General features: G+C 44.9%; 1 protein-coding gene across 1 annotated transcript; it reads right to left on the bottom strand.

Moving 5' to 3' along the window:
* Positions 1–17,964: 17,964 nt before the first annotated feature.
* On the bottom strand, positions 17,965–55,428 carry Fgf9 (fibroblast growth factor 9). Its single transcript, XM_075949658.1, has 3 exons — positions 54,336–55,428; positions 45,289–45,392; positions 17,965–21,252 (listed from the first exon to the last, which is right to left on the bottom strand). The coding sequence occupies exons 1-3, from the start codon at positions 54,610–54,612 to the stop codon at positions 21,007–21,009; spliced, it is 627 nt and encodes a 208-aa protein (XP_075805773.1). The 5' UTR covers positions 54,613–55,428; the 3' UTR covers positions 17,965–21,006.
* Between the last annotated feature and the right edge of the window lie 16,661 nt (positions 55,429–72,089).

Raw genomic sequence — 72,089 nt, 5'->3', positions numbered from 1 at the left:
AAATGGCGAGGGACTGGGAAACGTGATTAAATTACTAACTGCGTGCAGCATGCCTGGGTGGGGACTGTTGAAAAGCTGCAAGAGAATCCTAGTGGCCTATAAATGATGGGTGTGTAAACAGCCCAAGTATAACCCAAGGAGACACAAGCAAGAGATGGGGGGAGATAGGAATGGACAAGCAAAGCCATGTCATCTGGCTTGGTGAGTTTGAGGCCAGCCTGGTCTACGAGAGCTAGTTCCAGGACAGCCAGGGCTGTTACACAGAGAAACCCTGTCTCAAAAAACCATAAATAAATAAATAAATAAATAAATAAATAAATAAATAAATAAATAAATAAACTAAAAGGAGTCCTGCCACCTGTGGCCATGTGGATGGTCCTGGGGATCATGATGCTAAACAAAATGACAGAGAAAGACAGCTATGACCTGGTTTCAGTGGTAAATGGAAGAAGCATCAACGAATAGAAAGCTTGGGAACCACTGGTGTGTTGGCAGGTACAGGGAAGAGGGGAGCGGTGACTGAAGAAGATGCACACACTGTGGCCACCGAGAGGCCATATTAGAACTTGTTCTGCAAGCCAAGGGGACCATAACATTTTTGAAAACAGGCCAGGCCATCTGGTGGCACAACCCCAAGTACTCTGGAGGTCAAAGCAGGAAAGTCTCCTGTTCAAGGTCTGCTTGGGCTCCACAGTGAGTCCATTCTGGAGCCAGTTTGGCAGTTTAGTGAGATTCTGTCTCAAAACAGAAAGTGAAAAGAGTGCTGGGTATAAGCTGGAGACCGAGCACTCACCTAACATGTGCAGGGCACTGGGTTCCACCTCAGTACCACAAAAAGAAAGAAAGAAAGAAAGAAAATTTAAATTTGAAAGTTCCTAAAGTCGATTATGCAATACAGGCCTGCTGAAGCTAAACCAAAGATGCCCAATTAAAAGAAAAAATCCAAAACTGCAAACGCTGATTGCTAACACATTTGGCAAGAAAGTCGGACTCGATCTGAATCTAGGTCTTATGCCCAACTCAGATGGGTTGATCAGAAGGGTGAGTAGATTTTCTTTATTTACTCGCTGTGATCAATCTTCTGAACAGAAATAGGCATGCGACAAAACCCCACTGGCGACATTCTCTGATGTACAGTATGCCTGCCGTGTGACAAACACAGCAGCCCCCTTGTAGCCGTGTGCTGTCCTGGTAACTCTGGGAAGGATGACTATGGGGCCGTGGCTTGAGATTGCGAGTCTGCTACTAATAAGAAGAGTGCTCAACAGTGTGTTGTGGCAGAGGGAATAGAAAAAAAAACAGTTCAAAAGTAATCTGTGAACAAATTAGTACAATTCAGTAGCTAGGAGGGAGCTGGAGGGATGGAGGGACAAGAACTTGATATTTTTCTCTTGAGTCCTGGGATGGCTATCACCATTGGAGTGGCACTCCAACAGGATGGAGCAAGTTCAGGGACTGGCATATCAGCTCGACCCCAAGTGTGCCAGTTGGAAGCATCAGGGCAACTTCTAGATCAAGCTATCCACCCGAGACTGTAAGTCACACAGTGGCTCCCAGGATGCGCTTGGCAAGAACAATGATAATTAAAATGTCATAGATAGATCTTGGGCCGAAGAAGAAGGAGGGGTGGACAAGAGAAGTAATCCAGAATGCCTTTCCACTGCAAGAAGAGAAACAGGAAACCCACCCAAACTCTCCAGCAGGTCCCTAGACGAAGTCTGCCATGCCCTGAGACAAGTGACAGAAAACAAAGAGGCTCTTGCTCACCCACTGTGCTGGCTGGTTTTCTGTCCACTTGACACAAGCTAGAGTCATCTGAAAAGAGGGAACTCCATTGTGAAAATGCTTCCATCAGACTGACCCTCAGATTGTCTGTGGGGACATCCTAACTGAAGAGGGATGTGGAAGAGCACAGTTCACTATGGGTACCATGTTTGGGCAAGTCTTGGGGCAAATACGAAAGCAATTTCAATTAGTAGCATTCCTTCACAGCCTCTATTGCAGTTCCTTCTTTAAGTTCCCGCCCTGTCTTCCCTGACGGTGGACACCAGAAAGCCAAATACGCCCTTTCCATCCCATGTTGGTTTTGGTAGCAGTGGTCTAGCACAGCTCCAGAAAGCACATGAAGACCCCTGGATACGTCTTCCTGCCTGCCCGGGTCATATGCAAAGCTGGGCACTCCCAGCCAGCCAGATTGCCATAAGAATGCCTCTCCTTCAGGCCATGTGTAAATAATTCCCATCTTCCTTTAATTCCAAGGAGACAAATCAGAGGAGTTGCAGGACAGTCACTCAAGCAACTTCCTGAAAGAAAATAAGACTGCACTGTTGTCCTCAGCTTCTTGAATTTAGAGGGTTTTATTTTTCAAACTGTTGTGATTATATTGTAAACTTACACATCTTTACATGGTTAAGGAGTCGTGTGATCTAAACTGGCCCTTTCTTAGTAACAGGGACCCTTGATGATCCTGCAACCTCCTCCCTCTCCACTTCCAGTGCTTGCTTTTTGGTCCTCCATGTTTTTCCTCTCTAGACACTCTCTGAAGTAATTGAAAAGGGTCATTTCCAAAATGTACACAAAGTCACCAAATCTCAAACAGAAGGGAAGGGGAAAGACAGTATACCAGCTAAGAGTCTCAAACGAGCTAGCTCCGTGGGAACAAGTAGCTTTACCAATGACAATAAGTCATTTTCTTTTGATATTGTTGGGTTTGGTTTTGTCTATTGAGACAGGTCTTTAGCCTGACTTCAAACTCTCTGTGTAACTGTGGTGGTTTGAATAGGTGTGATCCCCATAGACTCGTGTGTCTAAATGCTTGTCCTATAGGGAGAGCCATTATTAGGAGGTCTGGCTTTGTTGGAGGAAGTATGTCACCGTGGGGCAGGCTTTGAGATCTAGCTATGGGCATGCTCAACTATGCCCAGTGTGGTAGACAATTCACTTCCTGTTGCCTGTGGATCAAGATGTAGAGCTCTCAGCTCCTTCTCCAGTACCATGCCTGCCTGCATGCTGCCATGTTTTCCACCATAACAAAAATGGACCAAATCTCTAAAACTGAAAACTAGCCTAAACTGAAAGTTTTCCTTTATAAAAGCTGCCATGGTCGTCGTGTCTCTTCACAGCAACTGAAACCCTAGCTAAGATAGTAGCTAACTGTGAGCTGGAGCTTCTGCTCCCCTTCCTCCAGCTCTGATGTGCTGATAATACAATGCTAGAGGTCATGTTTGGTACATGCTCAGTAAGTGAACTCTAACTGAGCTACATCTTCAGCCTCCTAAAGTCGTTTTCTATTACGCAAAATTTTACTGCCCAGTGAGCCTGGACCTGCAACCCTGTTCAAGGTCTTCCTTTTGACTCTGTATTTGGGTTTTGTTACTCATTTAAAGTGGGCAAAAATGCTGGGATGTAACTCAATAATAAAGCACTTTCCCGGGCAACACAAGGTCCTGAGTTTAGTCCCCAACACCGGAAGCCATCAGAACTCTTGTGAACAAGTCTTGTCCTGCGGCTGTGATAAAACACTGACCAAAAGCAACTTGGGAGGAGAGGGTTTATTTACACTCTATATCACAGTCCATCATGGGGGAGGCTGAGGCAGGAGCCCAAGGCAGCAACCTCAAGGCAGGAACTGAAGCAGAGACCCAAAGAATGCCTGGCCCGCCTACATCAATCATTAATTAAGGAAACACTTTGAAGGCCTGCCAACAAGACAATTGGATGAAGGCATTTTCTTAGTTAAGGTTCCTCTTTGCAGATAATCTGAGCTCATATCTAGCTGACAAAATAACTAACCAGCACAAGCCCTCATAGAGCTACCAGCTTATATGTGAATATATGCGAACTTGTCACCTTCAAGTGGTGGGGTGAGATGTCACATGTTCTAAGGTGCAGAACCTGCTCTCTCATCTCAAATAGGAGAAAAGGCAAAGAGGAAATAAAAAAACTCAATAGTATGGTCTCAACATTTAGGATTTGTAAGGGGTATTATTTACTCGTTTGTATAGGTATGGTGTATACATGAGTGTGTGTGTGTATGTGTGTGTGTGTGTGTGTGTGTGTGTGTGTTCATGTGAATGTGGATGTGGGCATGCCATAGCTGGTCAGAAAACAACCTCTGGTGTTGAATCTTGCCTTCTACCTTCTTTGAGACAGGTTTTCTCTGCTGTCTTTCTGTTGTGTATACCAGCTGTCCCTTGAGCTGCTGAGGATTCTCCCACCTCTGCCTCCCATCTCTCAGAACATCTAGGGTTACACACACTCTAGATATAAGTCCGGCTTTTTCATGGATTCTGGGGATTTGAACTTAGGTCCTCCCACTTGTGCTGCAAGCACTTTACCCCCTGAGCCCTTCTCCCTGCCCCTTCATTTTTTTTAATTGACAAATAAAAATCTGCATTTTCAGATGTGATTTTGAACTATGTATGTATTGAAGAACAGTTAAGTCAAGCTCATTAACACAGGCACAGCCCTGGTTGTTTGGTGATGAGAACTCTCGCCTTATCCTCGCCTGCCGTTTTCAAGTACACAATGCATTGGCAGCTACAGTCACCTCCCAAGAGATCTCTTGAACTCATTCTTCTGTATAACTGAAATTTTGCACCCTCCCATAGCACCCCCATTCCTCTACCTAAGCCTATGGCAATCATATTCCGCTCCCCACTTCTGCATTTGCTATGTCTATGTCAGTGTTTATGTCTCTCTCCTTTGACCCCTGAGCAGCTCGGTTGGATGCTGCACCTCACGTGGGCTCCCTCAAATACTCATTTAAGGATCTTCCTTCTTCTGTCTCCGCTGTCTTTACAGCCCTTTGGACACTGGGTTTAATTGCATGGGCAAAGTAGAATCTCAGAGGCATTTTGTGCTCCATGGCCTGACTACCTGGCAGAGAGATCAAGGAAAGGTTGCCTCTTAATAGACAGCCTGTGATCATCCCTTGGGAGTTCAGTGATAAACTTTAACAGTTAGGAGGGTCCTTGGGAGTCCTGAACTATCTCCCTGTGCATACCTTCTTTGCATAGAGGAGGAATAAGAAATAAATAGGAAAGGGAATTGGGGAGACTCAGAATTGTGCACAGAGGGGAGAGGAGGGCAGGTTACTGGGACAAAACCAGTGTAGACTGGAAAGTCAGGCGTTGAAGGGACTGTCTCTCATTCCAGTATAAATTGAACCAAATTGAGTCATTTCTCTTTTCTAAATTATTTTTACAGTTAAGAGAAAAAAAAACAGATACGACATTGCAAGCCTTTAATTCTGACTCTAGGGAGTCAGGGCCAGGAGGATCTCCGTGAATTTGAAGCCAGCCACCCTGGTCAACACAGTGAGTGGACTCTGTCTCCAGAGAAAGAAAGAAAAGTAAAGGAGGCTAACACTGGACCACTGTGTCTCCTCTCTGGAATGGGATGAAGGCAAACAATACTGCGCCCACTCTGAGAGGAAATGCAGCTTACAAATGACCCCTGTAGTCTACACTTGACTACCAGGGCAATCGGGAGTAGCACCCAAAAATCCATGTTGATCCAGGTAGAATGCCAGATGGGACTTTCCCTGTGGAGGAGGCTAAGTGGGCAGCCCGCCTCTGATACCGTAACACCTCAGAAAGGAGAAACGCTAGGGCCAGCTCAGGAAACCAGCATCAAGCCAAATGTACCCTGAACTAGCTAGTGTATTATCTACAGAACCGAGACGATCATGCTCCTTCTCATGTGGGGTTAAGGACTCGGAAGTCAGGTGCTTGAGGATGGCGGCCATCTGATGAGTCGTGATGACAGATCAGGTGCTATTCGCAACGCTTCACGCGTCTCTGTTTACTTGATCCGGAAAGCAGGTCTGACAGCCGTAAGGAGAGAAGAACGAGATGAGATATGGAGGGAGGTGATTTCATCCCTAGCCTCAAAAATTAGAAGAAATGGAAGACCTCAGATTCAATCTAGGTGACCTGATTACACACCTGCTTTTTAAACACTACGCCAAAGCCCCTGGTGGAGAAAAGAGATGCTTAGCAAATGGGCATGCATGACATTTTGTTACACGCACTATCCTTGAACCCTGCTGCGGGCGTAGCCCTTTACCACTCAGCGTCCCAAGGGCAAATGGATACTCTGTGTCCAGATGTGGATTAGCACCAGTGTGATTCCTTTTTATTATTTTTTATCTTATTTATTTATTTATTAAAGATTTCTGTCTCTTCCCCGCCACTGCCTCCCATTTCCCTCCCCCTCCCCCAATTAAGTCCCCCTCCCTCATCAGCCCAAAGAGCAATCAGGGTTCCCTGCCCTGTGGGAAGTCCAAGGACCACCCATCTTCATCCAGTTCTAGTAAGGTGAGCATCCAAACTGCCTAGGCTCCCACAAAGCCAGTACGTGCAGTGGGATCAAAAACCCATTGCCATTGATCTTGAGCTCTCAGTAGTCCTCATTGTCCGCTATGTTCAGCAAGTCCAGTTTTATCCCAGGCTTTTTCAGACCCAGGCCAGCTGGCCTTGGTGAGTTCCCGATAGAACATTCCCATTGTCTCAGTGTGTGCGTGCACCCCTCGCGGTCCTGAGTTCCTTGCTCGTGCTCTCTCTCCTTCTGCTCCTGATTTGGACCATGAGATTTCTGTCCGGTGCTCCAATGTGGGTCTCTGTCTCCTTTCATCGCCTGATGAAGGTTAATATTCAGGAGGATGCCTGTATGTTTTTCTTTGGGTTCTCCTTATTTAGCTTCTCTAGGATCACTAATTATAGGCTCAGTGTAAGTGATTCTTATCCTAATGGCTTCAGAGCTTTTCACGTAGCTCCAACACACCTGAGCAGGTAATCATAAAGGCTGTGGTCTCCATCTGACAGGAAGCACCACACTACACACGTCGTGGAGCAGAACAGCAAGGCTGATGCGTGTGCCGCCTTTCAGATAAGTTATTTATTCTCCGTTGTAGAAGCAAAACTTTGATCAGAATGCCACACTTTTGCACATAACCCGTTTGGGGAGTGTTTTGAACTTTTGAGTTTAGCCCTCCAGTCCCTAAAGATGGCCACCAAACCACCGCATCCTCTATTGTACCGATTCTCACCACTGCTTAAACGCCACAGCAAGTGTCTGAGTGCCTGCCCTTGCCTCCGATGCTTAGTGCCCAAGATTGATTGAACAGTTTGTAATTTGTCCCTACGCTTGTTACACGGCCCTTAATATAGTTCCTTGAGTATGCTCAGAACCATGGGGTGTGGTTCCCGATTTAGCCTCCTGACTGTCACGTGTTTCTGAGATAAAAACAGCTAAGTGGGCATTTTGAAACTTGACTGCTGCTCTGCACGGAAAATACGGAATTATTACAAAGCATTTCAGAGGTGCCCTACTTGACGGCTCACAAGTGGCTTCTCTCCTCTTTCCATTTTCCTCCGGCTTCCACACATCCGTTATCCCGTGCTGGACCCCAAGCCACTGTATCCTGTGCAAGGGCTGTGTTAGTCTTCTTGTTGTCAAGACCAAACACTTAACCAATCCAGGAAGAGAGGGGTTAATTTGTCTCACATTTTGAAAGGGCACAGTCCAGTGTGGAGAGAAAGGCACCAGGTGTGCAACTGGGGTCCCTTGCCTGTCCCCTTCTTAGTAGAACAGGAAACAACCTTGCATGGGAAGTGGGGTCAGGCACAAAGCCCACCACTGTATCAAGACACAGAAACTTAATATTAGTTATGAATGCTCAACCTTATTTTATGCTTGTCCACTAGCTCTTACATTTAATTTAACCTGTTTCTCTTCATCTACATTTTGCCTTAGGGCTTTTTTTAAATTTATTAAGGATTTCTGCCTCCTCCCTGCCACCGCCTCCCATTTCCCTCCCCCTCCCCCGATCAAGTCCCCCTCCCTCATCTGCTCGAAGAGCAATCAGGGTTCCCTGACCTGTGGGAAGCCCAAGGACCGCCCACCTCTATCCAGGTCTAGTAAGGTGAGCATCCAAACTGCCTAGGCTCCCCCAAAGCCAGTACGTGCACATGTAACTTGATAGACATGATGTATTTATGCACCTGATAAATCAAAATCCAAGCATACACACCACCAGCAATCTTCCCTCTCCCCTCAGGGAACCCTTTCTCCTGCCCACCCTGCTTGCCCCCAGGAAACTGCTGATCTTTTGGGAACTCTATATTGGCTTATAAAACAGACAGTGTCCACTCTTTTTTGCCTGGATTTTTTTCTTTTCACAATTGTGTAGAATGTTGTCTCTGCTGAGCTGTGTTGAACTGTGCGGGTACACTCGGGTTCCCCATTCTTTTGCATGGAGTGTACACTGGGTTCTTGCAGCTTCTGCCTATTACAAAGAAAGCCTCGTCTTTGTATGGCCCAGGCTCTGGACTCTAGGTACATATGTAGAAGTGCTGTGGCTGAATCATTTTGGAGCCTTAAGACTCTGTCAGATGTCTCCTGAAGAAGTTGTTCATTTTCTATTCCCACCAGCAGTGTGTGAGAGCTCCAGCTCCTGATCCACACACTTAGTAGAGTCAAGGTTTCAATTTTATCTGTTTTCCTGACTGTGACTTGATTTGTATTCCCTGGTGAGGCTGAGTGCCTTTCAATGCCTCGGGCCCTTGGATTTTCCTCGGAGAAGCATCTGTTCAAACTTCTGTCCCAGGTTTTAGCGGATTTCTTGTTTTCTTGAGTTCAGAGAGCTTTGCAAACACTCTGAATATAAGCCTTTATCAGATTCCACACCCATTACAACTCTGACTTCTTTGGGGGATCTAGGGGTTGGCTTGGGTTCTGTTTGCCTGGGTTTTGTTGTTGTTTTAGGCTATTCTAGATCTGCTTTTCCTTAGGAATTCAATAATTAAATATTTTTATTTACAACACTTCTTGGCCAAGGACTCAGGCATATTTCTAGCTAGCTCTTACATCTAAAATTAACCCATTTCTATTAATCTGTGTATTGCCATAGGGCTGTGGCTTACCGGTAAAAGTTCTGGGCATCTGTCTTCTTTGGCAGCTATATGGCATCTCTCTGACTCTGCCTACTCTGTCTCTGTTCTGATTTCCTATCTGGCTTTGCTCTGCTAAGTCATTGGCCAAAACAGTTTTAAGAATCAAAACTTCCATTTATTTATTTATTATTTTATGTTTGTGGGAGGAATTCACTCATGCCACCATGTTCCTGTGGAGGTCAGAAGGCAACTTTCAGGGGTCAGTTCTCTCATCCACCGTGTGAGTCTTAGGTGATGTGGGATGTCCTTGTCCTTCTGTATGCTGTGACCATGTGTTTCTCTTATTGATTGATGAATAAAGCTGCTTTGGCCAATGGCCAGGCAGAATGTACCCAGGCAGGAAATCAAAACAAAGATAGGGAGAGAGAGAAAGCAGAGTCGGGGAGATGCCATGTAGTCACCCAAGAATAAAGATGCCAACAGCAGCCTAAAGAGAAAGATGCCAGAACAGAAGTAATGCCATGGTCATGTGGTAATACACAGATCAATAGAAATGGGCTAATTTATAAGAGAGAGAGCTAGCCAGTAAGAAACCTGAGCCATTGACCAAAAAATTATAACTGATGATAAGCCTCAGAGTGGTTATTTTATAAGCAGCTGCGGGGATCCAGTGAGTGGGGATAAATCAGTCCAGGACTGCTGGATGGAGAAAACTCTCCATCAACACTTAGGGATCAAACTCGGGTCCTTTGGTTGGTCAGCAAACCTTTGCCTAATGAACCATCTTGCTGGCTCAGAATCAGTCTTTTTTAAGCTCCAGAAATTGAGATGGGGTGGAAGAGGAGGGGACAGGATGGGTAGGAGGGAAAGGGAGGGATGGCAAGGGACAGGAGGGGGTGGAACGAATGGGGTGGGAAAGGAGAGAAAGGAATGGGATGGAATAGGCTAAAAATATCCTTGTGAGTGTTAGCCTGGGATTGCCTGGGGTCCTGATGTGTGGGATGCTAATACGATAGCCACCTGTGAGTGTCATGTATGCAGTACACTGGCCTTGAATGTCGTCACGTTTGTCCCTAAGCACTTCATATTTGTCATCTCACTAAAGGATATTCTAATGTCAGTATGTGACACTGAGGTGTTGAGGTGCATCTTATTAACTCAACAGTTTTGCACCCTGCAACCTTGATGAACTCATCTGTCAATCACGACAGCTTCCCTGTAGATTTGGTCATGTTTTCTGTAGCCATCTGCCAGGACAGCTCTTCTTCCCACTTTCTGCAGTTTCCTGAGTCAGTGTCCAGCTAGACTGGATGGGGGCATCTCCAGCCAAGCAGCAGTGTCGAGAGTAGCCATCCTGTCTTGTGCCTGAGGTTTGGACTGGGGCCCTCAGCATTTCCTAATGATGATGTTGCCAGAGTCTGCTCACAGATGCCTTTATGGGTTACAGAAGCTTTTTTCTATTCCTAATCTGGGGGAGTTTTTATCAGAAATTAGGTGGATTGTATTGAATGCTTTTTACAACTTTACTGTGATAATAATATAGTATTTGTTTAGTAACAAAGCAAGTTACATTACTTTTTTATGAAGCCAATGGTAAATTCTTAAGGTAAATCCCATTTGGATTTTTTTCTTCTCTGTAAATATTGTTAGATTTAACTTGCTAAAATTATGTACAGAATCTTTATATCTATGTGTCTTAACTATGTTGGAATATGGTTTTCTAATTTTACAATGTCCCATTTAATTTTAAAAAATATTCTCTTAAATTTCCTGAGTTTATCTTAAAATAACATTTTTTTAATTTTTTACTTATATTTTATTTTATGCATATGAATAGCTATGCCTGAACGTATATCTGTGCACCGTGCACATGCCCGGAGCCTGAGGAATCCGGAAAATGGTGCCGGCTCTCGGACAACCCCAGTTACAGCTGCTATGTGAATGCTGGGAGTGGAACCCAGAGCCTCTGAAACAGCCGCCAGTGCTGGTAACCTCTGAGCCTTCCCTCCAGCCAACCATTTCTTTTCCTTAAATGTTTAGAAAGTGTTGCCAACTTTGCCTTCTAAACTTAGAGGAGTTGGGGGGGGTATTTTAATTAAAGTTTGATTCTGTAATAAAATTACTTTGATATTCATGTCACATACTTCTCCTTGAATGAGCTTTGGTATTTGGTAGTTTGTGGGTTTTGAAGAAATCTCCGTTTATCCAATTTGTTGAATTGCTAAATATGATTCATGGGTGTCAGTTACCCTTGATATTCTTTTATTCTTACATCTTACATCAGGTCATCGCCTCTGGCTTTATTTTGTATTTGTAATGTGTGTCTTCTTGTTTTCCTAACAGATATGGGAATTACCCATCCACCTTTCTGATCATTGAATTCTGTTGTCAAGACCTGAATCCCTTTAAATATGTCGCAAGGTGTGTTATGCCTCACAGTGTGCTGGCAAATGTTTGCCTTCACTTGGTGGAATGCTCTAGAAATGTTAGGTGGGTGATGTCTCCGACAGGGCTGTACAAGCCTTCTGTGTTCTCAATGATTTGTTATTATCTCCTCATTCTAGCAATTCCTGGAAGGTTATGGAATCTTAAAGTTTACCTATTTCTGTTTGCCACATCTGCTGAGCAAAGCCATGTACCACCACAAATCACCTTACTTACCCCTGGTAATGCTTTTTGCCATGAAATCAACCATGTTTGTGTTAATATAGCCACAGCTGCTCTCTTTGGACGGATGCTAACGTGTCTTTCACCCTTTCACAATGAAACTATCAGTGTATTTAGATTTGAAGTGTCATCTCTTGTCATTTCTCTCTCTCTCTCCTCTCTCATTCTCTCCCTCTCTCTTCTTTCTTTTCCTGGGGGCTCAAATTACATAAACATTAAGCCACTTGAAGTTGATATCACTTGTTGAGTTCTGTTCTGTCCCAGAGAAATTTATTTTCTCTGTCTTTTCATTTTACATAGTCTATTGTTGAAATTTTGAGAACATTCTGCTTTCTTATACTATACCTCAATTGCTGACAATCTCTTCTAGTCTCTCTCTCCTTTTCCTCTTTATCTCTCTCACACACATACACGCACGCACATGCACATGCACACACACACGCACATACGCGTGCACACATATGCATGCACACACACTGTTGTTCTCATCTCTGGAAATCTAACTTGGATCAATTCCTGGGCTTTCGTACCTCTGATACTTTAGAAACGTGAAATGCACTTGGCTCTCTTTTTATGCTTTTTTTCCTGCTTATTCTAATGTCTTTGTAGTTGTAAGTCAGGTTGGATTGACTTCTGGTGTTTGTGTCTGTTCCTCGTTGTGGTTTGTATTTTCTTATCTCTTTGCATGGCTGGTAACTTTTTAGTGGATGCCAGGCTGTGTGTTTGTGTGTGCCTCCTGGGTGCTGTGTATCTTTTGATTTCTATAAATATTATTGAGCTTTGTTTGAAGATGAATATGTGACTTCAAAATAGTTTGATCTTTTTTAGTATTGCTTTAAAAATACCTTCGGGTGAGACTGCCACAGGGCTTAGTCTAGGGCTGATGGCACCCCACAGCTGGGGCATGACCTCCCCTCCACCTAGTACTCTGTGACTTTTGAAGTTTCCCAGCCCGTCTGGTAGGAACAGGAACTATTCCTGGATGGCGGTTCTGTCTCAATCCTCAGACGCTTTTATAATAGTCATACACCAATCAGTATACAGCCCCTTTCTAGAAAGTAGTTAACTAATCAAACATTTATAAATTGCCAGACATTTGTCACGTGTTCCCTAATATAGCCCTTTGAGTATGCTCTGGGCCATGGGGTGTGGTGCCCGAAAAGACAGCCTCATGACAAGCTGTCACATGTTTCTGGGATAAAAACAGTCACACAGGAATCCTAAAACTTAACTGCTGTTCGGAACTAAAAATACAGAGCCAATCATTACAAATACCCGGAAGGTAAAGCACACCATGCTGACTTCATGGACGCTTCATTTGTCCCCAGTTGGTGCAACTGTTTGGGAAGGATTAGGAGGTGTGGCCTTGTTGGGGAAGAGATTGAAGGTTTCAAAAGGCTTCTGCCATTCTCGGTGTTTTCTCTCTGCCTCCTACTTGTAGATCACAATATGAGCTCTCAAGATGTTCTTCCGCCATAGCTTTGCCCTACCATCATGGACTCTAACCTCCCAATCAAACACTTTCTTTTGTAAGACACCTTGGTTATGGTGTTTTATCACAGCAATGGAGAAGTAGCTAAGACACATGGGTTCCAGAGATCAAATTCAGATCACTAGGCTCATGGAGCAAGCATCATTACCCACTGGGCAATCTCACCACCCTGTATTTCATTTTATATTTTATTATAAGCTGAGGGTCTTATGTTTAATTTTATGCATAATTTATTTATATGGTCTGTTGAAACTAGCTCCTTAGGCAGCAAAAAAAAAATGAAATCCATGTTGGCCATGCCAAGGCAGTGACCCACTTGAAACACACTTAGAACCACATGGGCTACAGAGTAGGACTGAACACTGAAATATCCTTGTGGGAATCTAGATACAGGATAGATGGGATTAGACTGTGCCTCCAGGAACATTTGTTCACGTCCTTCGACAGCGAGATTGCAGATACAGTTCTCCTATTCAGAAAATCAAGCACTTTACACCTGCAATAAGAGAAAGGCAATGACGCGGGAACAGGAGAGTTCAGCCTGCTTGTGTGGGAACTATGTCAAGAGAAAGAAACAGGAAGTGTTTATTTAGACACATTACATAAAATATGACATTGTGGCTTCAAAGTGAATCACCAAGAGTGGCATGGCTTCTAATTGTGGACCCACTTACCAACGGTCACCGTAGTCCTCATCCATCCTTGGATGGCACTTGAGATTATGGTGTGTATGGTCTCATGAGTATCACACACACACACACACACACACACACACACACACACCAGACTCCCCCAATCAGGCTGCATCATGAAAGACACAAAAGTTTCTGTTTTTGCAAGTATGCCCTTCCCTGACCACTGTTCTAATTCAATTAGCTCTCATTTCTCAGCCAAACTCAAGATCCTAAAGCTCTCCTGAGGGAACTGCAGAACTCATCCGCCACACTGTGCCCATTCCGCTACTTCTGCAATAGATGCCCAAACGTGTTTGCCCTTTCAAAGTGGGGTATGGAGAAGAGAGCTCCAAGAGTGTGGGAATTCATGGTACCCCTTGAACTATAAAAGAAAAATAAAGAGAAAGAGAAACCGATTAAACACAGATTTGTAATTCTGGTGGAACAGACAAAATGAATGGTTTTGTTCCTAAGGTTCAGATGTGCAATTTTATGTCTCCAGTATTAGAGTTCTGTGCCTGCCCATTCGGGTTATAGAGAGATAAGGCCTGTTCAAGCTTTGTCATTTCAGGTCAACAAGCTGTATGGCTCTAACATCCTCAGAGAGCACCACAAATCTACACTTAAGAAAGTTCTGGAAGTCCATTGCCTTTTCCCTTTGGGTCTTCCAAGGAAGATGGGGAGAACAGGATGGTCTCCATTCCTCTGGTTTCTAAAGGAACTATCCTCTAATAAAGAGCCCACCTCCCCAATAGTCTAGATCATTCCATTGGAGGACAGCCTCTCCAAATGCCCCAGTTAAAGGAGCAGAGCTTGAGCGGGGCTGCTCCTGGATTGCCATGAGTCAATGCAAATTAAATGCACCATTGAAGGAGAATGAGTTTCGGAAAATTAGTGCTGTTGTGGTAATTGCCTCATCCTGTGGGCACCCCAATCTAACGTGTCTAGCCACAAAGCAGAGTCCAGCTGGGCATTTCTGTGTCTGCTCAGAAGGCTGCTTGGCTCTTTTGTTGTTGGGGGATGGTTTAAGATTTTATTTTATGTGTGTCTCTATTTCTCTCTCGTCTCTCTGTCTCTGTCCCCACACATGTGTGTATGTGTGTGCGCACACATATGCGTGAGCATGCACGTGCATGCTCCCCACATATGTGCAATTGCCTGCAGAGGCCAAAAACAATGTCATATCTCCTGAAGCTAGAGTTACAGATAGTTGTGAACCACCCAAGAAGGGTACTGGGAACATAACCTGGGTCCTCTGGAAGAAAAACAACAGCTCTTACTCACCGAGCCAATTCTCCAGCTCTTGGGTGTTTTTTGTTAAATTACATTAGTTTGTGTGTATGTACATGTATGTGTGTGGTCATGAACATGCCACAGTACACTTGTGGAGGTCAGATGACAACTGGTAGAAGCTAGTTCTCTCCTTCCATCATTTCAGTCCCAGGGACCAAACTCGGAGTTTCAGGCTGAGCTTCCTCTGGCAAGTGACTTTACCTGCTGAGCCTCCTCTGGCAAGTGACTTTGCTGACTGAGCCATCTCACTGGCCCTTGAGGTTTGAGACTTTTTGTTTGTTTATTGTCTTGGTTTTGTTTTTTTGTTTTTTTTTTTTTTTTTGGTTTTTCGAGACAGGGTTTCTCTGTGGTTTTGGAGCCTATCCTGGAACTAGCTCTTGTAGACCAGGCTGGCCTCGAACTCCCAGAGATCCGCCTGCCTCTGCCTCCCAAGTGCTGGGATTAAAGGCGTGCGCCACCACCGCCCAGCTATTGTCTTGGTTTTGTTAATAGATATTTCGTGGATTTGGTTTTTAGTTTGAGGGTTTTGAGACAGTCTCATGATATATTCAAGACTATCCTGGAACTCATTAGCCCAGGCTGGCCTCTAACTCACAGAAATCCTCTTGCGTCAGCCTCGAGGGCACTGAAATGGCAGGTAAAATCCAGGCACAACACCCAGCTTGTTCTTGTTTTCCATACTCTGTAACCACATTTTATCATGCAGCTATTACTCAATGCATATGTAAAGAATGATCTGAATATCTAAAAGATTTGCTATATTTTCACCTCTTTTAGTCTTCCTATGATAGTAAGTAACTGTGACAAGAAATTTTAAATGAGCAGTATTGATCAGTATAGTTGAAGGGACTACCTTTGTCTGGAGAGAAACCATGAGTAACAAATTAACACCAACAATGAGAGACATGGGTAAGACCTGGAGGTGGGGGTGGTCAGAGGCCAACATTGGGGCCCTCTTCATCTCCAGGAATCCACAGTCCTCCACAAGATTGATGAAACCCTCTGAGAGTCCCCAACTCAGTCACTGCCTGTCAGGAAGAGATGCGACCAGCCCGTTCCCAACAGACAAGGTACCTTTGCAACATTAAGACACAAGAGAACATTGCAGTGACCTCTTCTGTAACTCCTGCTCAACCCTCACATTTCCCCTTTGACCTTACCATCCCAGAGGCCTCTAAGTCTGGATCATGGCACGTCACTGTCCACAGTACTGAACCTCCCAGGATTCAGAACAAATGTGGCACCATGATCTTCTCTTAGGCTCTGTGGATACCATCCGTGACTGCGTCTTATCCCCGGTGCCACTCCACAGAGTGGAGAGATAGGAATGAGGGAGAAGAACGGAAAGGAATAAAATTAGAGGGAAAAAGAGTTTCTCAGCTGGAGAGCACAGGAACGTTTGGAGTATTGCTTGCCTCTGAAAGAGCAGGACACCAGCCTCACAGACAAGGAAAAGCCCCTAGTGGTAAGCAGAAGAAATCACACAAAGCTGTCGTATGTCTGGGCTTTTCCAGAGGCAATGGCCAGGTGGAGCCTATGGAATGTTTTCGCAACATCCCAGAAAAAATGGTTAGGAAAAAGCCTGCATAAATGCTCAAAAAAATAAAAGGGTTCCTCCAATGTAAGCCATGAGCATTATCAATAAAGCTGTCCTCCCCTGTAGAAGGAGGGAAAAGCAGCCCTTGAGTTCTAGATATTCCCATTATACGATCTATTGTTTTAACTCCTCAGCTCTTGTTGGCTGATTTTCCTGCCAAAGTTCACATATACCAATGGGAACCAACCCTAACCACAAACATAATTTACAGATTTCAGGGGAGTACACAGGACAGAGGCCAGCTCCAACCACAATTTGCCACTGGCTTTGCAGATATTCAGTAAGTATTCCTAATTTAAATTGTAACACTTTTTTTTTGCAATGCAAGCTGAGATATAGCTGGAAAACAATGGGAATTCTTAGAATGCCCTAACTATTAACCAAAATAGCCAAGAAGGCTCACCAGCACTTGTCTGCCCGAAGGGCGGTACAGCTGTCTCCAGACCTGAGGGCCGTGACCGTGGAGCTTGTCAGGGTGCTTATCACCACTCTCTTCGCAAAGGAAAACATAGCGGGATCTAGTTTGTTGTTGTTGTTTCTGTAGTTTCTTTCACGAAGATTCGGTTGCATTGTCAAACAGCTTTCTATAGATCTAGCGGCAAGCACAGAAGGACGCTAGAAGGTTTGTTGTTTTAAGTGGGGGGGGGGTGTAAAAATCAGTTTTAAAAGTCTGCTCACACATATTCAACCCAGCTTTCTGCGATCGGGGTCCACTCCACAAGCCCGAATCCCTGGATTTTGGGTTGTCTCCTGAAGAAGGCAGAGACTGTGTTGTTACAATTCTTCCCCGCTGTCCTTTCAGGCATAAATTACCAGTCCCTGCAGGTATGCAGACTACACAGGCACACACACCCCGGCGGGGCCTTTGGTGGCTCAAACATCCTTTGAACTCAGCTGGCATTTGGCCCCCCACTCCACCTCCACCACTTCATTGCTCTTCTGTGCACGTGACCACAGGCAGCGCAAGTCTAAATTTGGCACATTTCAAGGTCAAGTGATGCAGCAACAGAATCTAACCTCGAACAATCACCCAATCACCACTGTCCATTCATCTGTCCACAAAAAAAAAAATCGTGCAGGCACGCTACCTGTGCTCACTCCAAGTTCATATTCTCCCCGGAAGATTCCTGGCTGTTTCATCAATTGCTCACAGGGTGGGGATGGGAGGAATTGAATGTGGTTTTTTTTTTTCCTCCCCGCTCTCCACACTCCCCCAACCCCCTCAATTCATTTTCACTGCATAAGCAAGCTGTAAAGGCAGAGAGACTGTTAAACTTTCTCTGGCTCACACAGGCAAAGAATCTGAGGCACCTCCCAAGCGGACATCAAGTAAAAACTACCAGGTTTTCCAAAGTCTGAAATTATGTATTTACACAGAGTACACAATCCTGTATGTGTTTACATACAATTACAGATTATCGCGTAAATAACACAATATTGTCGTGTTAATGAGATGAAATGGTGAAGATGCTACCCACTGAAGACATATTTTATCCACAAAGCAGGACCTGGCAGGGCAGGTTCCCCAGTGCTGACCTGGCATGTCCTTCAGTGCTGCTTGGGGACATTTGCATGGCAGATGGGAAGGTGGGTCAGTCCACCCTGGCTAAGTCTTTGACCATGATGCCAGCATTGGCACCAACAAGAGAGTCGTTTGGCGATCTGAGCATCTGTTTGTGGGCTGGAATCACCCAGCCCACGGTGGCTTGGGGCTGCCATCCAGCAGGCTTTGCAGCTCTTATAGCAGGGACCTAACAGGATGCGAACCCAACACTGAGAATGATCTGTCTACTTCCCAGGGTGGTACTCACAAAGAAACCCTGAGCCATCCTCTCTCCCACAGTGCCTGTTTACATAAATCGCATACATCAATATTTATTTATTTACAGACCATTACAGTTTATTATACTGGTTACCAAAAGCACACAATAGTTTGCTTTTTTAAAAAAAAAAAAGAGGTACCAAAACAAAGTTCAAAAATAGACAATAGAGTAGCATTTGCTGGGAATGCATATAAATTTTTAGTTTTTGCACAGTTATTTTTCTTTCTTCTGAGTTGACTTTCTGCAACGCCTACTAGGGTGTGACTATTAATGGCTCTCTTTTAAAATCTCTTCAGATATTACAGCTATGACTTTCTATGAACCTAGTTCTCTCCTGTGGTCAAAACACTGAATCCTTTTCAGCAAAAATAAAATAAATGCTTTTGGGAAATGGAAGTCTGAATATGTATACATCTTAGCAGCAAAGAATTAAATAACAAAGAGGAACACTGCTCAAAACTCGATACAGCACCTGTTTAGAAACTGAAAGGGGGTCCAAAGAGTGTACATAAGGAGGACATTCTGCTCTTTATCCTATCAACTACTTCACAGAGCTTCAGGGTGAGACATCTTTCAGTTCCAAAGACCTTCAGCTCTTCCCTAATGCTCGCCAGGAGAGTCGGTCACCACGTGCTCCAGCTTGGACCACAGAGGGCTACATGGATTTGCTCACGACAGGAAGTCAGGCACTTCGAGTTCACAACAGCTCCGGCTTGCCAGTGACATGCTTTCACGTCCCATCGAGAATGTGCATCCAAGCAAAACAAAGCCGGGATATCGCATCTTAAAATGAGCTGCGGAAATTTGAACACATTTTTGAACTGTCGCTTTCAATTTCCCAGCATCAACTGGCTGGAAAGTGAAAGTGTGTTATAGGTTTCTTTTCCTTAAATATCGCTTTAGGAATTTGGCTCATTTCACCTTAGTACAGAGTAAGAAATGATCTCCCTTGCCCAACAGCAAGTTCTAGAATTTTTGTTCTCAAATAAAGCTGTATTCACAAGCTTTTCAGTATAGAATGTAAGAAAAGATTTTGTAAACAGTGTTCTACACAGCAACCTCTTCTCTGAGCACTCTTGAAGACCGATTCAGAAAAGAAAGCACAGGCAATGAGTACAGTACCCCTCTAATGTCATTACTGATAAAGATTTATTGGTTTCATGTTGCAAGTTTTACTTGAAGGGTACTAGCCCTGTGTAATTATGACAGTTCGTACCAAATGCAATCTCCATAAAAGAAGTTGTAATGGGCCCTAAGGTCCTTGTATAATTTCATATTTGATAGCCAAAACACAAATAAAAACTTTACAAGAATGATCCTGTTCATCTGACTTTTGCCTCAAAATAAAGAGAGAGGAAGAGGAGGAGGAAGAGGAGGAAGAAGAAAAAATCTGTACTATGTAAATGTTTTCCCACTCCCTTGGTAATTTTAAATCAGTGCCATGTTTGATGTTAGTCTTGTTGTCATGGATGTGGTCTGAAATTCAAAAGGCATAGTTATTGCTTCGCTTTGGTACACTCTGCAATAGATTGAAACAAGTAAGACATACGCCAGCCTTCATACACTCCAAGCCCCAGTTACACTGAGTTACGAGAGAGGAAAATTACAGACACAGAATGAAGGGTTGAGACCCAGTTTATCTTTAATCCTCTGGGGTAAGCTATGAAACAAGCGATCTGAAGAGTGAATACTCAGTGTCGTGAGCGATGTGCAGAAGTTTACAATAATATGGGCACAAAATAGATTGTCGCCTTTAGTACATTAGGGCCATTAGAATTTCTTGGATACCTACTTGCATGAAGTTACCACAGGTTCATAGCAGACTTTGCCATTTAACACCTACAGAGCCTAAAGCTTCCAAAATGCCTATCTGGCCTGTACATATTTCATTAAAAATAAACTCTATATAATAAATAAATATATAAAATAAATAAAATGTTGCCTTTGGAATCTCTATAAATAAATTTAACCTTTTTTCTTTTTTTTCTTTTTTTCTCTTTTCTTCTTTCTTTTTTTTTTCTTTTAAACTAAGAGGTCTTTGCTTTGAGTTCACTGTATGATATCAGTGAGAATGAGCTGACAGTCTTTTCAGTGAGACTGCGCCCTCCACGCCTGTGGAGAGGCGTGCTCCCTTGAGCAGGCCACCAGCCAAAAATCCTGATGAGTTGAAGTATGGCAGCTGTGCTGATATAGGATGAAGTTCAACTGATCAAAAATGTAAAAGCATGTCTATTTCCCAGCATGCATCAGGCCGTTGTCCTCTAGGCGCGCTGCTGTCCCCCTCGCCTCACCCGCTCAGGTACTCACACCCTCTCACGCAGCCTCTCCCCTGCTTTCACAATAAATCAAGCAAGTGGCCCCAGGCAACCCTCCAGGAGGACCAGCCCATAAGTGCAGAGCAAATCAGCAAGTCCCCATCCAAGCTTCCATCATACATATGCATGCGACAAAGTTTGCCAACAGTGGAGCTGAGGTGAAGGCCCTGCTAATCAATAAGAACCCACGGCAGGGAAGCATTGATAGTGGTTATGTTCTAAGGGCTCAAGTGAAGACACTGTCTTTGTCAACTTTGGCTTAGAATATCCTTATATAGTTCAGGTACTCTGTCGGGGTCCACTGGTCTAGGTAAAAAGTGTGTAAATTTCTGGTGCCGTTTAGTCCTGGTCCCTTCTCTTGGAGTCCCATCCTTATTTAATGCAACATAGTATCTCCTTCCCGTGTCCACGTGTTTGTACAGGTTGGAAGAATAGGTGTTGTACCAATTCTCTTCAAACTGTTCTCGGAATACACACTCTTGTGTTAGTTTTTCCTGTCAAGAAAAGAAGAAAGGAAATAAATACATTGTAAAATGTAGCTGCCTCATCAAAAAGCAATAGTCCCCATTGTTATATGCAAATTCAGTCCCTTTTATCCTAGAAACTTTAGACCAGAATACTTTTAAACTTCCTTTTTTCTGAATTTTTTAAATATTTGCATATGCATAATGAGATATGTAGGATAGGGGACCAATATCTAAACACAAATTTCACTCATGTTTCAAATATACCGTCTACGCACAGCCCAAAGGTAACCTTACATCATATGTTTTCATTAAAATTCTCACAATATGGAATTTTCCACTTGGGACATCATGTTAATGCTGAAAAGAAATGTTTACATGTGGGGACATTTCAGAGTTCAGACTTCCAAATCAAAGATGCTTGAGCCATGTAAGCCTAATTTTAAAAATCATTTTTTTATTTTAAACTTTATTATTTAAAAAAAATGCAAGTAAAACAAAAATCACACGTGGAAACTAATGAAAAAACGACATGATTCCGTGAACTTCTATACGGCTAGATTTACTGTCCGTATGGAAGCTACACGGTTTCACGCTGGATTTTATACTTCTACTATCAAATAAATTTTATATACTTAACCACCACCAAAAATTAAAAATTCATTTTAACTACTTCAATGCATTTTTCAAAAACTGTTTTAACTCTGTCAGGTTATTAATGACATTTGAATTTCTTATTCAAGATGGCTAAACCACAAAAGAGACTAAACATTTTAGAGATTGGGAGAAAATCAAAATACTGAATTTTTTTTAGACAATATTCACACTAATTTTTCACAATTCAATGTAGAAATGTCAAGGACAAAGTCAAGAAGAAGGCAGCACCTTGAGGAATATGAAAACATCCAATCTGCTGACGATGTCTGGCCGCGGTCTCGTGGGTCCCTTCCCCGTCAGTCATATGTTCAAAGGACAATTGGCCCAGGGAGCCATTCTCATTTTCGCCACAGTATTTGGATAGTAGCCTCTCTGGTAGGGAACTTGCCCAAGTGGAGACTCTAAGAGCCACCTCACTGACAATACACTTTTATAAAGTACTCGCTATAGCCTGCAGTGGGGCACCCTGCTGCACGGATTATTCTACGGCCTCCCCACTCCAGCTTCCTCTTCCCTTTAACATTATGAGCTCAAAATGTACGGAACAGCCGTATCTAAAATCCCTAGGAGAGCCAGGCGGTGGGGAGTGTGCCTTTAATCCTATTCTCTGTAGGCAGAGGCAGGTGGATCTCTGAGTTCAAGTTCAGCCTGGTCTACAGAGTAAGTTCCAAGACAGCCACGGCTACACAGAGAAACCCTGTCTTAAAAACAGACAGACAGAGAGACAAATCCCTGGGAGAATTCTTCACCAAATCTGTGACTATTCAAGTCCCTTTACATAAAAACGATGAGCTTGCCTAGAACCTACCACACCCTCCCTCAGACTTTAAACTATCTCCAGATAGCTAATGATACCTGATACTGAGTAAACGCAGTGTAAGCCATTTCATAGCATCATCGAAGACGCAGATTCTTGAACTATGGGGTGTGGTCCCACTGGGATTGTGCAACTGAACATGGGGGTCACAAAAAGAATTGGCAACCAGAGAAGGTCTCCAAATGTGCAAAATCCAAGACTAATTGAAACTCAAATTCAAATTAAATCTGAGGCGCTTCTGGCAGCGCTCGCCCACGTTGTCTCACAGGGCTTCGCTGCAGCCTTGCGCGGAACACCACATCACGCATGCTCTGTACTGCTCACGCTGTTAGCCACACAGTCAGCCAACATGCCTGAAGCGCCTTGGCTCAGACTTGAGACTGTTAAGTACGATGAATTGTAACGTTTTCACCATACATAAAAACTTTTCTGCTCTTGTAAAAGCAAAACCATTTAATTATGAGAAACAAAGACTTTTCATATTTTCCACCTTAACGTGTAAGTTTTTCAAATTAGAACATCTTTGGATTATATTATATTATATTATATTATATTAGAATGATTGATTTTACAAATTGTTTATTTGAGTTTCATAAAATCTGAGTTGCTGACCTGAGTTTTATTAAAAGATAAATTTTGGCTTGAGATTAGAATAGAATTTCCAACCATTTGTGAAATGACCTAAACACACTTCTGAGATTTTTGTACTATGTATTTACGCAAGCAGCATTCTGCGCACAGACCATTAAAAACCAAAATCTTGGTCAACTCTGAAAAGCACTGAAAGATCACTGTCTGCACAATAAATATTCATCAAGATTTAATTCTCTGCGCAAACATAAATAAGCCCATCGGCTTCACTGGCACACAAACTGGTTTCATCTTGACATATAGGCCAAAGAACTGTTTCAAAATAACTTGTGATTTATTATTAGCAAGTGCTGGATTGGTGCACCTGCTTTATCTACCTGTACACCCAGGAGCACAAGGCATCCGTGAGTGGGGCGAGTGGAAAGCCCTGGTTCAGGGAACAGAGACGAGAGGACTGTGTGTGGAGGGTTTTCAGTCCATGGTGGGGAGATCTTCCCAAGTGCCCTGGGGGTCAGGAGGGATCGCCATAAAGCTTTCTGTCTTGACAAGAGGAATACTTCCAAACACAGTAGAATGAAAACAAGTCCCCTAGCCTCCTAGTTCTTGAATTTAAGTAGGAGAAGCTCACCCTTATTTCCTAAGCCAGGCTCAGGTGCCAAGACGCCAAGACGAAAGCTAGTCTCAGTTTTACATGCCCACCCTAAGAAAAGCTCTCTGCCTTCTTCAGTATCTTCCCCTTCCTCTCTCCCTGAGCTCTGTGACCTCACAATGTGGAGATGATGCTGTCAGGTCAGCCATGACCAGAAATAATGCATCCCTCACATCCTAGAGGTATGACCACACTCTGGGCTGAAGGGTGTGTACCAAGGCTGTTCCTGGTGAAAGGAGGAAAAGGGCCTGTCCACCTCTGGCGGCTATCACCACATTACTGAAACCTTTCAAATCAACACCTTTCTAGCTAAGGTTATTTTAAAACTAAGAGTGTGCTCACATCTGTTCTGCTGGGCATCTGCTGGCTGCTGTCCAAGTGGGAAAGGAGCGCTGGTCCTGGCTGGACACTACTCCAGATGCAGCACTGTCATGGTGAAGAATCGTGAGGATGGCATCTCAGACTCTCCCTACAGCCACACTCTGGAACTGACTGCAACCTCACCAAAGCGACAGGTGCATGGGCAAGAAGGAAATCACCAAAGGCCAAAGATGAAGGCTTTCGCGAAAGTGTATGACCACCATCGCCTCATACCTCCCCCAGAGAACCATGCAACTGTCTCCTTGGACAAAACTGTCACCATAAGGATGTCTTCAGAGACCAGCTCTGAAACGCAAGACCAGACAGGAGGCCAAGGTCAACTCTGAGACACAAGACAGGCAGGAACAAATGGTTCTTCTAGAAGCGTAAGTTTTAGGTGTATTTCTGTTTCCATCATTAAAAATAGGGGAGGGGTGACTTTTAAAAAATAATTGCTTTCCCCTTTCCACTTGGCACCTTAACTAAGTGAAAAGAAGAAAGAAGCCAGGCCCATGGGTCCTGCCGTCACAGGTCTCACGAGCGGCAGACTCAAGTTATTTCGAGTGTGTGTCAGTTGTATGAGGACCAAGCGTGGACTGGCTTTCTCATCAGTTTCTCAAACATGTTACAATCCGTGTTTCCAGAGCGCCGTGCAAAGATGATGTACAGGAAGATAAGTGCAGTTTCTATACAGTACTAGGGATACATAAGAGACGAGCATGGGCAGATCTGGATATGCCAAGGGGCTTCTAAAACGAATCCCTTACAGATACTGAGGGACAACTGGCATCAAAACCAGGTAAGAGCGTATTCTCTTGTTCCTGTCCTTCAGAAGTGAGGGCACCCAGTATACTTTACGTATCACCAAAACACTGCTGCCCTTCTGTATTCGCATAGTAAGCATATGACTTAATACATAAGTTTAGGAAAAGCCAACTGGGTAGATTCATCTTCTCCTACTGTTAGAAAGCCAAGATGGCTGAAGAGCAAAGGACAGAGTTTTATAACCCAATCAGCAGTCCAACGGTAAGTCACGCTTTGCCTTGTCTTTTTGGTTTTTATTTACATGTCTTTGGGGGGCTAGTGTCATGGCCCATGTGTGGAGGTCAGAAAACAATTGCATTCTCACTATCCATCCTGTGGGTCCAGGAGACTAGACTCAGGTGGTCAGCCTTGGGAGCAAGAGCCTTTACCCACGGAGCCCATCTCTACTCTCTTTCTTAAACCAAAGGCCTGAAACATCAGGGAATAGCTCTTACCAGCTTCCTCCTAAGTGCTCTTCCAAGTGGCCAAAAAAGCACCAGCAATGTTTTTGATATTGTTTAGGTTTGGTTATTTGGGTTTCATGATGTTGGAGGTGAATTGCTGGGCCTTGGACATCCTAGACAAGAGAGCCCCCTCAGCTCTGAGGTTTCAACAAAGTATCACACCCCATTAGACAAACATGTATTGTGTAAGTTGAAACAGGGAGCAAAAGGGTCAACCCACCCAAACGGGATTCATGGAGACAAAATGAACAGCAGGAAGTGAGCCCGGAATACCACTTGCACATGGGCTGCTCCCGCTAGCGCAGCTGAGGAAGCTCGCCCTCCCACAGCAAAGGGCAATCCTCCACTCTCTGCCTGGAAATCTAGAAGGGGCTACTGGGCAAACGCAGCCACTCCTGCACTGAGGAGATGGCCTGAGTCTGATGGTTTCCCGCTCATCTCTATGAAAGTCCTTGAGACACAACCAAAGGGTGAGTCCAAGGCCTCACACAGTCAGTAGTTCAGGCTTTACTTCCCTCTGTGTAACAGTGTCTCACAAGCAAGTTAATTCCTGGCTAAACAATTATGTGATTTTTGTTGTTGTTGTTGACAAAATGGAATAAAAATGTAGAACTGTTTGCCAAGACTCCAGTTTTGGAAAAGATGGCACAGGGAGATGGGAAGTATAGATTCAGATTAAGGGTTCTTTCTCTCCGCTGGAAATTATATCGTCAGACCAATATTACAAACTAAATCTTTATTTTAAGAATATAGGATGATTTCTCCTTGTTGGGAGCAGCTCCTGCCCCCTTTGCCCTTGGGCACATGGCTGCATGGAGCCTTTCTTATGGCAGAGATGGGTAAGCCCCAGGAGAAGGCTTGTCTCAGACCTCAGCTTCACCCCTCACTCACTGAGGAGACACTATAGTCATTTATGTTCTTCCCCAAGTCCCGTGGCCTTGTCTTTCAAAGGTTAGGCCAAAATAGGCAGCCCTAACTTAAAATCTAAGATGCTTCTAGTGCCTGAATTTTGGGGAGATGGTGTTGGCCCTCATGAAGCTTCATATTTCAGAATGTTTCATATTTTCTCACTAGGAATGCTCCACTGACCAGGTGTGGCAGTGTGCACCTTTAATCCCAGCACTAGGGAGACAGAGGCAGGAGGATCTCTATGAGTTCAAGGCCAGCCTGATCTACAGGTGAGTTCAATGACAGCCAGAACTGTTACATAGTGAAACACTGTCTCGAAAAAAAAAAGGGGGGGGAAAGTAAGAAAGAAATCTCTACAAATACTCCACAAAAACTTTTGACCCCAAGAATTTCCAATGTTTATTACAGATGCTCAGTCTGTAGTGAGGACTCTGGAGACCAAGAGCACCCCTGATATTATGAGGGACCTCTCATCAGAACCTCTCAGAAATGGAGCAAATGGAACATAGCTTGTGTTATTTTCCAGTTAAATGGGGGGGGGCAGTAAGTCCAAAGGTGGGGTGATGCACCCCTTCTGGACCACGGCCTCTTGTCTCTATGGTGGTGAAGGCATAGACACAAGACATTTCCAGAAGCCCTACTCAGCCACTTCCTACTCAGGACCTGGCTCTGCTTCTTGCTGACAGCCTGGGGCTACCCCAGCTTTGTTCACACGTGAGACATAGGGTGCCATTTCCCAAAAGGCCGCCAACCCCTAGGGATGTCACCTGAGGAAAGAGCCAGTGACAGCAGGCTGTGTTCAGGAATGGAGTACAAACTCTTCCCTTTGTAAAACCATGTGGAACGTTAAACACACACCATTAGTTTTGCAGGAGAAAGAGGAGGAGAGGAAATGAAAGCAAAGAGCAGGAACAAATTTCTACATGGCCAGAAGATTCCTCCTGCACTTTTCAAAACTATGAAAAAGTCCTTAAAAACGCAAGGTAAGCTAAGAACAGGAGCTGACATTTGCACAGCTGAGACGGCGTGGCTCTCTCCCTCACAGGCTGCTTAGGGTTGTTTATATACACAGAACTTTCTGGGCAACCCAGAAAACATGGTGTTTGCTCAACTTTAAAACAGTCCGACCCCTCAGACAACATTTCCTGGCAGTCAGATCGGCAGTATCTTCAGCTAAGTGACGGAGGTTGGCCTGACACGAACCCCAGCAGTGCACCCGACTGCTGTAATCACACCGGCTATACCGCTCTATCCAGCAGATTTCCATCAAAATTAAGATTTCCATTGAAAATAAAAGACTACGGCACTTCTCTATGCCACATACATAACACAAATGGCTTCTCCCTTTCAGCGGGGATTATGTCACTGTGCAATCTTTGTTTTAGACAGACTAGCAAGATTTATAGTTCATTTCTTCATGAGCACACTTCACTTCTAAGTGATGAATATTTAGCTGAGGCAAATATTTTAAGTTATGTATTTCTATTCCAAAATTGTCTTTAATTAAAAATAGATAAACAAATGCAAATTGGAACACTAGAAAAAAATGTATTAACCTGTCTCTTTATATGCGCGCAGAAGGGGAGCGTGGGCCTTCAAATAAACTATACACTTTTTAGAATTATAGGACGCAGATGTTTTAAAGCTCACCACATGTTTCCAATGCAGACAGTTTATAGAGTATTCCACTATAAAGTGATCAATTCTTGTTTTATTGTATTTCCATGTTTTAAATTTTTTTAGATTATTTAACTATAGCTGTTTATGGCATACCTATCTTTGAACTATTGGATTTTATCGCTGGACTTGGGTGGAGAATGTGGATTTAATTCAGAAGTCTACTAAAGCCCATGCTTTGGAACAAAATCTGGTGAATGTTAGCAGCTATGGAAACCTCTTTTCATTTTATGTCATCAAATTCTGAGCAATGGGAAAAACTAAAATTAAAACTTCAAAACTTTTACCATTCCTGTTTAAAGCAAAGCATGAGATGCTACAGTGAAAATCACAGCACAGTCCAGAGAACGCCTAAGCACCTTTAAGACACAGGCTTACCTCGAGACCAATCTAAAAAATTAGACAGCGTGAAGCTAGGTACCCCACACAGCGTTACTACGCTCAAATCTCTGCTGCTTTAAAAGAGAGAGAGATGTTACAGCATTTGAAACAGAACAATAGCTCTTGTTGCAAACAGACAGACTTGCCTCGCATTGTGCTATTTTAAAACATGGTTTCCACATGAATGTGCGGCATAGCTCTAACCACGCTATGTAAATGATGGCATTTACTCAACTCGATGGTCCCTTAAACAGCTGGCTGCTAGGATATAAACCACCAGAGCAGGGAAAGGCATGACAAGGACTTAATTGCAAAGCTCCTGAACGTTTCCGGAGTTAATGACTTAGCTGTAGTCATTCATTCTCATATCTACTGTTTGTTACAGTCGAGGTATTTAAACCTCCCCTAACCACAATGACTCTTTCTCATTAATAATACAGCAGTAAAGCCTTAATGGGAGCTGTTGCAGGGACCAGGGTGATTAAATATAACGACAAAAGGATCATTAATAAGAAGCCGGGTCTTTTAACTGCTCTCTCCTGGGACAAATCCCCAACTAGAAAGAAAGCAACACGCAGAAAGAAGAGTGGGAGGGCACCTCCTCTTATGTCGTCAGATGCTCCGATTCAGATCCAACCCCTTGTGCCCACAACACACCTAAAACCTAAGTCTAGTTTCTCAAAGCCTCTAAATCCCCATCATTCTGGATGGACCTTCCTGGACCATATTCCTGACCATCTCCGTTACCTCTGGAATTAAGGGAACAATGGACTTGGTGGCATGCAGGTCAACGTAAAGAGCTAATTTTTCATTTTGCCTTATCAAAATAGATCAGAAATATATGAGGAAGGAGAAGAATGGGGAGACTGTTGACCAATGAGTATAAACCATAGATAGGTAGCAAGAAGGCTATGTACAGTCAAGACAGTCCGAATATACTGTAGATTTGAAAAAGCAAGAAGCAAGGGTCTTGATGCTTTACCACCAGAAATGATCGTGCTTGAGATATATGTTTGTTTTACCTGATTTAAACGTGGAACAACAACAGTACAGAAAGGACAGTGGGGGAGTTCTTAGCACGTTCAAAGTCCTGGGTTTAAACTCAATTACACACACACACAAAAATAATAATAAAACAGATAGCACACAATATATTTTACGGTAACCCTTAAATGTGTACAATTTGTATTCTTTCATGTATTGATTAAAATATAAATGTAAGCCAAGCGCAGGGATCTACATCTACAATGACAGTCACTTGGGAAACAACTGAGGTGAAGGCATGGCTTCTGCCAGAGTGTTCTGGGTCAACCTGGACAATACAATGAGAGTCCCATCTCAAAGCGTTTAATTAAGGCTTAGTGAAGTAAAAGATTAAAAGATTCGTGTGTTTTAATTCTATCAGATACATATAAAATTAAAAATTACTATGATCTCTGCATTCTTCCCATACCTAAAAAAAGAAAGAAAAAGGTAATAAACCTTGTACTGTCCAGCATTAAACTCTCCAGAGAATCAAGTAGAAAGCCCCACCCTGACCAACAAGCTATTTGCAATTGGTACCTGCTGGGAGAGGGAAAGGTGGTTTCTCCGATGAAGCGAACCTAGGTATAACAACCACCCTCTGGGGCAGCAGGCCCCATGTCCATAAGTAGTTTCCCAACACAAAACAGACTCCATGATTTTTGTGTGTTTTTCTTCCTTTTTTTTTTTTTTTTGCTATGGTTTGATATATTTTTGTCGTGTGGGGTTTTGGGTTTTGTTTGGCTTTGCTTTCTTTGTTTTTCTGGGTTGTGCTGAGAGAAGGATAAAGAGGTAAGGAAGTCTGTAGGATCTGGAATGATTTGGGGGAGGGGAAAGAATATGATCAGAATATATTTTATGAAATTTTTTAAAAATAATTTTAAAATGTAATTTAAAAAAACAAAAACAAAAATAAACCTTCTCCTCAGAATCAAGTTACTCCAGTATTTAGGAAGCAGTCAAGGTCCTAGTCTGACTCTGGATACAAGCATACATGTATACAGAGACACTGAACGCACATACGCACACAAACACACACTCATCTTCCATGTGTCGGGCTCGCCCGCCATGTGGCAATGAATAAGCTGCCAAGGACAGATCTGCTCTGCCAAATAGGATGAGTGAGATTGTTTGGGGGCCTTCCTTGGGAGCTGCTTATAAAAATGAATCTTTGTTTAGCAAATCACACAGCTCATAAACTTTCTGCACATTTTCGAGGAGGTGTTCGCATGGAGACGGCCTCGCTCCACACAACAGAGAGTGTGAATTTAGAAATTTTAGTTTTTGCTTTAAGGAGCGTTTAGACAAGCGAATGCACAGCAGAAGCGGTCCTAATTCTTCTATAAACACGCCTGTAGGAAAAAGTTGATCAATTTTTGTTTTTGAAGATCTTTGAACACTAAGTTGAAAAACAAATCACAGGACACATTTTTCACCGGAGACTACACCTGGTATGAGGGATGACATCATTCAATGACCACCTAAAACACACAAAAGATATGTAAAGGCTACACACACATCAATGAAATGTTCTTGGTGAGAAGCGAGCCCAGGTGCCCTTGCAGGGCCAGGTTGATGGACGGGGAAGAAAAACAAAGCTAAGTAAGGCTGAGAGGTGAGAGAAAGAAAGAAAGATTCAAGGAGGACACTAGACAAAGACAGATGAATCCAACAACTACTTGGTTTCTGTGATAACCATCAGATATTTTGCTGGAAGGTAGACTCAAAAAATGAAAAATGAAGAGGCTTTCCAAGATAAACAAAGCAGTTTAAATTCAGCACACAGTCTGCAGAAATAAAAGGAAAAGGGCTTGAAAGATCAGCAGATTTAATGACAATGTAAGCCCAAAGATAAATTCTGAGGAACTGAAAAAATACACAGAATTTCCCCCCGCAGAGGCGTGCACCTTCCAGAAACACACTGGCATGGAGCTGACCAATGAGGCTTCAACTTATTTCTCTGTAAAAGACGGGCCTTGTGCAAAGAAACTTCTAAGGCCCAGTACTGGGGATTGAAGCCAGTGCTTCCCAGAATGCTAGGTGCAAGCTCCACCAGCCATACCTACACCCCAGCTTGGAAAGACCCCTCTGAGTCTAAGACTCTAATGATGGAGTCTTAGGAACATCAGAATGCTTTCACGATAACGCTGAAGGAACGTAATAAATAGGAAATGAAGAGAAACTGCCAAGGAACTAGAAAACAGACAAAGCAACCAAATAAAATATGTTGCCTCTAGTGTCCATTGGAGGAGGAGGTGCTGCAGCCCAGAAGAGCTGGCTGAAAGCAGTCTGGAAAATGGGGCTACTACCTCAGAGATGAGCCAAGGGCACAAAAGAAGGTAGCCACCTTGTCACAAAGAACACACCAGATTTCTCCCAGGACAGACAGCTTGTGACTGCTGGGACTTCCCATGCATGTTCCATCTTCTTTCCACACTAGCCTCAAGGAACAAGGCTCCCAAAGGAGCTTTCCTCCTGGCCCATGAACCTCCCTGTACCATGAACTTCCCAAGAGAACTTAAACCCATGAGAGAGTAAAAGGCTAGCAATATGTAAGTGTGGGGTGTGTGCACAAGGCATAAAAAGAGACCACCAAAGAGATTTGAAGATGCCAAGGACCCCAAGTCATTCTGCAGGATCTCCATGGGACGCTTGGATTTTCCAGCACCTCTAACTGGAGACTGGGCACCTCTGGCACCACCATCCCAACCATACTCACAGAGAATCCTGTACCCAGCATTCTCTCTGCTCCTTGAATCCCTAACTCCTCATTTCCACAGTGAGTCAGTCCAGTTCCTTTGGAACCAAATCCTTCTACCCAGCCTCATTTGTGACATATAAATGGCTGTCCTTATCTCTGCACTTGCAGGACTGCGTCTGATTCTCATGGGACCCCTCTGTCTTCTACAGAATAACTAAGCCTACATCCAGATCTGGTTGGTGCTCCTAACACTAACTAGTCACCCTATTATTCCAAGACCCAAACACATACTCTTACAGGGACCTTTTTGGGGGGAGGGGAGATTTATTCCCTTAGACTTCCACATTACAGTTCATCATCAAAGACAGACAGGACAGGAACTCAATCAGGGAAGGAACCCAGAGACAGGGAGTGATGCAGAGGCTATGGAGGAAGGAGTGCTGGTCGCTGGCTTGCTCCTCAAGGCTTTCTCAGCCTACTTTTCTTCTTTTTTAAAAAAAAAAAAATTTACTCTTCTCTTGCACAATATATCCCAACCACAGTTTCCCCTCCCTCCACTCCTAATTTCCCCACCACAGACCTCATTTTCCCCCCAGATCCACTCCTCTATTTCCTTTCAGAAAAGAGCAGGCCTCCCCCAGACAAACATGGTATAACACGTTACAACAAGACTGGGCACAAATTCTTTTATCAATGCTGCACAAGGCAGCCCAGTGGGAGAAAAAGGGTCCTGAGAGCAGGCAAAAGAGTCAGGAACACACTCCTCCTACTGTTAGGAAGCCACGGGGGCCTTTTTTAAGTGTGCTGTGCTGAGCGATGTTGCAAGATATTTGATTACACTGTGTAAAGATACGTCACTCTGACTGGTTTAACAGCAAGCTGACCGTCTAGTAGCTAGGCATCATTTTGAGGAACAGAGGAAGCTAGAAAGGAGAAGGGAGAAGACGCCAGGGGATGCAGAGGAAGCAGCATGGGCAATACAGAGTAAATGTAACTGAGCCATGTAAAAGAATGTAGATTTAAAAGCATGGGTTAATTTAAGTTATAAGAGCTAGTTAGAAACAAGCCAAAGTTATTGGCTGACCTTTCATAATTGATAGTATATCTCTGTGTCAATATTTGTGAGCTGGTGCCCCCCCCCCAAAAAAAAGTTCATCTACAGAGCAAGGTGCCTATAATTCCAGCACTTGAGAGGCAGGAAGATTGTTATGAGTTTGAAGTTAACCTATCTCAAAACAAATAAGCAAGCAAATAAATAAATAAAAATTTTAAAAAAATTAAACGGTACTTTAACCCAGAAAGAAAAAAATTCTGGTAGTTATTCTGGTTACTCTAGGAGTCCAGTGTCTTCACCAGCACATAAATATTTTAAAAATATGGCAAAGAAATTTACCAAGTAAATGAAATTCCCAAGGAAAGAAGTGTCTTTATTTAAGTAGATAAAATAATAATAGCTACATCTGAGAATAAACTATTGGGCAAGGTAGATGACTTAGTTGATAAAAGTTCTTGTCATGTAATCAAGAGCACCTGAGTTCAGTCCCCAGCATCCATGTGGCAGGCAAGCATGATACAATGCCTGTTACCCCAGCACCGAAAAGACAGAAAGAGAAGGATTCTTGACGCTTGCTGGGTAGCCATTCAGCCAACTCGCTGAGGTCCAAGTTCAATGAGAGATCCTGTCTACAAATTAAAATGGAAATCAATAAAGACGACACCAGATGTCAAACTGTGTGTGTGTGTGTGTGTGCGCGCGTGCATGCGCGCATGTGTGTGTGCCCATGATTAAACTAACCTTCCTTAAAAATTGCTGTTTAGAACATCTTTAAATGTTGGTGCTATGGCTGATGTTTAAAGAATAATTTGACTAAGTCATGAGTCTTAACTTCAGAATTCCACTTTTGAGAAACACAAGGCATCTATCATGTCTTCCATGCAGCCAGAAGCATCAAAGGGCACAGACACAGTACTGCCACATGGTTCTTGAGGGACATGAGGGAACAAGTGCTAGACTGGTCACATTACAGGCCTTATCTCTTCCCATGGTCAGAACAGTGCTATAGAGTCACTATCATCAGCCCTTGTCATAGGCCTCCGTTCAGGTTACCAACATTGCCTAAGAGTTAATGGGCAGTTGACAGTTGCTGGGGCAGGGGGAGTCACTATCTCCAAGGGTATAACCACTGGGAGGAGGTCATGCTCCAGTGAATAAATGTCCCATCCATGCTCATACAACTAAATCTACTAAACTTGGGAGGTCACGTAAAATATGGGCATAAGAAAGAGACGTGTTGGGGAAGAGAAAGAGTTCAGTAGAGCAGAAGGGGAACAAGAGAGGATAATGGGATAAATATGATCAGATATCTTATATGCATGCGTGAAACCGTCAAAGAGTGAATGAATGGACGAATGAATGAATGAATACTAGAACATGACCCCTATTTGCAGAGCTGGTGAACAGCAACACTAGACTCTAAACCTTAGGTTTCCTCTCCTCCGGGCTTAGTAGCCATATTCTAGATGCTCATAAATGAAAGCAAAGAAAGACCAGAGTCTCCCATAAAGCACAGCAAATAGAAATCAGTTTGAAAGATATAAACAAGAAAGAAACAAGCCCACTTAGCATAACTGGGCTACAGTGTGTGAAACACTAATGTGGGAAATGAAAGGGAACAGGAAGGAAGGGAAGGGGAGACGAGGAGGAAGATGGGAGAACGAGGAGAAACCCAGAGCTTCCTTCAGGTGGCTGTAGGTGACAGGAGGAAGGCCGGTGCCACAGGGCAGCCAGGCAGGCTGCAGTCACCTGGCAATCACGTGTGCCACGAGGAGAGGGGTGTCCTTGGAATGACCTTGGCCAGCTAGTCCTTTGAATACTAGATTGACTTTCCAGCACTTCCTTATAAAGGACACACAATGGGTATTTCAGTGACTAATTTTTCCAAAACTGATGAAGAGAGAATCGACTGCTGTCTGGATTTTAAGCATTTATAGAAAGTGAAAAGATGCCAGCCCTGAGAGGACCCTTTATAGCCAGTGCCATAACCCTGTGGTCCTGGGGGGTGGGGGGGACCCTCCGCAGCAAGGGCTGTCGAGAATGCAGGCTTTTTTTTTTCAGTTGGTTGTCACAGTGCCTCTGAGGCACACCAGGCCAACAGGCTGACTAAGGATGTTTTCTCACAACTTCAAGGTGGTTCCTCCTGGAGGCGCAGCAGGGACTTGTGGCCCAGCACTTCAGAGGCCGCCCCAGGGCATGGTTCCCACTTGACTCTAGTGGAGTTAATTTTTTGTGAGGCTTGAAGGTATTCACTGGAGGGGCCACAGGATCACACAGAGGCAACATTCTTCTAGTAACTATGATGCTGACAGGGAGGATCATCCAAAACGCAACACAGGAGCCTCTGGCACCAGCTGAGATACGCAGAGAGAGGAATCAGGGTGCAGCTGGCAGCCGCTATTTCCAGTTCCTACAGCCAAGTCCCTCAGCCTCTGCTAGGAACGCTTGTTTCTCTCAATCTCCTCTGCACATCGTCTCCTACAGCTAAACTTCCTCCTACAAAACTGCAAGAGCTTTTACATCTAACTGTATCAGAACACTTAGTATACCAAATCATAATTCTTTTTGGTTTTGTTAGTTAGTTTGTGGGCACACATATGCTGTAGCATGGGTGTGGAGGTCAGAGAAAAACTTGTAAGAATCAGTTCTCTCCTGCCCCGCATGCTCCAGGGATGAAATGCAGTCTGCAAGGCTTGCCAGCAAGGGCCTTTCCCAGCTGACCCATCTCACCAGCCCATACACTCTTGGTTTACATGTCTGTTTCCTAAGCAAAGTGTAGGTTCCGCCTATCACCCACACGACAAAGTACAAACATGGCCACACTTGTGATCTGGACTTAGTGTCTGTAAGGCCTCCCAGAACACTGAACTGCTGCTCCTGGGGAAACACGGGGAGGTTCCTATGAGCCTCCCGCCACATCACTTCTGTCAGCGACCAACACATGTTATGTGTTTCTATTTAAGACACTTACTTAATGCGCACTGTAGCCTCGTGACCACCTGACCCAGCCAACGTCACCAAAATCGAGCCTCGAGGAAACGGCTCTGAAGCAGACGTTTGCCTCACAGAGCATGTCATACACAGCCATTAGCGCGAGGCAGCTCCTCGGCCCTTGCTAGGGACATTCTATGTGGCAAAATCATCAACGAAAAGCACAGAATAAAAAACGCACAACACTAAACAGATGCCCTGAAGAGAGGCCTGTGGCAAGAAGGCAGGACTTGACCTCTGACCTCAGCTAGGAAATGGAATATGGAGGAGACTCGCTGCTTTTCCTCCTGCTCTGCACATGCCTGCAAACAGGCATGAAAGTGAGACAAATGTAGATTTGGGGTTATGAGCAAAATTCAGTAATTATACCAGTTCCACTGAAGTAGCAGGCATGTGTCAGCAGGGATAGGCCGTCAATAATGTTCACTGAGGGCTGAAAGAGATCCAGGAGGAAGGTGAGAAAGTGCAACCAATGTGTGCAGCCGAGCTTTGCACACTGGTGAATGTATGCAGCCGAGCTTTGCACACTGGTGAATGTATGCAGCCGAGCTTTGCACACTGGTGAATGTATGCAGCCGAGCTTTGCACACCGGTGAATGTGTGTAAGTAAAGAGAAGTGTGAGAATGGAAAAGAGAATAGAGGAGGGAGGGAGGGAGGGAGGGAGGGAGGGAGGGAGGGAGGGAGGGAGGGAGGGAGGAAGGGAATAGGAAAAGATACACTCAGACTGTGGATGCAATGTACACTTTCACTTACACACTTAGTCAACACGATCCAGAAAACACTCTTGCAGTCAAATACTGTGTCAACTCTTTTAGTTCCAAATAATTACTTAGAAATCAAATGCCAGGAAGAAAGGAAGTGCAGGAAGGTAGAGAGAAGGTAGGGGTAAGAAAGAAAAGAAAAATGTTCAGGAATACACACCTAAGTTCTGTCCTGACCTCCTACAGGCATTTTCCTTGTCATTACTCCTTAAACAATAACAGTGCAGCAACTATTTTCATAGTTCGTACCCTGTGGCATTTGTCATAAGCCATCTAGAGATGGCTTAAAATTACAATGTCTGTGGGTCCTGCCCAAACGCCAGGTCATTTTAACGAAAGGGCCTGAACATCCAAGGATTCTGGCATCCACAGAAGGTCCTGGAACCAACCCCCCATGAAAAGGATGGAAGACTGTATTCGCATCCAAAATGACCTCCAGTACTATATGGTACTGCTCCCAGGCCAGGACAAATAGGGAAAGGAAAAGACCGACTCGGTCCACCACGGTGGGTTTACATGAAGAGAACATCACTGGGTCTCACAATAATTCAAATGAGAAGAGGCTGGGAGGAAAATCAAGACATAGCCCATATCCATCACCTCAAGTGAAATAGCAAGACTGAACCAGGGCTTGACAAGGACTTAGCCACAGTGAGAAGACATCACTGAAGTAACATCAGCCATCATTTGAGCCCAACCACATCAGTTTGGGTCCTACTGTTATCACGGGTCTATTTTAACATAAAGACATCTTGGATTTCAGTTGTCAAAGAGGAGTAAGCATAAGGGATTCATACCTAGTTTCGTGGCTATATGTACACATAGTAAAAATAAAATCAATATGAGTTTCTTAGGATCTGAGATATAGTCATCCCTCAGTACCCAAGTTCACATCTGTAGCCAAGTAATCACAGATCAATTTTGTTGTTGTTGTTGTTTGTTTTATTTTTGTTTTCCGAGACAGGGTTTCTCTATAGCTTTGGAGCCTGTCCTGGAACTAGCTCTTGTAGACCAGGCTGGGCTCGAACTCACAGAGATCTGCCTGCCTCTGCCTCCAGAACCCTGGGATTAAAGGCATGCACCACCACTGCCAGGCTCAAGATCAATTTTTTTAAACCTGTATCTGTACCAAATATATACAAACGTTTTTTCTTGTCATTGTTCACTAAACACAATTCAAACATTTTTCCAAAGAATGCTGGATTGTGTTAGATATTCTGAACAACTACACTTCTGTAAACTGTATCAAGTGCAATAATCTGAAAGTGACTGACGTCTACAGAGCATTGCACAGGTTCAATGCAGGTTATGCTAGTATATGTAAGGAGACTGAGCATATACAGATACCATTATCTGTGGGTGTCCTGGAAACAAAGCCTCCACATGGAACAATGTATTTCATAGGGTTTTGTGGTTTGTTGCTGTTGTTACTTTGTAAAGAGCTGGATCTGTTCCTCAGTTCTGGGACAGATGTGACCACAGGGTTCCCTACACTGATCCTATAATATGAAAACATCACGCAACAAATTATCTGGCCCATATGTCTCTATTCAGAATCAACAAGCCCCCAGCTGGAATGTATTCAATTAAAAAAACATGTATGTTCACTGAAATCTATCATACCTTAGTTACAGGTTATACAAATTCTAAAAGCCCAGGGTCCAACTGTATCCCTGTAAATATAACCAAAGACACTAGCAAACACCTGTCTTAACAAACTCCTGTGTCAGGATGCTGTAGGAATAGCCTCAAGGTGCTGGCCTGAATCCTCATTGCACCTACAAATTCTGGCCCTAAGAGCAAGTGCGGTAGATTCTTGATTTAAGTTTGGTACTTAAAAGAGGTGGCTGCCCTGGAGACCCTGGATATTATAAGTGCAATCGCCGCCTGATGCTCCAGCACACTAGGCTCCATGTGTGAGGCTGGAGCAGGCTAAGAAATTGGGTCAGTGAACATTCACTACATGCCAACTGCACACACTGTGCGTGGCTGAGCCTCTGGGAAACAGAATGCTGATGGAGAGTCTCTGACTCCAGAATCTTCATCTAGTAAAAGACCAATAAGAATGAAACGTGAGGCCAGATATAAGCCAGGAACGCCAGCATTTCCCAGTCTGGTGCTGTCCCCGGCTCACAGCTGCACGTCCACACTGTAGCTTCCTACATCAGCAATTTAGGGAGTGCTACCTTTTTCCCCATGAGAGCCTCAGACACTTCCAGGCGTCTTGGAGCAGACCCATTTGTTTTTCATAGTATTCTATACGAATAAACCCTTGTTACAGTCCGTTATTTCTGAGACTTAAAGCCCCTTCATAATAACCAGATACTTTAGATCAAAGCCCTGAAATACTACCTGAGCCACAGCTTTAGTCTCTTTGAGATAAATAAAAATGACAAGGGAAAACTCATACTCCTGGTTGTCTAGTTATATAGGGGCGCATGTATGTGCATGCATGTAATCTAATGGTCTCTCTAAATTTCAATCAGACAGGATTTTCTGATCTCAGGTGTTCTATGCCCTAACCTGTCATCCCACCCTTTGTTGAGACTTCTAGCCATCCCTCAGAATCCACTTTAAATGCTACAATACACATCTCCAAAGTCATTCTTTAAACGCCCCTCTGTGGCTCCAAGACATTTGAGCATTCTTCAATCACAGCAAATCTCACATTGCACCAAACTATTTACAAAGATGTTTCTCCTGCCAGATTCCGAGAGTCATTTCACGGTTGTGCACTTCATCACAGGACTAGACACCGAGTTGATATGAATGTCTATGAAAGACATGAGTGAAAGGGACACACATAAATAGAGACTAAGTACAATATCCGAGTCACATCCAGAGTGAGAATTATTTAAATTCCCCTTTTAACTGAATTGTGACACATTAGCAATACAGTACTTTAGATTTGTTTTTCTGGTTTCTAAATTCTCATAATAGTATCCTTTCTATTTTTCTAAGAAGTCTCACCCATTTACTTCTGTATCCTTTATTCTAGTCCTAGGGTGAACCTAAAACCAGAGGGGTGGGGGAGAGAGAAAGAGAGGAAAAGGGCACTTAACCCCCAAATACAAAAAGACATCACTACATGTCACGGTAATTCGTTTAACAAAAGTGACTCCTGTTTCCCAAACCTATTCACCTTCCTTTGTGATGATGACCCATCTTTTCAAAGCTTTTCTAACAACATCATCACCTGTTTCTTTTCTTTCCTTCCTTCAATCTCCTGGCAATCTGAATAGGTATTTTGGTCATTTCTCATTTCCATGACCACAGGGGTCAGAATAACCACAAAACCTAGTGGAAACCACGAGAGGGTCCAAAGGGAGCACTCCCTCTCCCTCACTCTCAAGATCTCCCATATGAGGTACAGACCAAAGGGAAAACCCTGCTGCCCAGGGAGGTTGCCTCCCAGCTCTGCCCAGTGGAGGAGAAACCATCTTGCTGCATAAACATTTTTGTGGGGAAAGAAAGCATCAGAGGCAAGACAGAGAAGGCCTAGGGAGTACAAACTCCGGGATTCTGGAGGTCCATCTAGAGAGCAAGCCTCAACCCAAGCGTCAAGCTCATGCTCTTCTTCTTAGAGATGAGGCAAACAGGAGCAGAAGCAGAACAGGAGCCTGGCCATGCCTTCACCTCTAGCTTTGCTCCAACCACAGCTGCATCCCTTTGGGCTATATGCACCAGGACAACACAGGCACAGTCCAATGAGGCATAAGAATGAGAGCAAGGTTCCTCCTACAGCTAGAATTTGGAGGACATACTGACACCACAAAGGTGGAATTACAAGATCTATACCTGTACAGCTTGTAGGAGCGACAGAAACCAATCACGAAGCTACTTGTTTCCCTCTGAGGAGCTGACTGAGTACCTCCAACCTCAAGGGCCACTGCTATGCAATGTGTAACACTAGGAAGTAAGATATGTTTAGGCCCTTTGGATCCTCTAAAGGAAACACGCTGGACCATCCTAAAAGTTGTACTGTTGTTTGTGTAATGATGGAATCATAAACTAGTATTTATGAGACTCCAAGAAAAAAAAAACAGACACCCAACTGGAATAAGCAGAACTACAATGGGTGCATGAGGAAGGTTTTACATAAGAGGGAATATTTCCACTGGTCCTTAAAGAATGCTACGTCATCAAGAGGAGAAGGTGAGCAAAGGGATCCCAGAAAATAATTAACTTTCCCACATGCATAAGCAACACTTGATGACACATCTGAGGAACAATGAAGAGATTCAAATGACATGCAGAAATTGATACCAAAGATGGCACCGGAGAGCAAAGTTTTCAGTAAAAAGCACAGGAAGCAAAGGGCAGCAGGCTTCCAGGTAAGCCCTGGAGAGATCTCAGGGAAGGGATCCTAAGATCAAGGTGTGAAGGTAATTCCACCATCACTGTGGAGAAGGGGCTAATGCTGGGAGGTGCTGAGGCAGGGGAACATCGGAAAGCATTCAGTCCTAAGGGTAGTCTCCAAACCTGAAGGTACCTGATCCTGGAGATGGTATGTGCCCCTTGCTTTTCCCTCACTGGGATTCATAATTGAAGCTGTCAGCTGACTGTGGCCACAAGGAAGGTGGGTGGAAGTCTACTGTTTAGTTTGTTTAGATTTTGGTTGGGGTTCTTGTTGTTTACAGGGAGGGTCTCACTGTGTAGCCTTGTCTAACCTGGAACTGTAAACCTCAAACTTACAGCCTGAGTACTGGGATTAAAGGTGTGTGCCACCATACCCATCTAGTACTTAGGATTTGTTTTAGTTGGTTTTTGGTTTTGGTTTAATGTTTTGGTGGACTATTTGTTTTTAATAATAGAAAGTGTTTAATTGGACTTGCAGTTCCAGAAGGTTGGAGTCCATGATGGTGGACCGAAGGTATCTTTGGGAGGAACATCTGAGAATTTACAACTCAATAACATGACCTGTCTATGTAGACCAGGTAGGTGGGCCTCCAATTTGCAACAACCCTCTTGCCTCGCCCTTCTGAGGGCTGGGATTATCGCCATATGCTACCACACCCAACAAACCTACTTCTAACCACTTACTGCATGTTTGTAAGAAGCCCTAGAGGAGGCAGCCGGGATCGACAAAGCTTTCACAGTCTGGGCTCAATTTCCTGCAATATTGTCCTATTCAGAGTACTTCCCACCCTGTTCCAGGCTCTGTACTAGCACTAGGGTGCATGCAGGCAAGGAGACAACCACAGTGAGAGAGTATGACTCCAGAAGTCACTGAAAACATCCAGATGAAAACTCAAGCCAAAGCAAAATCCTGCAGGCAACATTGTTGAACCTGGAGTTGGGTGTGCTCCTCCTTGTCAGCAATAAACCTCAGGAGCGTCAACCATACTGGTCATCTGACAGTCTAGTCATTGGTCAGCTGGGGAGGACATTCCAGAAGGGCATACAAGGCAATCCTTGGAGCAAGGATCAAACGGTACAGCCTAGACATGAACTAATTCATTCATTACATTCTGCAGAAATACTTACTTGGATGCATATTTTATCTTAGGGTATATATAAACTATAACTTCTATATATAACCTAAAATAATTTAAAATTCATATCTTGAGATGAATACTCGTTGAAGGAAAAGCTACCTTTTTAGGTAGGAATGTGTGCTCAGAGAAGTTTGGAGACCATTGCAATAACACGGTACCCACCAGGGATTGTGTTTCATGCCTATAATCTCAGTGCTCAGGAAGACACTGCAGGACTCCATGTGTTCAAAGTTATCCTGGACTACATAATGAGACCCTGTCTCCAAATAAGCAAATAACAATAAAGAAAGACATAAACCTATAGTTCCTTCAACCCATTTAAGGGCAGAATTTCCCTTCTATATACAACAAAACTGCACTGTATTGTATTCAACTGGGATTGACTTAATTAATTCTAGTGGCGTGTCGAAAATGAAAACAGTAAGAGCATGTCAAATGGAGAATGTCATTTTGCAACTTTTATTTTAAAACTTTTTATATCTAGGTATTACATATATATCTTTGCACTTAAAAGTACTAACAAAACTCATTTAGAAAATAAGTAATTTTACCTCTACCAAGAGCTGAATTGCAAAAGCTAAATTAAATTCTATAACTAACAAACACTTTTAAATAATTTATTTTCTTTTTTGAGAAGCACTTCTAAAAAGTATTTAAATATCTAAAGCAATTAACCTGTAGTGAAAAATTCTTCCAAAATAGAAAAATCACATCCTATGATATTAAAAAATGGGTTATCAGCAGCCAAGAAATAGAACCAGCCTCATCCACAAATGCATGGCCAGAGCAAATGAGGCATGTGTTCACAGTGGAGTTATTTAGCTATAAAGAAGCATTGATGTGTCCTTTGCAGCAAAACAGATAGATCTGAAAAATCATGCTAAACTAAATAAGGCAAACTTAGACAAAGAACATATTTTCTCATATGCAGAACATAGAGTCATGTGTGTATGCGTATAAGTGTGTACATGTGTTGTGTGAGTATATATGTGCATGTGTGTATATATGTTTACATGCATGCATGTGTGTGCTGTGTGCATGCTTGCATGTGTGCGTGTTTGTATATGTATGTGTACATGTGCATGTGTTGTGTGCATGTATTATGTATATGTGCATGCATGCATGGACATAAGTATATGTGTGTGTGCTCACATGTGTGTGTATGATATGTCATTAAGCTGAAGAGATCTAAAGGGAACGAGACAAAAAGAGATAATGCAGAGGAAAAAAGACAAGTAGCGCATGTTTTCTCTTGCATACAGAATCTGGATTTAACAGCATTTATCATACACACACGTGTATGGCAGGAGAACTATGTAAGGGAAGAGAGGAAATGAAAAGGAAGGGGAAAAACAAGGATGGGTAATGAAGGGGACATAAAGTTTAACACACATAAAAATATAATAAGGAAACGTTCTTTTGTACACTAAAAATTAATTCTAAAAACTTTTAAATGCATAATATATTCAAATCATACAGGATATAATAATCTTGTCATTTGTAATACTGGGGTAAAACTTTGCACTGCATGTGGGTATACATATTTTAAAAACAGGGTATGGGGCTAGAGAAATGGCTGGGCAGTTAAGAGCACTTGCTGGTTCACAACTATCTGTAACTCCAGTTTCAGAGGCTCTGACGCCCTTTTCAAATCTCTGAAGTCACTGCATACACATGGTGTACATACATACATGCAGACAAAACATTTATACAAAAAGTAAAAAAAAAATCTAAAAGACAAAACTAGGATATGGACAATAAAGAAGTGTATCTAGGGAAAGGTTGTCTTTCGATGCAGCTGAGAGTCTCAGAACCTTTCCTCTTCTGGGTTTCCTTTAAATCTCAACTTTTTGTAAGCATCAATCCAAGTTTTCATAGCTCAAGTAACTTGGATTAAATGATCACTTGACCACCACCAACTACAATGAAAAACTCAAGGTTATTTTGTTCAAAACGTTACTGTTGAACTTAGTTCCACACGGGAACTATAGCCTATCCACCATATTCCTATGTTCAGGAAAAGCTAAACCCTGACTGTGTTCCAGTCACTGTGATGGGCTCCTATGCTGGAACTGAAGAGATGCAAGAGGGTAAAACCAACCAGCTTCCTGTGGAGCAGAACCAGGGACAGTTATACCCCAGGACCAGGCCCAGTTCCCATCAACCGGCAGATTCCAGCAAATGCTCCATCACCATCAGGACCTTCCAAGTTAGTAAGGATGGAAAGCGAGACTAGAGAGAAAGGAATTCATAACACTTGCAAATAACCACAAGGCTGCTGGATCCTATGCGCACACAAGACTGTCCGACAATAATTTCCACCTCCATCTCTCCTGCATAATGAAAATCTTATGTTATTCAGAGAAAGGGTTTAGACTCTCGCTGCGTGGCCTATTTCTAGCTTTAATTACAATGCCTGGCAAAGCTTGGGGACCATTTCGATTCATTTCAAAAATAGCTCCCCATTCAATACAAGACGATGGATTCTTCACACTTGTGAATCTTTATTTACTTGATAATGAAGATGGCTTGGCATGTAAATAAAGCATTTTCTTGGCAACTTTGGTCTGGTGAAGATGCGGAATCGCAACGAAAGAGCACACCTCAGAGATTTAAAAACTCCCATTTGACGTGCAGACTCAGTTTCTCTTCTTAGTCAACCTAGCAAACATACAGCTCAACTCGAAGGTGGGACATGGGGACTAACAAAGTGTGGGCCGCCACTTACTGATCCGTACAGCTCTCCCTTCTCATTCATGCCGAGGTAGAGTCCACTGTCCACGCCACGAATGCTGACCAGGCCAACTGCTATACTGATGAATTCCAGAATGCCTGTGAGATCCAGAGCAGACAGAGAGTTAGAGCCCAGAGTATGTCCCCAGAGCCACAGCATTCCCAGGGGCTCCAGAGAGGAAACTGGGCCCAGCTTCCGACTTGGAGCAGTTCATGCAAGTTAAGACTTGTATGATGTTCCAACTAAATGCTATCTTATCATCTTCAGACACTAAATTATCATAGTGGAACATGACTTACATAATAACTAATACAGCTTAAGAATTTTAGAACTCATAACTATATAAACATTGCAAATGATAAGTCTAGTGAAACCGATATAATGAGCTAAGGGTGTACTTGGAGAGGGAAATGACATATGTAAAATTAAGTATTTATGTATGGTTATCTTGCATTTGTACTTATCATCCTCTGGGATTGGGAGAAAGAGACACAGGCAACATGAATATTGTATATATAAGTGTGTGTATGTTAGTATATAAATGTATATGTATATGTGCACAAATAATTTTTTAAAATTCTATTGTCTTATGTCTCTAAAGATAATGTGTGGAATGTTAATTAAAGCTTCCATTGGCGTTGCAGAGAATGATCTAGCTCTCAATTGTATAACCTTATTGAGCTCCATTTGAAAAACTAAGGTACCATACACATACACACACACACACACACACACACACACACACCTAAAATATTTGGGCTTCAACAGAGTATAGATTCTTTTTCTGTTATTATCTAAACCTCAAAGAAATAGTTAAACAATTAAAATAGCCTAATATTCTGGAAGGGAAAATGTTGGTTAAAAAAAAATGCTCCTGATTAAAATAGGCACAGAATACTCTATCCCCGAAGTAAATCAATATAATGATCTCGTTCACTTCCTTCTTTTGCCTTGCTTACCTCACTAAAAATAACAGCACCTAAGCTGGGCATCAGTCCAGAATTTTATGACCACACATCAGCAGCTTCGGTCTCCCCAAGTCTACTGTTGCTTTAAGACGCTCATCCCGCAGGATACACAGATGCTGCTAATCATCTCTGTGCTTGGCCACGCTCCCACTTCGGTTATAAATTAAAGTAGTACACTTCTTGTAGGTCTTATATCAGCGCATACCAAATAATGAGCTCTTATTCTAACATATCTTTAATTATTGACAAAGTACACTTACATCTAAGAATGTAAAAGGAGGGGGGGAAGTCTATGGAAACAGGAATTTGTGTGTGCGTATGTGTGTTATGTGTGTGTGTGTGCACTAAAGTGAGTCTCCATATATATAGGAAAGAAAGAAAACGAGAGAGAGAGTGTGTGTGTGTGTCTGTGTGTGTGTTTGTGTGTGCTAAAGTCAGTCTCCTGTGACTAATGAAAAAGCACTTATATGGATTTTTAAACAATTAATTTTCCATCTCTTATGGACTGGACCGGGCTGCCATCAAGCGCAGACTCTGAATCCATAAATCTAATAAAGTAAAGGATTAAGTCCATAGGAAACTCAGTTGCAAGGGATCACCACCTTCATAGACACAGTTTCACTCATTCCTGCACACTCATGAAATGTTACACAGACCCTCATGTTTATAGCTTACAGATTATATGCCCACATATAAAAACTTATTCTAAAGTGAGATCGTGAATGATAAAGAGGAAAATTACAGATTACATCTGAACTACTAACCTGTAACTTCCCCAGACAATCCACCTGACACAGCCAATGTGACTAGACTTCCCTTCTTCACAGAGCAAATGAGAAGATCAAAGAGGCAATTTCTCCTCAGGGTTCACTGCATAGGAGATACACTTCCTTTTTGATGCAGTCATTTTATTTCATGGTACCATTCCTAAAACCCTTATGACTCAAAACAATCAGACCTGGAACACTTTATCGCTATTAGGGGCCACCTATACAAGACTCTCCTCTTGGTACCAAGAAAGTACGCCCTAATGAAGGTCATGGAAATCCCGAAACCAGCATAAGAACTTACTTTGTTGTCACCTTTCGCTATAAAATGAAAAACAGGAAACATCTCATTCACCTTGAAGTCTGTGCAATTTAATTTACCAGGTCAATGAGGACAGGGTTAACCATAAAACTAAAATCCATTCATGTCCTCTGAGAGGCCACGTGATGCTCCATTTCCTCGACACACGAGGCCGCTCTGAGAATGAATAACCCACCAACAGCTCCACCTGACCTGACAGAGAATACTATTTCACAACACTACCGAAGAAGAGCAGAAATAAGAGCAATGGCCACAAGGATCATGCTTAAGCAGGAGAGGCCTTCTCTCCTCCACTCTGTAGGACAATCCTAGGCACTGCAATGCCTTCAGCCCCAGTGTTGAATAGGGCAGCTGAAATTTCAATCATCCAAGCCAATCAGAATGTAAGGCCTGCTTCCTTGAATACCCCACACACTGCACAGTAGGCTCTAACTTTTTGGGTTTTCTATCTGCAATTTCTTGCCATTTCGTACACTTAAACTTCTGAGAGTTTGTTATATAATATGGAAAAAAGAGTATTAATATATTTATCTTGCTTTTTCTAATTATTAGGAAAATGTCTAAAATCCATCTATACTCACTTATTCCATCGATGAGCTATTATGGAGCAACTATTAACCAGGCACCATACCACTTATTAAATATAAAAATATGACAGAAATATACAGCCTAGGCCCAGCCCTCTGCTCAGTAGTAGCCCTTGGTTACCTGTGGAGAGACATTCCTTCCATGCCTGAAGCCACAGCGCCCCAAACCCTATTCATACTGTCTTTTAATGCACATATACACTCATGACAAATTTAATTTGCAAATTTGGCCCCCTATGAGGTTAATAACTAATAATGAACTAGAACTAGTATAGGATAGTTTGAATATAAAGTGTTTGAAACTTTTTAATTATTTCTGGAATATTCCATTTAACATTTTCAGACATGGTAAAAAAGTGAAGCTAACAGGGGAAGGGGCTACTAGAATAGGAAGGACAAACAAACAGAACTATGACACACTGTGGTACACACAGCGGGAGGCAGGTGTGTAGAACAGATGCATCTGAAGACCAGTGGTTTGTTCAGCTACAGAAAAACAAGGCAGGGGGGGCAACACTTAAAAAAAAAGTCTGAAATGAGTCTGGGGAGCTCTCCCAGCAAGAAGCAAGACACAGTTACCCCAGGTGGGAATATTTCATCACTTCAAACCATCATCCATATCCCTAAAGTTCCTTCAGAGAAGGATCAAAAAAAAAATTCCAGATTTTTATGAGGTCTCCCCCATGACCCAAGGGCAAGCAAAACATCCAGATGTGTGAGTCACAGCCCTTCTCCCACACCCAGAAAACGCCAGCGTGGTCAGGTCAGGGAGACCCAGCAACACAGTGGCCAGATACCACCCCATGCAGACCAGGAGGCTCTTTATCTTTCCTGGTACCACCTTGTTCACGGTGAACTCTACAACCTCCACCAGAGCAACCAAGCCCTCAGTGGCCAGAGCTGGTTCCTCCAACTGTCTTCCTGGAGGACCGAAAATTCCTGACACTGGTCTGTTTACCTGTGCAGAGCTGAGTGAGCAACCTGGACAGCACTGAAGACAGTGACAACCCAGAAGGACACTGTCCCACAGATGGAATGTCTCATGACCAAGGGAAGAGGAAAGGGAGAGAATAGAATCAAGGCAAGAAGCAACGAGGATAATGGTTGGCCTAACACTGGCATTGCGACCTATCTCTCCTAGGACACACAACCTCGATGACATCGGCTCAGAAAGGCCACAGTGGGGAGTGGTAACCAGCTGGCAGGTGGACTAGGGACATTTGTCTCTCTTCCACCACAGACAACCCTTCCTGGAAGGACCCACTGAGGGCCAAGGATCGCCAGTCTCCCTCTTCCCAGTCTGACTACTAGTGATTGGAATGTCTAGTTCTGTTCAGTTGTTTCACTAACCCCCAGTTAGTCCACCCTCCCAGAGTCCACTGTTCTGTGCCTCGCCTCTAAAGCCAGCCGCCGGAAATGAGAGAGTTGGCAGACAGAAGCTGCTGCACCTCCACCTGTGCCCTCTTCAGACAAACAGCAAAAGTGGGAGAAGCCAGTGTTTGTCAGCTTTGTTGAACGCCATAACAAGATGATAAAGTCCTTTCGGCACACAATTTGGTTGCAGGACATAGAGACACCAATCTCAAACTAACCAGGAAACTTCCTCTCTGCTGGATAATTTTCACAGTGCCAGAAGGTGCTATGCAGACCGCTGGAGAAGAGCTATAATTGGTATCCCTCTGCATGCTGCAATACATGCTGGGTCTCCACTGGGTGTGCCCACTGATGACATAGTGGTATGACTGTTACGTGGGTAACCAACCACTTTCTGATTTGATTTGAGGCATGATCCATAGCACAGGGTTCGTACCTGGCACTGTAAATCAGCTCAAAAGCCTGTGGCTGCTGATCTCACAGTCCCTAGTGCAGAATCTGCCATTGTGACTTTGCTAAACCATCATGTTGCCTTCTAAATATTTGTCAAGCTGCCTTCTAAATATTTATACTCAAAGGTCTATGCTTCTCTCAACTTTGTTTTCTAACCAAAGCTTCTTTTTGCAATGGGCAGCTGTTAATGCAGAGACTCCTAATTAGTTCAAGTGCTTAGAATATGGGACAGTGAGTCCTCAGCCCTAACTGGGACATCTGTATCACCTCCATGAGCCCTAGGCTCAGAGAAGGCCTAGGAAGAGAGGGTAGGAAGAACATAAGAGCCAGAAGACAGGGAGGAATGCCCTGAGAGCTGTCTTCTGGACCTGCTGCGCTGCTGTAGCACTCATGACCTCTCTACAGCTCTGGTTCCCTGCACAAGACTGGCACAAGATCAAACCAGTCAGCATTCCAGCATGGATGGGAGGGGGGCTAATGAGCTCCCACCCCAAGTGGAGGAGCCCCGGCAGCAGCTGACAGCTTCTAGTGGAGGAGAGACATTTTTCCTTGGGGGTGTGGCTACTGGGAGCTTGCCCATGCTCGGTAGATAGCCCCACACCCACGTGCACCTATCGGCTGTACTGACTGGACTCAGGGATGAGAGGAGGAAGCAGCAGCCATGAAGTTAGGGGACCTGTTGTAGGTGTCCAGGGGCCATTGGAGGGGGGAATAAAGAGCAGATACGATCGGGATTCTTTGTATACATATATGCCAAACCCTACAAGTAAGTTTTTAACTTCATTTTATTCATTTTTTAAAAATCACATCATTATCTGTCCTCACCTAGTTCCACTACCATCTGACATGACTCCTGCCCCTCGAATGGCTCACCAGCAGGGGTATCCATCTCGGGTTCTGATGACCTTTGGAGTCACCACTCCCAAGCCAGGAGGTAGGCCTGCTTCAGCAGGCCCCTGAGTTCACTTTTTTCCTTTGCCTACTTAATTTTTGCTCATTGTCTAGCAAGACCAGAAAGCCCTTCCAAGTGAAAAACACACTCTTGCTTCCCAGTCCATCACTCAAAGACACGACCCCCAGCTGCCCTCCTCCCAACTCCCATCACTCTCAAGGAATAACAAAGGGTTCCATAAAGTCCCACCTTCAACTCCCTGGCCCGGCTGCAGCCCCGGCCGCGCTGAGACTCCCTCGCCCCCACATCCCCTAACACCACCGAGGCCACGTCCCCACCGAGCTTGCCAGCAGCTGCAGTCACCTGCGGCGGCCCGGGGGCGGCAGAAAGCGTTCACCCAGCACGTTTCCCTCTGCCGTTCCCTTCCAGGTAGAAAAATGCACCTTCTATTTTAATCGAGGTGTAAACCCACCCCACCTACAGCTACTCTGAAACCCAGGGAGAAGATGAAGTCCCCTGGGAGGAGCCAAGGAGGCGCCGAGGCCTCGGCTGCGGGGAGGGGGTGGAAGGTGAAGCCGGGGTGGTGCGGACGCCAGGTGCGCCCCGCAGCCCCTCCGCCCCGCCCGGGCCCGCGCTGCCGGGTCCTAGCGCCGAGGCGACTCCCAGCGGGCGGGGCGGGGGAGGCAGGGCGCGGAGGCTCCCGGCACACGCACAGCGCTGCAGAGGTTGCTAATATTGGGACCTGCCGCAGCAGCAGCAGCGGGAGACCGCGGCACTGCTGTCACCCCGGGGGCCCGCTTCTCACTGCAACCGGATGAAAGACTTAAATAACTCTCCTTCCCCACCCCCACTGCGCACAACCACCCACTCAGCTCCATCCAAACCAGGGTGAGTGGCACCGCCAAGAGCCAGGCGCGCCCTTCCCCCCTCCCCTCCCGCGGCTGACACCCGGCAGACCTGCAATACTCGCACCCGGGGTCCCCAGCAAGGGCCGGGTCTTCCGCTTGTCTCCTATCAACACCCTCTCACACGCGCTCGCGCGTGTACACACACACACACACACACACACACACACACACAGTGAGGAACCAGAGAGTAGAGATGTCACTTCCTTGGCGACACCTTCTCCAACCTCTAGGATCGAGGCGGGGTGAGGAACTGGGGTTTTTTTGTTTGATAGTCTAGGTTCTGCCGGTACCTGCAGTCCTTGTCCGCTGACCCCTGAACGAGCGCGCTCCCTGGCCCTGCATCTTAGCACAGATATCTGATGTCTCAAGTGCGCGTGGCAAACGTCCTATCTTAAAGGTGACTGCATTTTTAAAAAAGAAAGAAAGAACGCCGTTGGGGGAAAGGTACGTGGAGAGGCCCGGAATGTAAGGGCCATCCATTGACCTGGGCCCAGTTGTGGAGCGCCCAGGGTTGGGACCGGGAAATTCACACAATGAAGGTGGCCCTGGCTGGCCGCAGCGCCCCTGCAGCCGTGCGCTCCCAGAGCAACCGGCCTTCTGCTACTGCGAGGCCAGCTCCGAAGCCCTTCCTGGGGCAGCAGTTAACAATAGCATGCCACCCCCTGCACCGCCTGCGCAGCCCTTTGTCACCCCCACCCCCACCCCTTCCCCTGCGGCTGTGGCCTCGCCAGGCCGGGAGCCCCCGACCCACCTCCCTGGCCCGGCGAAGCCCCACGACTCTCCCAAACCCCGCTGCACGCTCCAGAAAGAAGGGGGGAGGGACCCTGCATAAGACCGCGAAGCTCAGTTCCGACCTCTGGTCTGTCCTCAGCCCCGCCACCAACTCTCCGGCTGCGGTGCGCGCCTCCGGCGGTTCCCACACCGCACACCACTGCCGCGCTGCCTCGGGTGGCGGCTGTCAGCGCCACCAGACCCGCACTCACACACAAAGAGAAAGCTACGGGCAAAAAGGAAAAAATCGGACACCCTTCACGCGGCCAGAAGGGTGTCGGCCCCTGTCCTCCCTCCCCCTAGCCCGGAGCGGTCCCCGCAGCACCGAGGGGCGCAGTGGAGCAGGGTGGAAAGGGAGTTAGAATCCGAGCGTGCTTAGGACCGCGCGGAGCAAAAGCAACGCGGGGTCGGGGGCTGAGCCCGCACCTGCCAGCCCTGAGCGCGGGAGGACCCGACTCCCGCTGCCCGGAGCATCAGGCGGACAGCCCGGCGCCCCGGGACACTCAATCCCCGCCACCGCCCGTCTCCTGTCTTGCTCCGAAAGCTGGGCTCGGTAGCAACCTTTAAGGTGGCCAGCAAGACTAGCAAGCACTCTAGCAAAGTTTAGTCTTCCCTCTGCGACAGTCAGCAGCGGTGAGAAGATAGTTAGGTTTCAAAGGAATAATCGCGGCGAAGAGCTACACTTGGTTTTTAAGCAGGGAGAGGACGCAAGTCAGCTGGAGAAATTGACTAGGTTCAGTTTTGAGCCCAGCCTCAGTAATGAGCTAAGGGGAAAACCCTGGGCCTCGAGAATCTGAACTATACCTCCAGGCCTGAACCCTCATCACCTTGGGGCAACATCCACAGTCCACAAAGCTAAACACGTAGTTTAGATTGAGCCCAACATCTGGCACGAAAGCATGAGGAAGAAAAATCACCACGGGACTTGGTTTTACGACCTAGTCTAAGTGTCGTCAGGTGGGTTCACTCAGGAGTTAACTCTTTCCAACAGTCTGGTTGCCCAAACTGTCGATTTTTTTTTTTTGTAAGTAAGTAAGTAAGGGGGAAACCTAGATTCCACACACCCCGCCCCCCTCCCCATCCCCAGGCAGAACTGTGCTCGCTGACTTAGCACCGCACTGCTGAAGGTGCCCCGCCAGGCACGTGTGTGCAGGCATGAAAGTGGGCAGAGTCCCCACCTGAGTCTGCAGCCTTCGCTGCTGAGTCACAAGTACTCTGCTCCGAGCAGGAAATCTTCGGAATGGCCTTTTCAAATGAGCCTGCAGCTTTTGCAAGCGCACGCAAACCCTCACACCAGAAACCCACACAAGGCTGCACACTGTAGAAATTAAAAGACCGAGGTCGAGAGTCGACGGCTGGAAGATCCAGCACCCCTCGTGGGATTTCGGCCCCTTCCCGGGTCATTTTCCCCAGGAGCTCCTGCCCTGGATGCTTAAGATCTAAAACACGACTTTAGTGTTCCCCACAGAACAGCCAGCAAGCTTTCAGACCGGCCCCAGGAAAAAACAACGTATTTAATTTACAGTTCGAGCAGAATACTTATCAGAGAAAAAGGGAAGGGGGAAAACTTAATCAGAGCAAGATACCGACTACCTACAGCAAACTGGGTGCATTTTGAAGTTCTTAGTGATTGAAGCTTAAAACTCGTGGAATAGATCCATTAAAAAGAAACTTCTTAAACCTGATCTTTTCACGTATCTGATAAAACAAAACTTGAGATTCGGGTTATATTAATAACTCATCTTCCCCCCCCCCCCCCCGTTAAAAAGAAGAAGAAAGGCCTTTCAGTGTAGACCTGCACCAGTGCCAGCCAGAGATCTGCAATTCCGGAGGCTTTTTCCCTCCCTGGGCTGGCAAGACACGCACAGAGACCGGGGGGAGGGGGGCATGAATATGAGACTATATCCCTTCCAGCATCCCCGCCTAGCCACCGCCTTCCTAGTAGTTAACAATCTGAAATGTCACCGCGTGGACACGGAAGGGTTAAAGGCATACCTACCGAATCGGCTGTGATCTTTCCTGGTTCCCTGGATAGTACCGTTGGGGAAGATTTCTAAGTGAAATCCAGTCCTGCAGTACAGCTGCCTCCGCCTGAGAATCCCTTTTAAATGATCCAAGTCCGTGACTGCCGGTCCCCGGGGCAGCCCCCCTGCTTCAGACTGACCCAGGTGGTCACTTAGCAACACCGGACTGTCCACCGGCAACACCGGTACGTTCCCGAACGGTACCGAGTCCTGCACACCGAAATAGCTCCCAACTTCACCTAAGGGAGCCATCAGAGGACTCGGCTTTTAAGCACAAGAATAAACAATAATGATCGTATCAACCAGGAGACACTAGGCGAGGTATATCCAACTCCCCTCCCTTGCCGTAGTTGCAGAGAGAGAGGGAAAGAGGGGTTCTTTTCTTCAATCCATCCAATGCATAAATAAAAGTAATCTGCTGTTTTTCTGGCACAGGTTCAAGGTCAAACCACTGATAGTCTAAGAAGCCACCACTTTATACTCACACACTGACACTGATCAACACAGCTATGCATCGCTACATATGGAGCCTCGGCTCTCAGCAGGCAGAAAGGTCTTCACCCCATCCGACCGTAATAAGGGAAAAAAATCCGTAGTTTCTCCATTTGCTTAGAGATCAGAATGACCATAGCAACGTAAGTGCTTGGGCGATATTACAGGGATTTTTAAGATGCTCGGGCTACGTCAGAATTTACGGATCCTGACTCCAGAAAGGCATGCGCTGTTTTTACTCTCTAACCGACTCTGCAGACATCAGCATGAATCCTTCAAGGGGGAGGGAAAAAAAAACCTCACGTTGGCGGCGGCGACAAATCTCTCCTCCCAGTCCCTCCTCTAAAAAATAAGGATAATATAACAAAAAGAAGAAAAAAACTTTCGGCGTCCAAAGCTAGTATCCAGAACGCTGCAGAGGCTCTGCGGAGGTCCAGCGGCTTGCAATGAGGCGAGCGGCAAGCGGCGGGCGAGGACCGCGTCCCGGAGCTCGCGTGCTGCCCGGGCTGCCGCGAACAGGTGTCGCCGCGCGGGCCGCGCAGCGCCGTGGCCGCGGAGCGCTCCTCCTGCGCAGCCCCCGCCGGCGCGCAGAGTGGCGCAGGCGGCGGCATTGGGCCGGGTTTAAGGTAGCGCGGCGGCCGCCCCGCTCCGCCCGGTCCTAGCGCCCGCCCTGACGCTCGTACCGCTCTGCCGCAGGCCGGGCACAGGCGGGCAGAGCGCGGGACATCTCCGGGAGGAAGACCTGGGAAATCCGGCTTTCAGAGACGAGAAAGCCGGAGACGCGGTGCCACAGGCGAGAAGCAGCAGGGAGACGTTCGGTCACCTGAAATCTAGCTCGCTAGAGACGCAGGCATGGGCAGAGGGGAACTGGGAGAGCAGTTTTCGCGTGGACTCTGTAACCTTGCGTCGCATTATAAAATAGACTTGGAGGGAAGGGTTGGTGCAAGGAGCTTGGTTGGACAGGGCAGTTTCTCTTTCATTCTTCAGGCAGACTCAGAGAAGCGCAAACTATATTGCAGGTAAGACAGTTGGGTGTGGAGTCACATTCTCCTCTCTCTCTCTCTCTCTCTCTCTCTCTCTCTCTCTCTCTCTCTCTCTCTCTCTCACACACACACACACACACACACACACACACACACACACACACTGGTGCCCCCACACTTGGGTTTTTAGGGTCATTCTGACTCCCATCTTCGGGTGTTTTAGGTCCTGCCTCTGCTTCCCAGGCTCCCGCGGCTAGGTGCAAAGGGCACCCAGGGCTCCTCTGTCCTTGAGTTCGACTCACGCCCCAGATCTGAATGTGCGTCTTCGGGGAGAAGGTTCCACTGAGTTCCCTCTCGCTCCCAAGCCAAGCTACTCAAGAAGGTCTTTGCCAGCCTGAGCTCTACTTTGCGTGGGAGAAGCGAAAGGCACGAGTTCCACGGTCTCTCTCCATGGCCCGAAGCTCTCTGCATAACCATAGAGCAGGGCGGGAGCCGCCGGCCCGGCACCCGCGCTGCTCACTGCTCAGTGCTCACTCGCCGCCGCCAGTGCATTTGGAAGCCGAGCTCTGGTTCCGGGCCAGGGCTTTTGCTCGCGGCCAACGGCCTTCGAGCCCAGCTCCAGGCAGGGACAAAGAAACGCACTGCCCTGGGCCACCAGGGGCAGGGCCCACCGGTGGCGCTGTCCGCGCCCCGCCACCCACAAGCGCCCCGGAGCGCGAGCGCGGCGTCCCCAACACAAGCACTGCCCCGCAGCCCGCCCGAAGGCCCGGTCTCTCTCCCCCTGCTCCTCTTTGTTCACATTGTCTTAGACTCTCAGGTCAAGATGGTGAAAGTTGCTAAGACTTGAGCGCAGCTCCTGACGGCGTGCCAGAGAGATGCAAAGTCCAAAGACCAGAGCCCTGCAGTAGGGAAGCAAATAAAAGGCTTTTTCTGTGGGAAAAGTCAACCTAAGGCGGCGAAGCCCTAGGGCAGGTCCTACTGGGACCAGAGGGTTTTGCCCCAAAGACGAAGGTAGCGATGAATTTGCAGATTTCGCGGATGCTGGAGGTGCCCGTCCCTGGAGCGACCTTCCCCTGCCCCCAGGGTAGAAGGCACTCGCGCAGGGCCCCCGAAGGAGAAGAGAGGAGCCAGCTGACCCTCCCTTCTGTCCACTCCCACACCTCTTTGCCGCAGTCCGGGGTCACCCGGAGTCCCGGCACTGGCTTCGTGCGTCTGGCTTGCAAGTTTCCACTGCAGAAGAACCCTGCTGTGTGGTATTTATTAACAGCAGTCTCATCCTCGGTGTTTGAGAGCTGACTGTAACGTTAACTGCTCGGTGGCGGATACAAGAAGCTGGGAGGAAGTGACACTTCTCATAAACTATTAGAGTAGCTTGCATTAATCACCCCAAGGTCGCCCACAGCCTTGTGTTAAGCAGGGACTCGGCTAGACCCCTTAGGTACAAAGTGCCAGGTTGATTTTAAAAAAAAAAGTGGTGGGAGAGATGGAGAGAATGAAATGCAAGAAGGTGCTGTGTAAAGGCCTGGAGAACAGGGAGCAGGCATTTGCAGAGGACTGAACTGGGTCGTTTTCCACCAGCTGTCTCCAACCACGTTCTTTCTGGCTGAATTTAGCCTGTTCTCCTACCAGCAAAGACCATTTCTGCCTCTGGATCCTGAAGCATCCTGTCCCTTTAAAAGTGATGCAGCAGTGAGAAAGAGTAAAGTAGCTGACCCAGCACTTTTGCAGTGTGCTCTTCCCTTCTCATTCCCACTGCAGTCATTTAGTTCCCTGTTCATCTGCATCCCTACCTCCTACCTCGGCGGGCGGGCGCGGCAAGCCCCTTCTTGGCCCCCTGCCCCTTTGCTTGCCCATCGGTTTACCTTTGGTCCTCTCCCTGCCTAGTAATAGAAAGGATGACCTTGCTATCTCCCTGACCTTATTACATTTTTTCCAGGCACTCACCCCACGCCCGTGGCTAACCTCTTCAAGGTTGCTTCAGAGTTACACCCTAACTGCATTCAGGTTCTAGAATGTTTTACCAGCACTCTTCAATCGTTACAATCAAATGGTGGGGTGGCTTCCTAGGCACACCTATCTGGGTGGCAGACTTACGAATAGAAGAAAAACAACATAAAGCAGGCACAGACAATAGATACTCTGGACAGGTGCCCTCGTTACATGCCTCCTGTAGCCCACCATGCATTTCTGCACATGGGGCATTCGGTCAGTTCTAAACCCTAAACTCTCCCATGCTCTCTCTCCTCCAAGGGTCTTAATATCCCTCCCCTTTGACGTTTCTTCCCCCCACCCCCTGGCCTTGTATTCTATCAGGTTTGACATTTGCCTTTCCTGCTAGCACTGTAGTGTCTGGGCCCAGACTGGAGTAAGTGATGAGAAGTCAAGGGACTATGACAATGAATGAGCACCCCAAGAGTCCACAGATCTGTAACAGGGGATCCAACATACCTCCTCTCCCTGCTGCCGTGCACCCTGGCTGAGTGCATGCACGGAAGCATTGCCTATGTGCTCTAAGTGCTCCACACATTTCAAGTGGCCATGTGTCCTCTTCGCCTGCTCTTGCTTTGTTCATTAATTTGTGTGTCCTATATGGGTTTTGTGCACACCTGCACACACACACACACACACACACACACACAAAATCAGCACAGAATCTCTCATCCCCTTCCAGAAACAATAACTGCATATCCAGGCCACGACCCTTCACTTTCTATTTCCTCCATTCTCCCATCCCCAGCCTCCAACCCTGCCATCCACTCATGGCATGGGGTGAAAGGCAGGTAGTTTGGGTTCCCAGACTGACCTCATGGAAAAGTTTGGACTTGGTAGGGCCTGGAACCATTGCAGCAAGCCCTGGCCTGCTTCCAGGGGGACAGACACTCCAAGTGCTTTCCTGCCTTAGCCATTTTACTCTCAAAACTGACTTTGTACTGTCAATACTATTTTGTCACCTTTTTTTTTGGTTTGGTTTTTCAAGATAGGGTTTCTCCGTGAAGCCCTAACTATCCTAGAACTCAGTTTGTAGACCATACTAGCCTTGAGCTCACAAAGATCTGCCTGTCTCTGCCTCCCAGTTGCTGGAATTAAAGGCACATTCCACCATGCCTGGCTTTGTCAAATTTTTCCTAATAAGATTGTAGTTTATGAAGATTGAGTAGTATATCATCCCATTGCTAACAAATGGTGGAGCCACGTTCATACACCTCCGAGCCCCACGGCACAACACTACCATATATGATAAGAGATGACTTCCTGGGCACAATGGTGCACACCTATAGTCGCAGCAGTCAGGAGGGTGAAACTAGATCATTGCGAGTTCAAAGCCACCCTGTACCTTAAAAAGAACAAAAAACCAGACCTTGTGAGTAACAAAGTAAATATAGAGACATAAATAATGAGTATATGTACTTAACAACCTGTTATTCTGAATATATGTAACACACTTAGATAATATATATATACAGTTACAGCCAGGCGTGGTGGCACACAACTATAATCCCAGTGCTCAGAAAGCAGAGGCAGACAGATCTCTGTGAGTTCGAGGCTAGTCTGGTCTACAGAGTGAGTGCCAGGGCTACAGAAAGAAAAACAAACAAACAAACAGACCCAGTTACAACAGGAAGGAAAGGATAAGAGCGAGAAGAGCCCCAGAAACAATGTTTTAAAAAATGTGCAGGAACCGTCTGAAGAATGTTTTCAAATCTCCCCGTGGACACAAAAGACTTGAACAAATAAAAAGACATGGTATTCCTAAAAAGAAAAAAATCCCAATTTTGAAAATATATAATCCTTCCTAATCTAAAGGCTTACCATGATTATAATAAAAATGCCAGCACATTGTTTTATTAGCCACATTGATGCTAAAGATAATATTGAAAATTCAACTGGCAAATTTTTGACAAAGAAAGAAGTTAACTGAGGTTAACTAGTCATACAATAATTTCAAGTATTTTTAAATTCTGGTAAATAAAACAGAGCATTACCATATAAATAACTGAACAGAGCAGCAATAGTCTATAAATTTCTTAAAAATCTGAGTACACATTAGAATTTAATATAAGATAATTAATGAGGCAAATGAACTAGTTAGTAACTGGTTCTAAAAGAGCTGAGGAGGCATCTGGGAGAAAGAGTTTTCCTTCACACTTGAAATGAGGCTGGAGCTTAAATGGATCAAATGCTTAAGTGGAAATTTAAATTGTAACAAGTACTAAAGAAACAATGGAGAAATCCCTCTACACTCCCAGGGGAAAAGCCTTTCTAATTGAATTGCAGAATTCAAATACCCCAAAAAGAATGCTAAAAAATACAACCACACACAAAATATAGCTCCACAAGAGGAAACCAAATTCAGAAGTTGAAAGGTGGAATAGAGCCCGGCGGTGGTGGCTCACGCCTTTAATCCCAGCACTTTGGAGGCAGAGGCAGGAGGATCTCTGTGAGTTCGAGGCCAGTTTGAGGTCTACAAGAGCTAGTTCCAGGACAAGTTCCAAAGACCCAAAGAAACCCTGTCTCAAAAAAACAAAAAAAACCATATATGTATATATATATATATATATATATATATATATATATACATATAATAGGTAGACTAGAACAAACTGTGCATATCAAGTCGAAGGGCTGATTTTCCTCTCTATGAACAAACTAAAAATGATTAAGAAGCAAGCAGCCTCTGCTGGGCACAGTGGGCACTTTTCTGGAATCCCAGCACATGGGAGGTGGAGGTAAAAGGATCAGGAGTTCAAGGCCTGACATAGCAGTTCAAGACCAGATGGCCAGATGAGACCCTTTCTTAAAAGGCTAATAATAGTAACAGCGATGATGGTGGTGGTGGTAATAACAATAACAATGATGGTCTGGCGTGATGGTGGTCGTGGTGGTGGTGGTGGTGGTGGTAATAACAATGATGGTCTAGTGTGATTGTAACAACCATAACAACGATGGTCTGGAGTGATGGTGGTGGTATTAACCATAACAATGATGGTCTGGGGTGATGGTGGTGGTATTAACCATAACAACGATGGTCTGGAGTGATGGTGGTGGTATTAACCATAACAATGATGGTCTGGGGTGATGGTGGTGGTATTAACCATAACAATGATGGTCTGGGGTGATGGTGGTGGTATTAACCATAACAATGATGGTCTGGCGTGTGTCTGACACCTGAGTCCAGAAGTCATCACTCCCATCCACGGAGGAAAAAGGATGAACAGACTAAAAGTCAAGGATTCATCTTAAGGCCCCAGAGAACTGAGGTCCTGAGACAGACTGCTGGGGAGCCAGGCAGACACAGAGTCAATACTTCCAAAGCAGAAGAGAGGGGCAGCAATCTGCACCTGGAGCCAAGGTAAGTATAGTTCCTTCAAACTGTAATTCTCGAAGCTCAGTATAAATACGTGTGAGAGTTAAGACATCGTATGGGGTCTAGAATCAGAGGACCCGCCCCCTTTCCCTTATTTCCTGATGCTCTCTCAGGTTCCCACTGTGGAGATCGGAAAAAGAATCCTTCTTACTTGCCTTGGAGGAGAGTGAGCCCATTTTGGAAAATACCCAGAACTCCAGTTTCCTGTGTCTGAAGAAACTGTTTGACTCCAGCCTACCTCCGCTGGGAAGGGCGACACCCCAACGCTAACAGCCCCTGCTATCCAAATCCCCACATCAGGCTTGTAAAACAGACACTGAAACCATCCCTCCTCCATGCCTGGGATGGCTAGTTTTAATCATCAGTGTAACGCAATCTAGATTCGAGTCCTATATGAAGTGGTGTCTAGAGAATAGGTATTGGTAACGTTGATGACATAAAAAGAAACCCCGCAGTCTGCCCAATGCAACCATCTCGCTTCTCAAACCCAGCAAACACTGAGCAGCCTTTAACAGCAGTGGAGGCCCATGTCTGAAACTCCAGCAACTCCTTGGAAGAAGTGCTTTTACCCTCTCAAAGAAAACGCCTCATCCCTGTTTCCTTCCATTCTCGCCTTTCCCCAGCAGAACATTAATCTCCTCTCAGGCCCCACTGACATATTTAATAGTATTTTCTTCATTTGTCTCCAACTCTGAGTGTTGCTAACACCGTTAATGATGTCATAAGCTTAATGACACCTGTCTGAATCTGAAATGTCCCCTCTACAGCTGGAAATTGTGGAGAGGCCATGAAACGGTGAAGAGGTAAGTCCTTCGTAGAAGCATGATGCGGCCTTTGAAGATTCCTATATCAAGTCTTGGTTTTCTGATCTGTGGCTCTGTGAACACATGCACAGCTACAACCTGGCATCACCCCGGGCATTTCTGTACAGTAAAACCTTATAGAGGCCTTGAAACTAGGAAGTATAACTTTATGGTGGAGAGCTCAGCCCACATGCACATGGCCCTCGGTTCCATCACCAGCCTGTCGTCAAAAAGAAGTCTTTCTTCGAGCTTTTCCAAATGTGTCGTGTATTGTTGTCCTCCATGGTCAGCCTACTACGCCATTGTACAGTGCTGCCATGGTGTTAAAGGGCTTGTACTTCGTTCTCTATCGAATTTGTTCCATTCCCCGCAAGGGGCTTGGGGGAACTGGGGCACCTGAGTCAGCAGAGATTCCCTGACCCCAGGTCATCAGAACACCATGTGCTCCAGAGATCTGGGAGAACCCTTTGGAGTTCCAGACAACACAGGCTTCAGCATGCTTACGCTCACCAGCCTTAGCTTAGAGAAGTGCGTGAATATGGATCTGAGTGGAGAGTTAAAGTTACAGTGGGAGAACCACTTTAGAATGTGACAAAGACAGAGTCACAAGACCTCGGGCACCATTTTGTACTGCGTGGCTGCTTAAAAAAAGTATGTAATCAAAGTCAGCACCTTAAGTTTCCCTAGGCTACATATTACAGCAAAAAAGAGTACACTAATTCTATCAATTATGCTAGCATGGTAACTCAATTCAATAACTATCCCAACTTCTCAGTGTTACAGTTTACCAAGGTGGTCTTTTAAAGAGACTGTGCAACTTTCTTTTGTTTGTTTTTGGGTTAGGTTTTTTGACACAGAGTCTCACTACGCAGCTCAAGTTCATCTGGAATTCTTTCTTAAAACTTCTGCATCCTGATTACCAGAAAGTATGAATTTCTGGCGTGCGCCGGAACCCTCTAAGAACACACAACACCTTTCTGTATCTTCTTCTAAACAGCTTTTATAATTTAACGAATCCCATTGGGCTAGAGGAAGGCAGCTCTCTCTGTCCCACCTGGCTGTTATTCTACTGGTCACCACAACGTTTTTGGTAGCCAGGAAGAGATCTAGAAAGCACCTATCCACCAAACTCCCCGAAGCTGGCTCTGATTTAAAGAGAGGAAACGGGAATCAAGGGGAAAGGGAGTCTACTCGTGAGCTAGTCAGACCCGGGAGCTACCCAGTGAGCCATTTACAGTAGCCCATCAGGAATTACTGAGTAGCATGGGCTCAGAGACAAGTGAGAAACCACGCCATGCCCAGCGTACTGCTCCATGGCGGACAGATGCCACCAGGATATTGCTATTTGCAGTGCATAGGGATCTCTGAAAGGTGAAGAAGTGACATGGGATTGAAAATGCCAACAGTGATGCCCCTCTTCCTGTTCTCCACAGTATTGCAGCCTGACCCTACAGGATTTAAATGCCCTGTCACTAGCTGACTTCAGTACGACACTGTGTGCTTTGGTGTGTTGACTACACAGTGAAAAGGCAACGAGACAGTCCTGGTGCTCCTAAGTCCACCCAAATGTGACGGAAAGTGTACATTTTGAGTCATTTCCCCCTCAAAAGCTGTAAGATCCAAGAGGCTGTGCCCTTTATTAAGCCTTAAATATTTCCCTGATGATGGCTCAGCTGCTTGCGTGGATGTGTCTTTCAGCTTAGGTTAGGTGACCTGTGTCCAAGTACTCACTTCTGTGGATTTCAGACATTACAGTAGCTGACGGCCAAAGCAAAGCCCCAAACTCCATGACCTTTCCCCCAACAAAAATTACTGTCCTCTGAAATAAATGGAAAGATGTAAACAGCAGTGCAATGTCAATTAAACTGTACCTAGAAGATTTAAAAAAAAAGACATGATTCACTGTGCTGAGCTGAAGAAAACCAACAGCAACAAAACAAGATGAAGTAGAATGGGCCTCCACAGTCCCAAGGTTCGGAGAAAGGAAAGACCCTGCAGGTAGGAATGGAGGGGCACGCCTGTAACTCTAACCCTAGGGAGGCTGAAACAGAAGAGCAGAGTTTGAGACCAGCCTTGGCTTCACAGTGAAACCCTGTCTCAAAAGAAAAAAAAAACCGTGAGTGAGGAAGAAGAGGAGGAGGAGGAGAGGAAGATAATGGAGGGCAGGGAGGGAAATCAGTTAAAAAGAGGAGCGCGAACTAGATTGTGTCCTTCAGAAGGCCTCCCACCAGGCAGACTAAGCTAGGAATGTGGGAACCAGGGCTAGCCCAGAGATGTGCTCAAAGCCTGAACTCCATCCCGGCACTGCAAAAATGTAAATGAAAGAAAATAGTCCCAAAAACCATTTCCCCTCCTGTACAATGGGTTGTTTCCAGAATTAGAAAGAGAGTATAAAATAAAGTGTCTAGTCCCAAATTTTTTCCAAAAAAGTCTTGTGAAGCCGGGCGGTGGTGGCACACGCCTTTAATCCCAGCACTTGGGAGGCGGAGGCAGGCGGATCTCTGTGAGTTCGAGACCAGCCTGGTCTACAAGAGCCAGTTCCAGGACAGGCTCCAAAACCACAGAGAAACCCTGTCTCGAAAAACAAACAAACAAAAAAAAAGTCTTGTGAAGATACAACTTATTAATAAGCACACATTCATTTTACCAAAACAGTAAACTGATTTAATAGAAAAAAAGAGGGAATCTTATTTATGAAGATTAAATAATAACGGGGAAGAAAGTAGAGAAGTCATTTGAATACAGTACAAATAACACTATACAAAGCCCACCAAAGCCTGGGGTATGGTTCAGGAGGCAAGTCCAAAGGAGACAACAGATCATGAATTTATTGCTGCGTTTGTCCCCATCCCCTAGATTTTCAATAGGGTGATAATGGCGTTTCTGAAGCTATGTGGTACCTTTTTCATAGTAATTTACCCACTTCCTAGCAGAAAGACCTGTTGCATATCCTCTAGAGCTGTTCGCAATGACCCCAAACAATGATTTTATTCAACTCATCATTTATGAAGAGCCAAGAGCCCACCTCCAGAAGGAAAGTAAAACAACCAAGAGGTCCCTGCCCTCATTATGTCCTGTGGCGATAACAATGGTGAAAGCACTCACATTGTAAGCCCCTTGGAATATTTAGGGTGATATATTCTACCAGGGTGGCAGGGACAGGGGCAAGGGAAGGGCAAGTGAGTCAGATTTGCTCAAGGCAGTCCTGACTAGATAGGTTTAACGTCCATAGGGTCAGCCTGAGGGTTGGCTACTGGAGACAGGACCCTATCCTGCCATCCAGGGGTGGGATTTCTCCTTCCTCAGAAAACCTCCCATTCTCTTTGAGGTGTCCTTTGGAAGCGGACTGTCCCCCGCAACAATGTATCAGTTAAAGCTGTGACACTATTACAGGTGAAGAAAGTTGTGGCTGTGGCTTTTCTGTTGCTGTAATAAAATACCATGGCCAAAACAGCTGTAACTGAGGCGTTCTAGAAAAAGGAGTCTGTTTTCAGTGTCTGTGTCCAGAGGGCTAAGAGTCCATCATGGAAGGAGAGCATGGCAGCAAGCAGGGGACGCAGCAACCAGAGCAGGATGGCAGGAGCTCTCAGAAAGAACTGACAGTTGTCCCCAGGTTCTCACTCGCAAAGCCCACCCCCAGTGACAGAACTCTTCCAGCAGGGCCACACCACCTAAGTCTCCTAAGCCAAACAGCACCACAGACTGGGGACCATGTGTTCCAAATAACTGAGCCCGTGGGCGACATTCTTCGTCGAGACACCACAGAAGTCTAGTTGGAAGAAGTGCATCACGGCAGGCACGTCCTCGAAAGGGAGTAACTGGCTCTCAGGATTCCAGCCCTACCCTTTCCCTGGCCCTGAGAACAGCTTGCTCGCTGCCACTGCGTTCTGCCTCACCATAGGCTCAGAAACAAGTTAGCCTGATGACCCCGAACTGAAAACTCTGAAGCCATGAGCCAAACATAAAGATTTATTACTTGAAGCTGCTTTTCTGAGAGATCTTGTGTTCATGAAAGAAAGCTAAGCAGAATATCTTTCAACTGAGAAGATGTGCCCAAAAGTTTATCTAGAACATTGGTTCTCAACCTGTGGATCTCAACCCCTTGGGGGGAGTCAGATGACCCTTTCACAGGGGTCGCCTAAGACCATCCAAAAAACGCAGGTATTTACACTACCATTCATAACAATAGCAAAATTATAGTAATAAACTAACAATGAAAATAATTTTATGGTTAGGGGTCACTACAACCTGAACTGTAGAAAAGGGTCAAAGCATTAGGAAAGTTGATAACCACTGATCCAGAATGATCTACCTTACCTAAAGCCAACAGGTTACCCATGTTGATTGCCCCCAACTAAGCATGCGTTTGATTGGATCACTGGGGTTGCCATTTTGCTGGAAGACACATCAAATAGATCCTCATAGCCACTCAATGTCTCTTCATTATTTTCTCCTGTTTCCAAAGTCAGAAATGGTAGCATAAACCTTTAAAGCCTAGTACTCAGGAGGCTGAGGCAAGAGTATGGTGAATTGGGGGTCAGCCAGGGCTACATGGCAAGACCCTAACTCGAAAGGTCAGAAAACATCAATGAAAGCCATTCATGTCGCACTTCGTTTCAGACCACACTGAATACAGTCCTCTCGGGATAGACGCCATACTTTTTTCTTTCTTCCTAAACGCAGCCTGACACAATGTTCCATCATTAAAAAGAAACAAACAACAACAACCACAACAAAAACCTCCGTTGGCAGGGACACCTTAAACGAAGGCAGCATTCCTTATTTGCGCAGGCTTTTGTTTTAATCCTAGTTTTAGAAAGATAGAATCCATAATAGATGCTGAAAAGATGACAGCAGAGACAAGCTTTGCGTCCTATTGACTGTAACCTCAAATGGGAGGAGGGAAAGTGTGGAGCGTGGCTTTGATTTTCACACTATGGATTCCAAATTCTCTGTGACCTTTGTTGACCCTTGTTTTCATGGGTCAATCTCTTGTTTAAAGTTATTTTATCTTCAGCCCCTCCTGATTTACATAACTGACCTCATTTGTTCCATCGGCTGTTTGCCAATGTTCTTAACCAGGGCTATTTTACCCCCACAAGAAACCACTGTCTAGAAGTTACATCTGGTCTCACAACTGGGAGCATCATGAAGATAGAGGCCAGCGGTGACACCAAATGTCTCTGGTGCACAGGACAGACCACTGTTCCCTAAAATGTCTGTAGTGCTGATCCCGAGACACTAATGTAGACCACAAATTTGAGACATCCCTCACAAACTTCGATGACTTTCTAAAACTCTAGATCTATGAAGGAAGTAATAATTTAAAAGGCTGGAAAGATGATGAACATCATGGGGGGTTTTACCTGTACTCAATGGTTTTGTTACATGAAGAGAATCAATACGATACATAGTTATAGATATATAGATATAGATAGATATGTATGCAAAACTATGAAGAGAGAGAGATTTACTACAAAGAACAGGCCTTTGATCACAGAGGATGATAAATCCAAAGTCTTTAGAGCCAGAGTCCCAGTTTAAGACTTAGGCAAGAAGCAATTGTCAAGACAGGAAGAGTCTGAGTCCTACTCCAAAGGTCACCAGGCAGGTACAAAGGTTGCCAGGCAGGTGCAAAGGTCACCAGGCAGGAAAATTTGCTCAACCCCAGGTCAGCCTTTTATTACCATTTTTTTTTTTAAAAAAAATGGTAAAAGTCATTGGGAAAGACCATGGTGGGATCCTGTGAGACAGACTTTCATTCTCTTCAACTGATTGGATAAAAGCTCACTCACATTCAAGAAAACCATCTGTTGTTCTCAATCTGTAGTTTTAAATGTTAATTTCATCTAAAACATTCTCTCAGAAATACCCAGGGTAACATTTGACCGAATATCTAGGCAACCTCTGGGAACAGGCAAACTGAACATAAAATTAAGCACCACACACCCGAGGACAGTAGGAAGCATCAGGAAGATGAGGAGTTTACGCTTAATCCAGGAATGGTGGCAAATGCCTATAATCCCAGCACTTAAAGAGAGAGTTCAAGGCCTGTCTGAACTACACAGCAAGTACCAGGTCACCCAGGGTTATATAGCATGACTCTGCCTCGGTTCTTTTAAATGTCTAAGAAACAAGAATCGAAAGACTGATACTAAAATATTATCATTTATTACTTTTATCATGGAAGATAATCAGTTAATGCTACAGGAAGGTTTCTGGCTCTGGAATCATATGCATGATTCTTCTGGAACCTTGAACTGTAACACACCTCACATCAGAATTCAGAATCACTTAGGGCTCTCGTGCCCTTCCTTGCCAGAACCAAGAAGCCGAATCAAGAGTGTGGAAGGAACCTTTGTGATCAAAACAACTAAAGACCCTAAGAGGGAAAACCAGCAGGGCTGGGTGTGGAGCTCAGGGCAGAGCATTTGCCTAGCATGCATGAACCAAGGTTTGAGCTCTGTCACTGGGGAAGAGGGGATTAACTTGTGAAATTCACAATCGCAAACTATATATCCTCTAAAAAACAATGACAATAATCTAAATTATTTAAGAAATTTCATTTTATTTAGACACTCAAAATATTGAGCAATTAAATAGCAAGCTAGGATTTCACGTTAACCACTAAGAGGAATGGAGAAAGTCCAAACCTATGCTGGTCAAAGGATGTTCCCCTTCGGCTGTTTTTACTGAAAGTTAAGAGTGCTTAGGAGAGACTGATTGATTGATGTTCTTTCTGATTGTCACTATCAAATGGAACCCTGGGAAGAGGGGTTGGTCCTGGCTGTGCTTCAGGATTCTGTGTAGACTGGCAACAGAATACAGTTACTTGGGACTGTATCTCAGGGTTATTGCTAGAACTTCCTTCCCTTTTGGTTAAGAAGCTAAGCGCTTCATAGCCTCCTACTCTCTGTCCTCTGACCAGTTGTAAATCTCTGAATTATTCTCCACCTACTACGAAAAGAGCTGCTCTATGAGAGTTGAGAGCTCTTCTGATCTATGAGGGTAAAGAAAAGTATGTGGAGGGCAGTTTGATACCACGTCTGACTAGAAGATAATAGTAGGTTTTCCTCTAGGGCCTGTTACCTACCCATCCATGGACTCTTGACCCAGTTAACAGCACTGGGCATGAGTTCTGCCTTACATCCAATCAGAGTGGTTGGTTACCCTTCCCTTCCATAGTGAGGGTAACTATTCATTTCCTCCTGAGATGCAGGGATTATCTCAGGAGAGAGGACAAAAGAAAAAAATGTAAGCGCCAGTTTAGAGAAGACTGCTGCAAACCGGTATGTTCCAGATATGACAGCACCATTGCACACAAACTCATAGCACTGTGGTTGACTGCACAAGACCTGGACATAGTCAAGCCAGGAAAATCCAGCATGAGCAGCAGAAGGTGGCTCATGGAGTCAGGTCTCTATCTGATGAGCCATTGGAAGCTGATGTCTAATAGTGGAGGGGAAACCAGTTTTCTTCAGGAACACGGTCCCTGGTAGGTTGGTTGGCCATGCTGCAGTGAATGGCCTTATGCCCATAAACAAACTGGCAGCACCAAGAGGACTCAGTGGGACAATAAAAAAGAGCACAACAAGTTGGGAAGGAGAAATGGAGAATACAAGAAGAGTTGAAGGAAAAGCAGTAGAGGTTGGGTTTTCATCAAAGCACGTGCATGAGATTCTCAAACTGTTGAAATAGGAGCAGTGGGGCTGTGTCCCTGGCACCTGGCTGCCCACATGGCTAGCTTATGCCCTGAAATAATTACACGGAAACTGTATTCTTTTAAACACTGCCTGGCCCATTAGTTCCAGCCTCTTATTGGCTAGCTCTTACATATCGATCTAACCCATTTCTAATATCCCTGTAACACCAAGAGGTGTCTTACCAGGGAAGATCTTAACCTGTGTCTGTGTCCAGTAGGAGAATCATGGCAACTCCTTGACTCAGCTTCTTTCTCCCAGCATTCTGTTCTGTTTACTCCGCCTACTTAATTTTATGTCCTATTAAAGGGCCAAGGCAGTCTGTTTATTTAACCAATGAAATTAACACAAAACAGAAGACTCTCCCCCCATCATCAAACTAAATTAAAATGCAGAGTGCTGACCTAGACTTTTACTCAAACTGTTGACTTGCAGGGCTGGAGAGATGGCTCAGAGGTTAAGAGAACTGACCTCTGTTCCAGAGGTCCTGAGTTCAATTCCCAGCAACCACATGATGGCTCACACCCATCTATAATGAGATCTGGTGCCCAAAACGCTATGTACATAATAAATAAATTTAAAAAAAACTGTTGACTTGCTTAATTTAAATAGTCCCAAATAAGCAGTAAAGAAAAAGTACAAGACATGTAAAGTATGGTTAATAATAATAATAAGGTTACAATTTCAGAGGCAAGGTTTCCATAACTCTTTTCTTTGCTCTGATTCAAAATAAAGTTTTGGATAAAACAAAGTCTTACTAATGTTATTTTTCAAGGTAATCATCAAGAAAAATTATGTAGTAATAATTTTAATTTGATCAATGTCTAGGATAAGATTTTCAGAATTTGGTTATCCATTTACAACCCATCTATCTGCTAATCATACACACATTCTTAAATACTATTTCATTGAGCTTACCTCTCTGATATTAATGACATTTTTGTATATATATTGTATACCACATGTAATGTGTGACCTGCTCCAAAGTCTAAAGAAGTCCTGAATATTCTCAGGATCTAAGCTCTGCTTATGAAGCTGTTCCTCTTCGAGAGACGGAGGCCAGGACAAACTCCAACAGAGCCACTGTAAAACAGGCTGAAATGCCTAGACAGAAGAAACTACTAGGAATCCCAGCACTCAGGAGCCTCAGGCAGGAGGAACACCAGGAGCTCAAAACCAACATGGGATGAATAGTGAGACCCTGGCTCAACTCACCACCACACAAAAACAGAAAGAAAGAAAACAAATAACCACAAACCCTGAAGACACTGAGTTACAACAGCAGGGGAAGTCAACACTGGCACAATAGTCAGGCACCAAAAGGCATGTCTATGGGGTCCAGGGGATGAATCCCTTGTTCTTGAACAAGGACCACAAAACACTCCCATCACTAACCACCGGGCAAATGTACTGCTGCTACTGGACCATTTGCGCATGGGCAGGAAATTCTGGAGCCTCACTGAGCTCTCTGAACACCCACTTATAAACTTTATATAAAATGCGCATTTTAGTGCTAGAGGAAAGTGCCATGGTTAAGAGCACTGGTTGCTCTTCCAGAGGACCCTGGTTCAATTCCCAGCAACCACATGGTGGCTTACAACCATCTACACCTCCAGTTCTGGGGAACCCAACACCCTCTTCGGGCCTCTATGGGTACCAGGCACACGTGTGGTGCGCAGACATATATGCAGGCAAAATACTCATATACATAAAATAAAAATAAACAGGAATCTCAAAGCTAAAGTATACATTCCCCAGTGCAGAGGGTGAATCCAGTTCAGAATAGCGCCTATATTTTATAAACCTAGAAGGCTTTGAAAATCCCTGGCACAAATGAGATGTGGGAGGCGACAACTGTACTCAATATGTCGTCGTTTTATTGTCTGATCAGGATTTATCTTCTCTTAACTCGGGGGCTTTCAAATTTGGCTACACTTGAGTTATCTGGTTACCAAACCCCATGCTCAAAGACGCTGTGTAGACAGGCTCAGGCCCAACCTACCTTCCCAGGTGACCACTGGCTTAAGTCAACTGTAGGGTAGCCTCCCGTCCACTCAGCTACTTCAGCACCACCTTTGGAGCCCACAGCCAGAATTCCGACTCCAGAGGACAATGAGGTCATAGAGATTGAGAACTTTGGTGGTGTTAAGCAGAAGGAAGTCCTTATGAACTGAAGCATTCTCATCCTGAACTGGATCTCAGAGAAGCTCTTTGGGAAGGAAACCTGTCCCTTACTCCCTCTATCGGTTTGAATAAAAATAGTGCCCATAGGCCCATAGGAGTGGCATTTTAAGGAGGTGTGGCTTTGTTGGAGTAGGTGTGGCTTTGTTGGAGGAAGTACATCACTAGGGGGTGTGTTTGAGGTCTCAGAAGCTCAAGCCAGCGA

This window comes from Microtus pennsylvanicus, chromosome 15 (assembly GCF_037038515.1).
Source record: "Microtus pennsylvanicus isolate mMicPen1 chromosome 15, mMicPen1.hap1, whole genome shotgun sequence".
Taxonomy (NCBI): Eukaryota; Metazoa; Chordata; class Mammalia; order Rodentia; family Cricetidae; genus Microtus; species Microtus pennsylvanicus.
The sequence above is the reverse complement of the archived record's forward strand: the minus strand, read 5'-3'. Positions and strand labels throughout refer to the sequence as shown.

Bases quoted from the DNA above. Each gene is read 5' to 3' on its own strand.
- Fgf9 (XM_075949658.1), bottom strand. From the start codon at position 54,612: ATGGCTCCCTTAGGTGAAGTTGGGAGCTATTTCGGTGTGCAGGACTCG. The intron at 45,393-54,335 runs GTAGGTATGCCT...TGGATCTCACAG, and splicing joins GAAAGATCACAGCCGATTCG to GCATTCTGGAATTCATCAGT. The intron at 21,253-45,288 runs GTAAGTGGCGGC...TTTTCTTGACAG, and splicing joins AGGGAGAGCTGTACGGATCA to GAAAAACTAACACAAGAGTG.